At 41.6% G+C, this 71080-nt stretch overlaps 7 protein-coding genes and 1 long non-coding RNA gene across 9 annotated transcripts; 7 read left to right on the forward strand and 1 right to left on the reverse strand.

Moving 5' to 3' along the window:
• The first annotated feature begins 616 nt into the window (after positions 1 to 616).
• hoxc11a (homeobox C11a) lies at positions 617 to 3305 on the forward strand. The gene is made up of 2 exons (XM_077597735.1): positions 617 to 1500; positions 2614 to 3305. Exons 1-2 carry the CDS (start codon positions 672 to 674, stop codon positions 2844 to 2846), a joined length of 1062 nt encoding a protein of 353 aa, XP_077453861.1. The 5' UTR covers positions 617 to 671; the 3' UTR covers positions 2847 to 3305.
• A 5969-nt stretch (positions 3306 to 9274) lies between these two features.
• Positions 9275 to 59067, forward strand: LOC144072096 (homeobox protein Hox-C10a-like). Its single transcript, XM_077597548.1, has 6 exons — positions 9275 to 9962; positions 12090 to 13069; positions 28049 to 28316; positions 41601 to 41766; positions 55339 to 55462; positions 57651 to 59067. The coding sequence occupies exons 1-2, from the start codon at positions 9323 to 9325 to the stop codon at positions 12362 to 12364; spliced, it is 915 nt and encodes a 304-aa protein (XP_077453674.1). The 5' UTR covers positions 9275 to 9322; the 3' UTR covers positions 12365 to 13069; positions 28049 to 28316; positions 41601 to 41766; positions 55339 to 55462; positions 57651 to 59067.
• On the forward strand, positions 17474 to 19811 carry hoxc9a (homeobox C9a). The gene is made up of 2 exons (XM_077594373.1): positions 17474 to 18393; positions 19100 to 19811. The coding sequence occupies exons 1-2, from the start codon at positions 17838 to 17840 to the stop codon at positions 19342 to 19344; spliced, it is 801 nt and encodes a 266-aa protein (XP_077450499.1). The 5' UTR covers positions 17474 to 17837; the 3' UTR covers positions 19345 to 19811.
• Positions 22803 to 25642, forward strand: hoxc8a (homeobox C8a). The gene is made up of 2 exons (XM_077597551.1): positions 22803 to 23685; positions 24172 to 25642. The coding sequence occupies exons 1-2, from the start codon at positions 23250 to 23252 to the stop codon at positions 24480 to 24482; spliced, it is 747 nt and encodes a 248-aa protein (XP_077453677.1). The 5' UTR covers positions 22803 to 23249; the 3' UTR covers positions 24483 to 25642.
• hoxc6a (homeobox C6a) lies at positions 31416 to 34835 on the forward strand. Of its 2 annotated transcripts, none has more exons than XM_077597549.1 (2): positions 31416 to 33387; positions 33762 to 34835. In XM_077597549.1, exons 1-2 carry the CDS (start codon positions 32925 to 32927, stop codon positions 34079 to 34081), a joined length of 783 nt encoding a protein of 260 aa, XP_077453675.1. In that variant the 5' UTR covers positions 31416 to 32924; the 3' UTR covers positions 34082 to 34835. The 2 variants fall into 2 exon arrangements, with proteins under 2 accessions (XP_077453675.1, XP_077453676.1); XM_077597550.1 differs by having other exon boundaries at positions 33765 to 34835.
• On the forward strand, positions 35394 to 38678 carry hoxc5a (homeobox C5a). Its single transcript, XM_077598305.1, has 2 exons — positions 35394 to 36079; positions 37961 to 38678. The coding sequence occupies exons 1-2, from the start codon at positions 35662 to 35664 to the stop codon at positions 38167 to 38169; spliced, it is 627 nt and encodes a 208-aa protein (XP_077454431.1). The 5' UTR covers positions 35394 to 35661; the 3' UTR covers positions 38170 to 38678.
• On the reverse strand, positions 41190 to 47114 carry LOC144072154 (uncharacterized). Its single transcript, XR_013299814.1, has 3 exons — positions 46927 to 47114; positions 46320 to 46380; positions 41190 to 41753 (listed from the first exon to the last, which is right to left on the reverse strand). It is a non-coding gene; the product is annotated as an uncharacterized LOC144072154 (long non-coding RNA).
• Positions 47179 to 49985, forward strand: hoxc4a (homeobox C4a). The gene is made up of 2 exons (XM_077589388.1): positions 47179 to 47855; positions 48431 to 49985. The coding sequence occupies exons 1-2, from the start codon at positions 47378 to 47380 to the stop codon at positions 48808 to 48810; spliced, it is 858 nt and encodes a 285-aa protein (XP_077445514.1). The 5' UTR covers positions 47179 to 47377; the 3' UTR covers positions 48811 to 49985.
• Positions 59068 to 71080: the final 12013 nt, after the last annotated feature.

Genomic DNA, 71080 nt, shown 5'->3' on the forward strand with positions numbered 1-71080 from the left:
TTGGACTACTACTGGCCACTCTGACATGCTTACAGCCACTTTCCAACGGCATATTTTATGTTAGTGTGTGTAAATGTCAGTGTCAATAATGCTGTGGATAAAATGTAATGTGGAGGAAATGTTACAGGAGATGACCGTGGTCCTTCTATGTAATAATAAAAAAAAAGAATATAATCAATTATATTAATAAGAAGAATAATTGTAATAATAATAATAATGGCGCCTTACCTGTAAAACTCCGTGTTAATGTGCTTATGTCTTTTCCAAAGACATCAAGACAAGCAGCGAGTCTTTGTGCGTAATGTGAACACAAATCATACATGTGTGAGTCCTGATTTTGGTGGTTGTGTATGAAAATGATTCGTTTGAACCCCCCACCACTCCAACCTACCCCACCCCCCTCTCTCACACGCACGGAGGCACGCAGAGACGCACTTACATACACACACACACAGACAGACACACACGCATACACACCCCAACCCCCTGGATGTAACAACCCCAACCACTCCTACACATGCAACTCTTCCAAATTGATATATGACAATATCTACTTTCGATCACGTGTCCGCCAGGCGACTTAGACGGATTGCGCGTCATCTCGCCTTCCCCAAATTTTCTCTAGTGCTGCAGCTCGTATCCAAAACATCTTTATCGACGGAGCGCGAAAGATGTTTAACTCTGTGAACCTGGGCAACTTCTGCTCCCAGACGCGCAAGGACCGGACATCCGAATTTGGGGACAGGACGGGCTGCGCGTCCAATCTCTACCTCCCCAGCTGCACGTACTACGTGCCCGAGTTCTCCGCCGTGTCGTCCTTCCTTCCACAGGCCCCGTCCCGTCAGATCAGCTACCCGTACTCCACCAACCTCTCCCAAGTACAGCCGGTCCGGGAAGTGTCCTACGGCTTGGACCCGGCCAGCAAATGGCACCACCGGAGCAATTACGCGTCTTGCTACTCGACGGGAGACGAGCTGGTGCATAGAGACTGCCTTCCGCCTTCCACCATGACAGAAATGCTCATGAAGAACGAGAGCGCGTACAGCCACCACCACGCACATCACCACCACCACCACCACCCGGGCTCCAATCACCCCTCGGCCGGCTTCTACTCCGGCGTGCACGGCAAGAACAGCGTCCTTCCGCAGGGCTTCGATCGCTTCTTCGAGACTGCGTACTGCAGCGGTACAGACAATCAGACGGACACTTGTTTACAAAAAGCCGAGGGGGGGAAGTTGCAGAGCGGCGGCGGTGGTGGTGGCGGCGGCGGCGGTGGTGGTGGTGTCGTTGCGGCTGGAGACCCCCAGCAACAGCAGCAACAGCAACAGCAGCAGCAACAGCAGCAGTCGGGCTCGGCAGCGTCGGAGCAGGACAAAGAACCGGAAGATGACGACGCCGACGCTGACGCTGACGCCGAGGACGAGCACGCCAACTCGGGATCCTGCACGTCGTCCTCCGCGGCCACCAAGGAAGGCGCCGGCATCAAGAGCAGCCACTCCAGTAGGTATACTAGCTGTAAAATGGGGGAAGAGGTTAAGGGGGCTAGCCCGCTGTTTTGTCGCTCTCATTTTATGTGGACTTTTATAAGCATTCAAAAGGATTTTATTATAACCCCACAAAAGCTCTTTCTCGCAATGAGAAGAATTTTTACGACGCTCGAGCGCTTCAAAAAAATGTTATACACACTTCGTGCTGGGCCAGTCTGTGATTTTGATTTTTTATTAAGAGGCTTCCACTATTGTGACAAATGGTCACTTTGATCGTGAACTTGCATTGGGCGTTTTAAAGGGATTTTCTTTTCTTTCTTTCTCGCTTCTTGTCGTGCCCACCGAACGTGTGTAAAAGCCAATTGGGCAGAACATTGCTGTTGGCGTCTGCTGAAAAGTCTTTTTAAAAAACACTGCATGGCTTTTGGCCGCCCATGCGTGTCCATGCTGCGCACACATGCATGTGTTCTGATCCAACAGAACCTTCTTGCTCCGTGGCAGTTTTATAGGAGGAAATGGGGATTAGCTGCCTTGATAAAAATCGGTGTTTGCAAGTTAACACAAGAGTAAATTAAAAACAACTATACTCTATTCTTCTATGATGACCCCTCCCCAACAACAACAACAACAACAACAAGCTGTGGCCTTGTTGCTCACTGTCTCATTTGAAGTGTTTACCACACCTCAAAAATGTATTCAATGTTCCCCAGTCAGCTCTTTCATTAACAAAAAAATATATAGGTCCACGGAGGAGTGCAAAGGCCATCACAAATGTGGCCAAATGAATTTCAGCACGAGTGCCAAGAGTGTGTAAATTGTGAGTTGGGCTCCAGAGGAATGTGAGGGCACATCATGCAGCGAAATGCTTTTTCTTGTCGTCAATTCAGGACAGATAAACACGTGCTTAGCTCCTGTCATTTGCTGTTATTTCCTCCAAACAGTTGAGATATTTTTCGACCCTTTTTCTGGTTAATTACAGCGCATCAGCACAGTCACTCGATGCCATTTTATAGAAAAGTGTGTGCGCGCGTGTGTGTATCTAGTCATCTTATATGTCATATTTTCATTTTCTGTTTAATTTTCCGTTTCTACACCATTTCCAAAATTAACTTGTCCTCTTTTGCAGGCACTCCCCGCACACGGAAGAAAAGGTGTCCCTATTCCAAGTTCCAAATTCGAGAACTGGAGCGAGAGTTTTTCTTTAATGTTTATATTAACAAGGAGAAACGTCTGCAACTCTCCCGCATGTTAAACCTCACCGACCGCCAAGTGAAAATTTGGTTTCAAAATAGACGAATGAAAGAAAAGAAGCTGAGCAGGGATCGCCTGCAGTATTTCTCCGGGAATCCCTTGTTGTGAGCACCCGGCGAGCAACGTCACAATCTCGGTCAGTGCATGCGGAGAGGCCCGTGTGCGTTTCTGCAAACGTCAAACAATTGTAAAGTGGGCTTCAAAGGCACCCTCTTACGGGGATCCCACGCTGTATCACCAACAGTGCAATGTGGACTTTATTTTTTTAAAGGCCTGCATGAGGTTAAAACAAACAAAAAACAAAACAAAAACAAAAAACAATTTGCCATTTTCTTATAACGTGCGGGTGGCGGTGTATTTCTAGCTGGTTCTCAGAAAAAGGCCTATAATAATTAAAAAAAAATCACCTATGCTGTTCTTGAATATGTCTCATTTATGTTTATTCCAAATGTCCACGTAGACTTATTTGTTTTAAAGATGTAATAGTTTGAATCGCTTTTGCGTGGGCAACTCTTTCATGCATCTGGTCCATGTATATAGCATATCATAGTTATTTCTCGGCCAGAGTGTATATATATAAGCCTAATATTTTCAAGCTGCAATGACAAATGTGACGTCCAATCTGTGAAATGATACACGCACAAACACATACACACACATACACACACACACACACACACACACACACACACTCACACTCACACACACTCACACACACACACTTGTAAATACGGTTTAAAGTCTCCATCTCCCTGCTGCTATTCTCACTACACTGCCCCGTTGTCCTTTAACAGCTTTAACACAATACTCGTTAAATTATTTGGTGCTTTGGATTCCACAGATGGGGCGGAGGACACTGTCGACTTGTGTATCATTAATATAATAAATAAAATCAAAGCATATAGGCAAAATATGGCGACTTTTTTGTGCTTCTTGTGGCTTCGTTTGCAGAGTGTACTTGAAATAGCATTTGAATGTTTACAACACCCGAATGAGCTGCATTCATAAGATCGGAACACACGAACGCCTTTGAGTGCTCGCCGTGTGTGCGCCGTTTTGTAGAGTTTTTCGGCTATTTTGGAAGTCGGGCTTTAAAGGGGCAAAGCTGCTTTCAAGCAAAACTGGAGAGAGACACAGAGTGCAATGATAACCTCTTTTAGTGCCCACTAAATGGAATCCCACTCTTGTTGTCCAGTCTAGACACCGCCATAAAGACAGAGGCACTAAATGGCTATTTTTTTCTCTTAATTGCACCTTCTGTTCTGGCCGAAAAGGCGTTCTTTTCCGCAGTAAATAGTAAACATGCAAGGCTGCGAGTCCGAGGGGAGGGTGGGGGACATTTGCCGAGAGCTTTCAACATGAACTCGGACTGTGCATGTCCGCATACCCGCAAAACACCTTCCTTTTAGTGGAAAGTGACGAGCGGAAAACCAATCTTCCCGCAATATGCTACCATATCCTTTACATTTCCGAAATGTTTGTTTAAGCATAATGTGTTTAAGAAAAATAATCATTTCTCCTCTTATGTCTTATGAATATTTTTCTTGTACACCCTAACATATTTTATAATGAAATCTATCTTTGAACTTCAATAATGTCAAGGCCTTCACCTTTAACCCGCTGCAATAAAGTGGAATCAAGACCCCTCCTCCCCTACCCGAACCCCCCAGACACACACACACACTCACACACACAGCCCGGATGTGTGTGTATATGTGTGTGAGGGTGGGGGGTGCAATGAGAATGAGTGGGAAACGAACGTGGAATGTGTGAGGGCTTCAACTTTGACCCCCGGCGTTAAAAACTACAGCAGGTAACTTGGCCTGCATTCGGGCGTCTCGCCGTAAATACCCTCGATTGTATTCGTAACATGTAGACTTTCTCTGCTACACACAGCAGTCATGTTTAATGTTTGTCTACCAGACATGGCTTAAAACACACATCACAGCAGGAGTCGGTGTGTGTGTGTGTGTGCTGCCCGTGTTTGATTGCTGCTGTAACAATCTGTTATATTATCTGTATCTTGCATGCACGGTTAAGTGTTTAATTCTGCATGAATACGACTCACTTTTGGTTAACAGTGGTCAAGCTTTGTATTATCCGGGGGCGGGGCTTGTTTTGTCCATGTGACTTAACTACGTCCTGGTGACTTTTTTTTCTCTCAATCAAGATTACCCCTGCATGATATACTCAGACTGGGAAGGATGGGGGTAGTGTGACAAAAGCACACACCAACAGAGATCAAGGCTGCAGGAGACCCCTTCCGACGTCCCCTCCCCACCCGACCGGCCACTCCCACCAACCTTGGCCCTGGATCATTTGTTGATCCTGCCAGTGTTGCCTCCATTTGCCACACGGGGGCAAAGCACCCCCTTGACGTTCCCTCCCCCTTCTCTCTTGCTCTCTGTTTTCTTTCCTCCGCGGGATGTTGGTCATGTTTCCTGATGCGGACGGTGACATCAGAGTAGAGCAAAAAGACTCCTCACTTGGACTTTCCGCCCTGTGAAATGCTGGAATGTGCCAATATGTGTGTGTGTGTGTGTGTGTGTGTGTGTGTGTGTGTGTGTGTATGTGTGTGTGTGTGTGTGTGATCTCGCGTGTTGTGATGGGAGCCAAATGAGTATGGGTTTTATGTAGGAAATTAAACCTTTAAAGTTGAAAACTACATGGAAGTACAACAGAACAGCGGGACCCACCAGTGTCCAGTAAACAAAATGTTAACATACACAAAACTCCACAATTTCCTTTCAGTTTATGTGCTGAGCTGAAGATAATATACATTTTTCATTTCGTTAGGAATTAAATATAGCTATTAAACGCCATCACATGAAGGTAACTCAGATACCCTGGCATGTATTGAACAAATTATAAACATTTATGATATATCTTGTAAACTGTTTCGTAATATCTCAAAATAATGAGTGAAACTAAAAAAATAAGGCATGTTGCGTCAGTCTGCACTCAACACATTGACAAATTGAATTAACAAATATGTTTATCGAAAAAGACGCTCCTGGGACGTTTTTAAATATTTGAACTAACAAACCAAATTCGTTTTGCTATTTTGACAACAAATTCCAATTGTATTTTCATGCTTTTGACGCAAGCTGAACACAATTTGAGTATATTCGATGTACTTGTGTAGTAATGAATGTGAGCTTTAAAATTTGACAGCAAATAATATAAAATAAAATTTATACAACTTCAACTATAAAGCACTGTTTTTTTACCGTTTGCAAATATTTGGGGAATGGAAGGGGAAAAATCCCCAGTATAACATCTGCGTTTTCTCAATGCTGGTCTTTAAATGAAATATATTTGTTTAATTGTATTCCTTTAGCAAATACTAATGAAAGTGTTATTGACTATTGAGTGCTTTTATACTGGTGTGTACTGCTCCAATCCCAGCACCTAGCCGGTTCTATGGGGCAATAAAACAGTTCGACGCAATAAAAGCAGCTCCATCTTATTGCTGCACAAATAACCCCTCAAAACCCATTGGTTTACATTCAGTCAAATTGTGGGTTTCTCCTCGCTGATAATTCTAATTCGTTCAGACGTCTTCTCGGTTTTTAGGGGTGCATTCGACAGATTTGTCACATTTAATAACGAGCCCTCGCTCTCCTTTGGCGGCGGTTGTCATTCTAGGTTTTAATTAAGAACCTACATGATTCTGGTGCCGTAAATTGTAGCTTTTTTCAGCCATGAAAAGTACACACAGCACAAACTTACTCGCATCTAATTGGGAGGATATTTAGAGAGGCTGCCAGCGACAAATTTGTGGCATCGCCCCTTTAGTTCCTGATTTGTGCAAGCAAACGTATATCTCACACACGCGCGCTGGCAACACACGCATACACACACACGCATCAACGTGGACTACATACAGACAGACGAGCCGCACCTTGTCCTGCATGTCTTAACAGCCTTACCGTTTGTCATATAATGACGGCCTGCGGCTTGTGCAGCAATTGGACGCAAATAAAGTTCAAAGTTGGAGTTCCGACATGCCAATAAGTAGCCGTTCAAACTTGGGCAGTGTCAGGACTTATGTGAGTAAGGAGGCCAGTAATGATGTCAGTCACTTGACGCAACACCCTCCTTCCATTAAAAAATAAATAAATTTAAAAAAGCAGTACATTATTTGATTATTACATAAATAATATTTTGATAGGTTCTAAAATTAGAGAATACAGATTTTTGGCTTGTCTTGGACCTGTGGTTTTGCTACACACACACTAACACATCATATTAGGTCTAATATATATATATATATATATATATATATATATATATATATATATATATATATATATATGTGTGTATATATATATATATATATATAATATGGGATTTTAGAACTGCTTTAGACATTATTTTTAAGCCTATTCTGATTCATAGGAACAATACAAACAATTCTCTGCACTGGCCCTAATGTTACACATCACTCTAGTTAATGTATGTACATCTAGATATAATTCAAAGTCCCTAAACATGAATACGTGTATCCGTGAGTCTGTGTGTGGATATGTATTGTGTGTTTAGGGCATATGGAGGTGTTTGCAGTAGACGTGTTTGACATAACTGTTGCCTTTAAAACATTTTGAAATCAAATATAGATGTAGGGGGTGGTGTCCTCTAAAACACATGGATACGATTGAGTGTGTGGAGTCTCTCAAGTGAAGCTCAAGTGTGAAGCAACACACAACTTGACCGTCATGTGTTACATTCCAGATTCAGTTTTTTTAATGTATCCTTTCCCATTTTGCCCACCCTCTTCTTTTTAGCTTGTTACAGCACGAAGGCAAGTGTGTGAAAGTAATGTGCCCCCCGCGAGTTCGTGCGCATGCGCGCGCGTGTGTGTGTACGTGTGTTTGGGGGTAATTTTGTCTGAACTCAAATAAGGTCTGTGCTTCTGATTAGTTCCAACTTTCCTACTAGAAGATTAAATACACGTACAGAATTATTTAACGTCTGTATTTCTTACCCAGAGCTCCATATTCACATTTGACGTGGCTCCAATTCAGTGTCAACAATTAAAAAAAAGAATACCGAACGAGTTGTCTATATCTGCATGGCGTCGTCAATTTTTATGATTTTAATGATAGAGACAACTCGTTTAAATGATTCCCATCTCTGGAATGTTTGCATTTAAATTGCGCCGAACCTTATTAACAAACCTCGATTCGATTTGAACTGTACAGCGAAACTATTTAACTGGCAAACAATTATTGAAAGATGGCGTTTACACATCGTCAGTGGGTGCAAATGCAATCCTAGACGGGGAGCCTTGTTTTCGCTGCATGTGTCACGTTGACACCACATTGTTTAACATGCTGGACTCATATGAACGGATTAAACCAAGCAGCAGGGTATCCAAATTGAAGCCACCGCACTCGTGTTTGCACATGCATACCACAAGTAAATGTTCCTCAATTGGACTCACACAAAAGAGCGAGAGAGAGAGAAAAAATTGGGCACTTGAACACCATTGACTGAAATTTCTGCAACGACTCAATTGAAAGGAACGACAGAAACAGTGACAGTGTTTTTTTCTTCTCCATGTATTTATTTCAAAGTCACAGATTAAAACCCCCAACAACGTTTAGTATATAATCACCCCCAAATTGAAAGCACATTGCTCATGAAAAATAATACGAGGGTACATCATCGTGGCCCAATTATTCAATGTGTTCTGTGAATTATTCATGAGCTAGTTAACACTTGTGTGTGTTAACAAATAAACGACAACCATGTTATTACGTGTTGTACTTTGCTCACCCATTTTCACAACAGTAATTATTGAATACTTGAAAAAAAGAAAAAAAATATCACACCAGGAAATAGAATTTTACCTTGGTTGTAAAAAGGACCTTGTGGATTAAATTAGTAATTTTGAAATAGCTAATAGTGGTAGGTTAGAGAAGCATTCGAACTGCTTGCTTGTTTACTCGATACTAGTATCCGCCTTCCTGAAAATTGGAATCAAGCCTAGGTAACCGTAAGGAAATCGAATGTATAGTTCTAACTTGGTCTTGTTTATGTGGACATATTTTAAAAATAACCCCCTGCGTTGAGGTGGCATGTATTCCCTCCTTGAAATCGAATCTTACCTCAATATATTGTCGACAAAACAAACTGTCATGACCGATCAATTCAACTCCATCACCGTGTTTCCGGTACCGCTGCCCTTTCAAAGGACCAAGGACGAACAACGCTCAATGTTTTGAACTTGAATGGACAGAAATGGCCGCAAATATTGTCAAAGACATGTAGGCAGGCTAAAGAGCCTTTGTTTGGCAGGCTGTGGCCTCACCGTCGCGACCGCCGTCTGGCCACTGGGTGTCGCTCTTGCTCCACCGAAGACCACTCACCCTTCCCAACTTGACCGCGTTGACGTCACGTTAGTCTGGAGCATCAAGGCCACTTCCACGCCGCTATTGGTCTGAAAATCACATGATCAGGTCTCCTAGCATCCATAATGATGTTCCTGATATATTTTTTGGCGCCCCCCTCCACCCCAAAAGATGTCAGCATCCTACTGTCCTTGTTCTCTCGGAAAAATCCACAAGCGGGGCTAAAAAATGTCATGTCCCAATAGTAACTTCCTGATGGATTCCTTGATGGGCGGATCGTCCTCATATCGGAGTGACACTTACTCCGGTGGGCCCGGGATGTTCACCCACGCCACCCCGGACTACGGCTACTCCGGTGCGGCGAGAAGCGCGCTGCACGCCAAGACGACCCCGTCTGCGCTCTCCAAGGCGGCGGCGGAAGAACAACTCCCCGCCGGGGACCTCCCGCTCGGCGGCTTCCACGACGGGCCCTACCTGCCCGCCCAGATGGCCGCCTGGAGCCCGGGCACCAAGTCCGTGGGGGATTCGCAACCTGTTGCCCCGTGTTTACAAGCGTGCGACGTCAAAGAGGAGTCGTTTTGTGGCCGCTATCCGGATGACAGCAATCAGAGCAAGGACACCGCGGAGCCGGCCGTCTACATCCGGCTGGGGGACAATAGCGGAGGCGGCCCCCAAGCGAGCGCTTCCTTCCAGGTGTACGAAGGAGAGAAGCGGCATCGGCCGCCCTCGGGCTTCTCGCTCGCCCGCTTGGGCGCGGCAGAACAGAGCCCCGGCCGCCAAGCGAGCCAGGTGAATGATGAGGGTCCGAGCAGGAAACACAAGGCCAAGAGTGACAGCTGCTCGGATGACTCGGATGGCGAATTCAAAGGTACACCCACATTTCCCTTGGATTGCACCCCTATAACGATTAAGTGCGTAGATAGATAGCCCAGTAATGCAGACTTGAGCCTTTTCACAGCAGCAGCAGCCTGGGGCATTAACGCCTTTGCATTCATGTGACAACGTGAGAGGAGCATTTATCGTGACATAAACACACACTACACACACACGCACGCACACGTACACTGTCACTCTTTCACTATACTTTAAAAGTGTCATCGTCTATTCACGATTTTCAATTGTGTTGTCACCATGTATTAAATGTGGCATTTTTATTGTGATTATCTAAAGGAAAAAATACCACCGTGCATGCTTAGGTTTGTTTATAAGACGAAAAATACTCATCTGCGGCCAATCGTTTGCAGGAAGCCTCCTGGGAGATTTATTCAATTCACGGTTTGACACTGCGGCCACAACGAGTTACATTGCTGTCTCACACTATAATTTCGTCCTTGTGGTAACAGGACGAACGAAAAAAAATCACTCGTCCAAATATTTTCTCTTCGCGAAGCTTGTGTTTATTTTTTCACTTTTCACTGTTGATTGAAATTGATATTTCTCGTACAACTGTGTGTGTGTGTTTGCGTTTCTGTCTGCTTGTGTGTTAAATGTTTTGGTGGCTATAGTGTTCAAAGCAGTAATTATTTTTAACCACTGTGGTGTGTGTGTTTAAATGTGTGTGTATAGGCACATAATTGTTAGCGAGCTCCTGTCAAGCATATCTCCTATTTTGGGGGATATCTCGTTTTACCAGCCCCACATTTGTTTTATTTTGCTCTTTAGAAGGCAGCAGCCTCGCACAACACTGTTGGCTCTTGTGCACCAAAGTCATAAACCTTAATAGGAGTCTGAGGTCCAACACCGACAGTAAAATAAGCACAATAAGGGCGCTTACGTGCCTCGTCGTAATTTCATCCAATTACACTCAAAACAGAATCATTGTAGCAGGAAGTATGTTCGCTGGTCAAAATAAGAACCCATCCCCAGGTACAGCTGCATTTAATTAGCATTAATATTATTATTGATTCAGATTTTCTCCTTTTCAGCCACCCCTGGGACTCAATAAACACAACAACAAAGGTAGAATCACTAGTAAATATAATAATATTGTTATATACACCTCCCCACAAAATATTTTTTACCCCAGAGGTTATGATGTTTGTTATAGGACAAGATTTTAAAAATAATTTCTACTTAAATCTTTAAAACAAAATGGAGAAGGCTTTTGTTTACCATAGAAAACCTAGTGAACCTTTGATCTCATTCTACATAGATGGCTATAGTTTGGATTGATATTCTTTATTAAGACCGTGAAAAGGGTGAAAGTAAAGACAGCGTGACCCATTCAATTCCAGCTGAATTCAATACATAATCCTAAAGGATTTTCTTTACCAATTAGTTGTGATGACAAACAGGCGAATTCATGGCAGTACGTACTCATGCTTGACGGTTTGACAACCACAAAATGATGTTTTTATTTTTTTAACCTCTCAGCTTGATTTATTTAAAGAATCCACATTAATTGGAATGAAAAATGTATTTGTACGTGTTTCAAACGTCTTCGGGGCTTTTTTGATTGTTTATAAATACCTGTAACGATTTTTTTAAAATGCCATTTGCGAGTAAGTTGTGTTGACAGACAAAATATGAGCGTCTGACTAAGACTTATGTCATGCATATTTTACAACCAAAACCTTATATATTTTTTATTTGTTCCTGGGTAACATTTTCAACAAACTCAATATATCTATATATGTATGTATATATATATATATATATATATATATATATATATATATATATATATATATACATATACATATAATTGATATGTTCAAATATGTCTCCTATGTTTGTCAGGCTATTAAATTTCAATCAAAATAACCATTCAGAAAACAATACGAACGTAATCGTAATTCCAATAGGCCATGGAATATAAAGTGTGTCAGTGTGTGTGTGTGTGTGTGTGTGTATGTAATGTATAAATGTATGTATACGTGTGTGTGCGTTTCTCTATTCATGTTTACATTCATCGGAAATTTTATATATGCATAATGTCAGACAGAGATTGAACCAGAGTGGACTGACTGTGGACATTTATCTCCACTCGGAACAGATCCTTCCGCTGAAAAGACAACCGGAAGTTGGCTGAAAGCCAAAAGCGGCCGGAAGAAGCGTTGCCCTTACACCAAGCACCAGACACTGGAGCTGGAGAAGGAGTTCTTGTTCAACATGTATTTGTCTCGCGAGCGCCGCCTGGAGATCAGCCGGAGTATCAACCTGACCGACAGACAGGTCAAGATCTGGTTCCAGAACAGACGCATGAAGCTCAAGAAGCTCAGCAGGGAGAACCGCCATAGGGAACATGGCGCCGTATATCACTACATCTAGAGAAACATGCAAGCGCGCACACACACGCACATGAACACACACGCACCCACAAGTACAATCCAATTCAATTCATCTTGACACACACACAAGAGGCGTGCCTTAGGAGAAACTTTTTCCAAGCACTCAATGACTCACTCATGAATTTGAAAATGAAAAAAAAAACAGCAAGAAAAATGATTTTGGTTGAAAGAGATGCCGACGAGCTGCGTGACGTCATGGCACAAAGCACGTCGAAATTACACGCCGAGGATCAACGGGAAGCAACTTGTTCTTGAAAAAAGGAAGAAAGAGAGGAAAAGAAAAAGAAAGCGAGCACATCAGGCCACTTTTAATCGAAGCGAGAGACCATACCCTTGATTTAAATATTATCCAGGTGACCACAATAAGTCAAGGACATAAAAATCTAATGTCAGCTTCGCCCCGGAAAGCGTTGGGGGTGGATTTTATGATGTGCAAATATAATGTGCCGCAGCAGTAAAGATGCGCTTAAAAAGGTGCGCGGAGGAGGGCGAAGCTCCACGAGGCTCACTCCAATGCTGCAAAGTGCAAGAGACACACTTGGAGGATGCAGACATGCACTCTAAAGAAAGATGGAAGCTAAAGATAGAGGATAGATAGATGGATGGATGAACGGACGGATGGGGGAGAGGCGGAGGGGGCCACGTCTGCACGCCAAGAAACGCACGTGGAATGGAGCAAGTCAAGGTAGGATTTTTTTTCTTCCCTGTCTTCATTTTCATGCTAAATGTTTTCATTTCCTGTTTTGGGCTGAGTGCGATTCATCTCTCAGCGGGTGTTCGACATTTGACAGCTGTGTAGATGTGCACGCCTGGTGTGTATCTCTGTGTTGATACTTTACGATGATGGACTTGCTGAGTCTCATATTTAGCGCACATGCATGCATGCTTGGCTGGCTCAAAAACGAAGGGTGCTGGTGTGTGTATGCCTTGGATTATTTTGGCGCAACGAAAAAAGAAATAAAGTGGCAAAGTGTGTGTGTGTGTGTGTGTGTGTGTGTGTGTGTGTGTGTGTGTGTGTGTGTGTGTGTGTGTGTGCGACGTACATATTAGGCATTTTTTTTGGTTGCTATTCCTTCCTTTGTCTTTCAGCCGCTGGCTTTCTTTTTCGTTCCCCTCGTGGATTTCCCCCTTTTATCACGCAGCTGAAGCGTGGTTTAGGTAGTTTCATGTTGTTGGGGTTATTATGGCTTTCTGACTCGGCAACAAGAAACTGCCTTGATTACGTCAGTTCGTCTTCATCAAGGGCACAATTCCATCCGAATGTCCTCTCAAAGGTCGACACAAATGTTCAAGAAGAAGGTCTAAGGGGCTTTAATGTGTGTTTGGCGTTTGTGTGGGTTTTCTACCTTCCTCAACTCGAGTTGTAAATAAAAGGACTCGTGTATGGAGACGGAAGCGCGAGTGGAAGTGGATGCACGCTCGGATGAACAGACAGGGAAAAAAATCAATATGTCTGAGGCTTCCAATTGAAGGTGCTGGATGCTTGATGGAAGCCAAACAATACTGACAGGAAAGCACGTCTGTGTAATTGCAATATTTACGTCGAGCCTTTTTTTAGCTTGGTGTGGTCGTGGCTGTGATTTTGTCTTTAAATGTCTTTCTCTTAAAATTCATTTGGTATATTTTAATACGAACATGTGGCAACGTCATTTAATTCTAAAGGTTAGTCGATTGTCCAGAATTATGAGAACACATACAACATAAGGTGATATATTTTTTGTGGTTTCTTTTCAAGTAACAATTTAAAAAATATAATGAAACGGTTTATTTAATTATGAAAAGCGAATAACATTGAAATAACTCTATTTAAGATATATTTCATCATGCATTCACTCATCAGGCCAAGTTGAATGGCCTAAATTTTGCATTTAAAAATATCAGTACAAAACAGTCATGTTACGAATCGCAATCATTTTTCATCAGAAAAGAAAGCAAAAAAACAAACTTGTATAACGAATATGTCACAATGAAAGTACACTTCACATGCTGTGTCCTAATCAATTTGATGACAGCTTTCTATTTACTACAAAATCTGTGTCATTTCTCTAAAAAAGCAGACAATCTCTTGACTCTTCAGGCTGAATGTTCTCACGAATTCAAGTCATGTGCATGGCCCGCTTGTTGTCACTCTTCTTATCCTGTGATTGCCCTTAGATAAGTGAATCCATGTGGACGTGTTCCTTAAGATAAGGGAACGAGTGTTGTGTTGTTGCTGTTGTTGTTGTTGATAGTTTGTTGTGTGGTTGCCCCATGTCACTCGCCCCCTAAGTCTCCCTCCCACCCCCACACCCCCATCTATCCTAAAAGTTTCCAGTGACAAACTGGCAGGCAGGCAGGGGAACAGTCTGGAATCCAAAGTCACTTTCATTCAGTGCTGTGAATGGCAGTCTTCTTGTGGAATGTATCAGTGACAAAGACTTTTACAGCGCCGCAAACAGTTCCCCCTAAAACCATATAAACATAAACCCATTCTTTTCACTTTGTAGTGGCTCGCAGGAAGTCAAGCCCTCGGACGCTCACTTCCTTTTTGGGACACTTAAGCAGAGGTGTGACGGGTAGACATTGCAAGGGGGGAAATAACGTGAAAGCACTTGGAAACAAACATGGACGGATGCACATTTCACAAATTAGATTGCTATGCACGCAGTTCTATATTCATTCCTGACAATAGTTGAGCAATCCAAGGCACAAAGCAGACCCCCCCCCCCCCCTTGGTTTAGTTTGGTCATGTTCATGCTATGACAATGGAAAAAACAACAACAACAAAAAACCAAGTACGAGGGCAAAGCCTTTTATTTATGCAATTATATTATTAAAGTTATACTTTAATTACTTTTATTTTCCCATTCATCTTTTTATGGATTAGTATTTTTACAACGTATTTTCTATATTTTTTTATTTTTACAATTCAATAAATGTATACTTAGTTTATATTTACTTTGATTTTTAAAATCACATTTCTTTTTATATATTCATAGTCTTTTTTATTTTCAATTGTATTCGTTTTTTTAAATAATTAGCTTTGGTCCTCCCTAACAAATAAAGATCTCGTCGTGCACTTGCAGGGTCTTTATTTATCTCAAATAAGGACAGAGATATCAGTTCACCACAGTGGCTGTGTCATTCTGTACGAAAAGAGCAATGCGTTCAAGTGAAAAAAATAATAATAACCTTGACCAATCTTGGAGGCTGTTGGTCAAATTTTGAATTTACCCTATTTTCCATTCTCTTTCCTTTCCTTGTCCCTAAATTTATCACATTTGTTGAATTGGTGTACACAATATTAATCAGTCTGATTCATTTCTGGTTAAATCAACTGCTTGTTTTTTACTTTAGGGATAAAATGCAATATGAGTGGATGTTTTCCATTGCTGCACTGCAGTATATTTGAATGGTATTGCAGCGTATAGCTTGAAAGTTGCAGGTAGATGTATTCATTTGATCTCGCTATTTGGTGACAAGATGGATGACAAACATGGTTGTTTGTTTGCTATCCTATGTGGAGTATGTGACTTGTGTGAGTCGACAATGTGAAATGCAAATACTGCTGCATCAGTAAGAAATATGAATATGAAATATCCTGTTGAATATTTGACACCCATGTGGAATTAAAGCAATAAATTACCAGTTAAAGATTCAAAATATTTGATTTAATTGCAAAAGGCATATCAAAAACTAAATATCGGTGGGGTATTAAAATTCAAGTGAGCGGGAAGAAAGTAATATGTCCAAAGATATATCACATGACTGGTGAACACTGGGTTTTAATGGCAGCTCCAGAATAAGCAGACGTAGACCTTCAACCTGCAGGAAAAAAAATCTTATAGAAGTGGAAAGAATTTCTAGTGAGTCCATCTGGTGAAACATTTGACTTGCTGTCTGGCCTTTAACGTTGCATGCTTGAATCTGAACTCCATAACATATGAATAGAAATATACGTACAGACAAAGGAAAATGACGTTATTTTTCCTTCCACCTCGTTATTGCTGTCACATAAAATATTTAACTTTTACTTTTAATACCATCAATATTTCAATAGTTGTCTATATTGTCGTCATTTTTCAATTGCAATAATTCTGAATGTGGCCCTGCAAAAAAATGAAAACCAGACATTGACTACGTTGAAATAAAACTTGATGAATGGACAGAAAGTATTCGATTTGTAGGCGAAAATAATACATATATAATAAATAATAATTTACTTGCATGAAAATGTAAAACAAAATGCACTTTGACGTCCATCACGGGGACCGTGCAGCAGCACGAGCAAAGCGCCCCCACCCCAAGAAAACCCCATCTTAAATCTTAAGATTAAAAGTTAAATTAAATTTAATGACGCCGTTAGTCTAATTGTAGCCCGCATTGCAGCGTGTTCTCTTACCAGCCTTGCACTGTTTATTTTTTTCCAGGTCCTGCTAAGTGACAATATATATAGCAGTATCCAATCCAAGCAGTCACATTTATTACAAAGAGCGATAGTATTCCCCTTGTGCAAGTGTTTTTAAAATCTAACCAAGCCTATGTACTTCATTTTGTAACCGCAATGTTTTCGGCCTCTGCGTGAGCGTGAGTGCGTGTATTTCACATGTGCTCAAGTATATAGTTGCGTCGGTTTTTATGTCAGGAGGGGGACTAGAATACTGGCTTATTAACGACACGTTTATGAACAATCAAATGGCCGTCGTTAAAATTTATCGACAGGCATTTAAATACGAACGGCCACTATGTGGAATATAGCCGCACTAGTGGGCTCCCTGTCAACAATGTTGAGACCCTCTTCTCCCCAGCTATCTCCCCGGACCCCCATTTTAGGCAATGTCCTTGCGTCCTCTTGAAAGCGATCTACGCAAACTTGTGCTGCAAAAATTCCTCTCGTGTCGCCATAACTGTCAACACCGCTCTCCTTGTAAAGGAATACGCAACATGCACTAATAGCTCCTAAAGAGTGGTGTTTGTGCAAAGAAACACGTTCAAGTTGCAATATTATCTACTGCAGCAGTGTCAAGCCAGAGGAGTTTCCGCCCAGACAAAGATTGATGACGACGTCAAATAGTGCCGGTCTCGCTTTCGTACGCAGTGTGCGCATGAATCTGCACTGCGACTGCACATATAGGTCCTCCATAAGCACTCCCTCGTCCGATTGGAGTCCCTAGTAAAAGCAAAGAGACCCCTCGTTTGTCGCACTCTCTTTCAGGATGAGCGCGATATGCATAAAAAGTTGTTAAATCCAATTTAAGGGGGCGCGTAGTTATCCGGCGGTAAGTGGCGCATTGATCCGCCGTACAATTTTGATGGGAGTAAATACAGTCACGTGAGGCGGGGGCAACCAATCGGAGGCAGCCGAGCTCGGAGAAATAATTACCTGCCTTGATTGTTCTATGGCCAGATAAAAAAGTACACATACAGCCCATATAATAATCGGATGCATGTAAACGAGTCGGGGAAGCTTCGACATGTCGACTACGGGGCCCATAAGTAATTATTATGTGGACTCCCTGATCAGCCATGACACCGACGACGTCCTCGCAGCGGCGGCGGCGGCGGCAGCGGCGGCGACTCGCTTCTCGGCACCCGCCTCCCACCCTTCCGGTCCGCGTCCCGCGTCTCTGGTGCCAGACTGCGGGGACTACCCGTCGTGCAGCTTCGCCGCCAAGCCGCCGGTCTTCCCCACGTCCTGGGCCCCGTCTCAGTCCTCGGTGGTCTACCATCCGTACAGCCATCAGACTCACTTGGGCGCGGACTCGCGTTACGTGCGCTCGTGGCTGGAGCCCATATCGGGCGCGGTGCCTTTCCACGGCTACCCGGGAAACGGCAGGCACTTCGGCTTGAAGCCCGACGCCTTCCCGGAGCACAGGGCCGGCGACTGCATCGGGGGCGCCGGCCGGACCTACACGGATTATCTCTACTGCTCGTCGTCGTCGGATGTGCGGGACAAAACGCTGCCGTCGCCCGAACCGGAGCTGCTGGCTCCCGGCAAACATAAAGAGGAGAAGCCTGAGCTCGACCCCAGTAAGTGCAAGCTTCTTTTACGTCAGGTTGGGCATTTTTTTGTTGTTGCTTGCAACGAATTCGTTCGTTAAGGGGAATTATACACTCGCCCCCTTTCTAGTGCAGGCTTTAGGAACTATAAAAGACAAACGCTACTGCAGGGCTAATAATACTGGGGCTATAAAAACCTCACAGGGCTGTAAACATGCACAGAACCGCACAAGCTTGTTACATTTTGCCACGGGGAAATCATATAAAGTCATCCCCTTTTTTATAACTAGTTAATTTTACATTTGTTATTATTTCCTAGCATTTTGACTTGTGGGTGAACACACTATGGTTTGTTTGGCAGTGAGTGACACTTCAGCCATTTTAGGCCCAACATGAACTCAAAAGTCAAGCTTGTTTGCACTGGATAATATTCCAGGAGCTGCAACAAATATCGCAAACTCATGCTTGGAATATACATTCACAAAACGCGAGGAACGTCACTGGGTGAGTTCCCACTTCAGTGAACTCTAGCTATACTTTATGGGCCAATAAAGCGAATAAGTGCATTGAGTATTTTACGATGGTGTTACTCGCAAGTTAAGGGGACTTAAGCAAATCAGTACATGCTTTGGTGAGCCCTTTGGAATAGACTTATATATTTAAAGGACATTATGGCCTTGCATGCAGATTCGCTCCTTCTTTTTCTACTTGTAAATAGCCTCTGTTTCAATTGCAGATAATCCGGTGGCCAATTGGATCCACGCCCGCTCCACCAGAAAGAAGCGCTGCCCTTACACCAAGTACCAGACTCTGGAACTGGAGAAGGAGTTCTTGTTCAATATGTACCTCACCAGGGACCGCCGCTATGAGGTGGCACGGGTCCTCAACCTGACCGAAAGGCAGGTTAAAATCTGGTTCCAGAATCGGCGGATGAAGATGAAGAAAATGAACAAAGAGAAGAGTGACCGCAAGGAACAATAGTCTCACGTGAAGACCCATGTAACTGTCTGAGCAGAACCACTACATGGACAGAACCCATGCAGCCAGTACCCCTCCTCTTTATATTTATCATTTGCTCATTTTTAACCCAATTTTCAAAACTGTTTGATGCTTGTTATTTTTCTACGCAAATGTTTGTGTCCTTGTAATGATAAAAAAAGACAATTCAACATTTACACTTCAAAACTTTTTGTAAGGGAAATTCTAAAAATACAATTTGGGTGTGTAATAGCACTCTGAATTGAGAGAATACTTGAAAGTATGTGTTTGACACATCCATAATTTAAGTTGTGGGTGAAGTATTTTGTACAAATCATCTGCGGTTGTCTGTCTTGTTTGTAATTTTTGTGATAGTTATTGTGTATCTCTTTTGAACTGTAATATGCTATGCCGATTTAAATGTAAAATGTAGATAGAGATCTGCAGATATAAAAACATAATCACCCAAACTAATGACTTTGTGTGTTAATTAATAATGTCATTTTATTTGTGTGTGTGTATATATATATATACATATATATATATATATATATATATATATATATATATATATATATATATATATATATTAGTATGACTTTTTGTGTGTGTATGTGGCACGTTTATGCTATTTACAACTGCTGATTGAGACATTTTAATGACACTTTTGATTTGTACTTTTTTGTTACTTTTATGCACCAAGTGCTTCCACTCACATCAAATGTGGTTGACTAGGGGTGTAGTTGCTGTAATTGTATTACTTAACAGTTGTCTCGCCGCAATTTTTTTGCCCTGCACATTCCATTTTGCGTTTCAGGGGGCAGGGCATATTTACATTTTATCTTTAAGAAATAGTGTGATATGAAGGCATAGAGAATATTACAAGAGTTTCTGTTTCTTCTCGCCTTCTAGAATCTAAATTGCCTTTTTGTGACTACGAACAATAAAGACAGGATGCTGAGCTTTCCAAAGCCCAAATCCTGTTCATTTCCGCTCGGACACCCGCAAAAAAGGGGCTACTTTTTACAACCCGGCGCTGGAGCTCGCTTGTTTGTCTCAAATGCATGGCAACAAAGCAAACTGCAGCGAACGGCTAGACGTCTGGCCTAAATGACTTTATGGTTCTATTAGACGGAGCTGCAAAAGAGCTGTTCAAAAGAGTCATGCGCACTATCAGTGAAATTTCGACCCCCCTCACGCCCTTCTTACGGACCAGCTGCAATCCACCCACTCTTTCAGCTGCACTTCATGATATAAGTGCTCAATTAGGTGTACATTAGATGTGAAAAGAGTACATCGTTGCTATGCACCAACAAGCATAACAAAGGAGAAAATGTGCCACTAAAGGCTCCTATTCAAATATTGGTAATATTTGGCAGATGATATTCACGCAAAATGGCGACCCAGTGACGTGATGAACAAATCAGGACATTTTGTCGACCGGTCCTATTGTTTGTTATCTGATTGGTGGAATCGAGCCAGTTTGTCAGGTAGCAGCGGCCATGTGGACGCTAGATGACGCTGTTGCTCCGCGTTTTGAACGTTCGAGCTGTTGTTGGCGTTCACACTGTGTAGCGTCCACCAAGAGCTTTTTGTGGCCTGTCTTGTAAAAAAGAAGGCAAGACAAAATGACACCCTTGGTCGGCGAGCAGATTTCATGGAGCCGGCCAAAAGCTGAGCTTTCAAATGATTGCTTTACAAACAGCAGTTTAATGGGTGTGGAAACATCTATAAACCCAGTGAACATATTTTTTCTTGAGAGATTTCTTTTATTTTTTACACAAATACAGCAGGATTGCAAATTCCATGATTTAACTGGTTAAAAATCAATGTGTATGAATAGTATAAATATACTGTTTATACAGTAAGCATATATGCATATTTAATATATATGCATATATACTATATCTATATGGAGTGTTTGTGTGTATTACACACCTCAATACAGCGCACACTTTACAGTACTATTTATATTTTCCTATGTAAATACTTTGTATATATATGACTTTTTTCGTCATCATTTGAGCACTGCTCAAATACTGCTTGTAGTCTGATTCTGGCTGATTTTCAGTGTGTCAGTGTGTTTCAAGTCTTTCCAATTTAATATACCATTATCTTTTCAGTTCTTAGTACAATCTTGTTTTTTTCGTAACTTTAAAACGCTCTGAAATATTACAATAAAATACTACAAAAATGTTCAATCTGAAGCGTATATATATATATATATATATGTATATGTATATATATGTATATGTATATATATATGTATATATATGTATATGTATATATATGTATGTATGTGTATATATATATATATATATATATATATATATATATATATATATATAATGCGAACATCTACGCAGTACAATAATAGCCTTCATTGGAATTCCCATATTTGATACAAGAATTATTTATAATGAGGACGATAATGACTTCTTTTTTGTTAACATCAGTGTGTGTTATGTGTGTGTGAGTGTGTATTAGCAGGAGTGATTGGCAATCTGCATATTTATAGAGTGTGAAAGGTCTATAAATTCGCCCTGCGCGCCTTTCATATTTTACGAGGATGTGTATAAAACGTTAGTGGCCTCACAAAAAGCTCGCTGGCATATTTGGACTGCGGAGAGTGAAGGCACCGGGCTCGCCTATGTGAGCGTGGAAGTGGGACTCGCGCGAGTGCTGATTGCAGCTAAGCATCCAGTGTAAAATTTTATGAACTCTTCCACACCGGGAGATTTATCCTCGGTGGCTTTTACGGGGTCATTGAGTGGCACCTACTATTCATAGGTCGTGTTTATATTTGCGTGTGTCAATGTTTTACAGCGCTGGGTGCAAGTGTGCATGCACCTCCCTCGCGTACTCGATTCCACAAGGGCTGTGGCTTGCGTTCTCCCATATTCCTCTACAACTTCATTTTCTGGTGCTGAGTGGCTGTTATGTGTGCGTGTTCCTATATATAGAGGGACTTTGTTGTTTGTTGTGTTCCCACAGTTGAGGCTTATGTGGGTGATAGTCTTTGTCTTGTGAGGCTTTGCAACTGTTTATTAGTGCTCTCGAGCGCCGTTATGTCATTTTGTTGGATTTTTTTTCCATTCTGACTGGATCGGTGACCATGGCTTATTGTTATTATTGTCATCATTGTTCACTCCGGCAACCCACTGGAGGTCAAGTACTACTAAAATGGCGTTTTCTCCTTCAGCGAGCTCACTCCAGGGCAACCGAGCAACAACCACCTCTTATTTTCAAATGTGACCGTGATCAGAAAAGAGTATTCCAGTCAGCTCCTCGCAAGGTGTGCATATACAGTATATACGTATAGGGCCCGCACGCATGTCTGACCGCTATGGAAAAGATGAAGGGGATGGGGAAGGGAGGGGGAGGACGGGGAGGAGGGGGCGCCTACGGTGGGGGTGGGAAGCTAAAAAAAGGAGGAAAAAAAACAGCCGAGAGCACGCAGCGTCTGTGACTGTGCCGGTGGAGCACGCCAAGCTTTAAGTTTAGATAAGACGGACGCACACATGCCATGAGCTGGACTTGAGCCTGCAAAAAGCCGGGAGAAAAAACAACAAGAGGCGGCGGTGGGGGCAACGACAGCAGCAGCAGCAGAAGAAGCAGAAGAGGCAGCAGCCCACGCAGGGAAGCGAGGCGACAGGCAAGGACACATCAAATACGAGGAAAGGCTCAGCGACAGTGAGCTGCCGTGGATTGTCCGAAGGAGCAGCGTTCCTCCAGTTCCGGTTTTGTCTGTCGTGCGTGCGCCGCGAGCGAGCTGGGACCCCAAACAAAAGGCTGCCGTCACCCACCGTAACGGAGGTCTTCCACAGCCCCGAGAACGAGAGAGAGAGAGGGAGAGAGTGAGAGCGAGAGTGAGGGAGAGAGGCGCACCGCTGGATGCAAAAACAAACATGAGCTCCTATTTTGTCAACCCTCTTTTCTCCAAGTACAAAGGCGGTGAGTCCCTGGAGCCAACTTACTACGACTGCAGGTTCCCACAGAGCGTCGCCCGCAGCCATACGCTGGTTTACGGACCCGGAGCGGCCGCGCCGGGCTTCCAGCACCCGTCTCACCATGTGCAGGACTTTTTCCACCACGGCACCACCGGCATCTCCAACCCGGGCTACCAGCAGAACCCGTGTGCCCTGGCGTGCCACGGCGACGCTGGTAAATTTTACGGATACGAAGCCCTGCCCCGGCAAACGCTTTACGGCAACCAGCAAGACGCGAGCCTGGCGCAGTACCCGGACTGTAAATCGTCGGCAGGTTCGAACCCTGGAGAAGGACAAGGCCACTTAAATCAAAGCACCTCTCCCAGCCTTATGTTCCCATGGATGAGACCCCACGGTGAGCCGCTACGTTATTACCATTGACGATAATGATTCAACCAACATTGTGCGTATGTGTGTGTGTGTGTGTGTGTGCGTGTGTGCGTGTGTGTAGCTATAGCTCAATACTTGGGACCTGCGTGTGTATGTATCTGTGTTTGCGAGCAAATCATACCGAGAACATGTAGAGGCGGCACTGCACTGCAGCACATGTCCATGCAGCTCACATTTACTGATGAGAGCATGACAGCCAATTATTTGTCCTCATGCGATATTTCACAATGGAGCGTAGAGTCAAATGTTCAAACGGATGCACATTCGTTATATATTCACTATCAAACGTATTAAGGATTTTAAAAAAATATGTGTGGGCCATCTATAAACACTGTACGTTCAATTCTGGCAACGGATGTCATTAAATCTATATGCCTGCCAGTTTAATAATGTCTTGTCAACACAAAGCTTCATTTATTGATGGATTGATTGATATATTTTCCTCTCCAAGCACCAGGACGACGCAATGGCAGGCAAACCTACAGCCGCTACCAAACTCTGGAACTGGAGAAGGAGTTCCTCTTCAACCCTTACCTGACCCGTAAGAGGAGGATCGAGGTATCTCACGCTCTCAGCCTGACTGAGCGACAGGTGAAGATCTGGTTCCAGAACCGGCGAATGAAGTGGAAAAAGGAGAATAACAAGGACAAGTTTCCGGGTCAGAGGGGAGAAGCTGAGGCTGAAGAAGAAGGCAACGAGGACGGTGAAGTGGAAGAGGGGGAAGAAAAGGACGCGGAAGAGCGAGAGGAGAGCAAGGAGTGATTTTATGGTCCTTTTTATGGTTATATGGCTGAAAAAGAGTAGGAAAAAAAGAGAGGGAAAAGTCTCATAAACAGAACCGGAGTTGCGAGAGCGTCATTTTCACGACCACCCTTTCTTTCATTTTATCAAGTGGAATCACTACAATATTCCTGTCATCATGAGGCACATTTCTGCATTTTTCACAATTAAAAAAACAAACAAAACATCTCCCAATTCGATATTCTGTTTGAAATAACTGCTGCCCTTTCAAAAACGAAATAAAAAGGAAATACAACGCATGTTAGATCAAAAATGGCCTAGCTATTTTTTTAGGAGGGTGGGGTCAACTGTATCAAGTTTAAACGCTCTGCAAACTGTAAATAGACACACAAAGAAAATAAGTCGCCTAATAAACTCAATGGAGGGTTTTTAGTGCCGTGCTCAGTCATCACCGCAGCAGTTTGTACAAAGCACCCACTTTTATGGCTATTGTTATTATTATTGTTAGTGTTTTAGTCGTTTTCTTTCCACGCAGTGGCCTCAAAACAGCCACGAGCTCCTCCTCACACGATTTAGTTGCAGGGAGGATGACCAGGGAATTGCAATCGTTTGAAATCCTTGATGCTACCTTAACCTGGGCACAATTGCAATAGAGATTTCTGAAGAAAGAGATTTCAGAAGACACACACACATACACACACGAATCTTGTATGATTAAGTTATGAATATGATGTAGCATTTACCCAGTACTTGTTGAATACATTTTTTTGTGTCTTGGGAAGACAATTTAGCTCGAAGCCAAGCAAAGCAACAAAGAGATTGTTACAATGCAGGCACTACCTAAAAAATAGGAGCCTAAAGACCCCCTTCCTTCCGCGTGGGAAGGTGGCACGGCTCTGGACGAATGACAAACTAGTTCCCCAACAACTAAAACTGCCTATACAACGCACATTGACTGCGCAAACTTGCAGCAATTACAACGAGTTTCCTTTTGGATTTGAACGTGCTAGTGAAATAGAGTAGTTTTCTTTCTTTTTTTTTTGCACTGAATATAACCCTTATGTACGTCTTGTTATATATTGATGTTAACAGTTATGCTCGTTCCTGGTGTTTCTCCTGTGAAAGACGACATTGTGTTCTGCCATTGATGTAAAATCACAAATAAAGATGATGGCTCACAATCTTTTCGATGTGTTTTCTTTTTTATTACAGCCTGCAATTGATGCCTCCATTCTCTATTTTTCCCCACTCTCTTTGTCACACAACCCCCACACTCACACACCAAAATATATGCATGAATAACGCCTAAGGCTCCCCACTTTATACAGTTTTTAAATGGTATCCCTTTAGATGGCGTGATATCACACAAACACATACGGATGGAAGCGTGTTTGCAATATATAAACGTGAACACAAAAATCTGTTTTAGCCGGTTGAAAATAAACAAATCCACGTCATAAGAAATCACCTGCGTTTATTTATTTTTAAATTTGCCTTTTGTTTCGTTTTCCCAGCATGTAAACTGTCCAAAGCCTTTCCCTGCTTGATGAATCCCTTTAATAATAGGAAGATAAAAAAAATTAAAAAAACTTCCTCACTTAGGGGAGCATTTTTTAATGAATCTTGGGATTAATAATATTTGTGATGAATAAACACCAATGTCTAATTAACAACTATGAGAGAAGATTTTAGAATATAGCAAGAGAAAGGTTTGCCATGGGGCACCACAATTTGCAAAACGTGTCAAACTAAAGCCTTCTGATTTCATGGTAACAACAGCAAAGACGTTTGAGACGTTTTAGAGCGTGAGCAAAATTATGGAGCTATATTTAGCATTACAATTATGCTATTTTATTAAATAGGACCAATTTACTTAACGTTATTTGAGTGCTTTTATATAGCGAAATGCTAAAAAATAAAAATAAAACGTGTTTCTAGTATTATTTCCTTTGTTGTGACACTTGAAAAACATTTCTTAATGAAGTATACATTTACTCGACGTACATTGTTATATGGGTCTAGACCAGTTAAAATTGATGCATATACTGTGCCTGAAAAATGTTACATTAATGCCAGGAATAAAAGTATCCTGCTCTAACATAAAATTATCCTTGTATAAAGATATATAAACGATAGCATGGCTTTAGAACGAATTTAACAGCAATATATCAATTTCAGTCTTAATATATCCTAAAGAAACAAAATAGGTACATTAAAATGTCGTCTAATATATTCCCGTTTCCTCAGCCGTCCGGATCTAAAGGAAATCGTGTATGTGGTCTATGTAGGAAAAAAAATATGACCAAACGAACATATTTGAAACATTTTATTATTGTATGTTATTTTATTAGGGGGTTGGAAAATGATTGCACATTACCGCTAGTGACATTATTTCAGGTTTCACCCGCTGATATCCACCTATAGGCTTTTCTTTTCTTTCTTATGCCCCGATCATTTTTATTTTTATTGGGGTTTTTTCTTTGCCCAATTAGCATTAAAATAGCGTCCTTATTTTTGATGTCTTGAGTTTGTACACACCATTCCGGATGTGCGACAACAGTGCTTTGTGTCCAAACCAGCCTATGAATTGCGTCCGCGTTTTCACCAGAGGGTTGACATGAGCACTAAAGTTTAGTGTACCTGTTGTAAAGTTTATTGCTGCACGGTGCAAAGGCGAGGCTGGCTGGCTGGCTGCAGCTTTTTGCGTCTTCAGTGGCTGCGCACAAGCATGTAGGAAAGGCCTAGAAGCACCGAGTCGGCGCTCCTCTGAAATCTTTCGTTTAATTCAGAACGACGTTTTTTTTTTAGTTTTTTTATTTTATTTTATTTTTGGATGCGTGTCGTCAGGTTGGTACCGTCATTCTGAAAATATTATATTTGTTGTATTTGCTGCTGGTTGAATTGAATGTGTGTATTTTGTTCAATTTGGGTTATAATATGCTGATTTTTACGTGGAAAGACTGGGGAATATTTGAGAAGTGTTGTTTTGCTTGTCGGGTGTAATATGCCTTGCTTGGCTGTGTTACTGAAGGAAGTGCATGCTAGCATTTTGATGGTGATTTTATTTCACACAGCAACACGAGTTTATTTGAGCAGTCCAGGCAGTGCAGCTTGTTGATTGGGCAGCTTTAGTCATGTGTTCAAGGCCTTGGATTTATTCTAATTTCACTCAATGTTTGCCCAGCATTGTGGTTCTTTCTTTATACTAACGCCACACTTTCCTTAATACTGTATTCTATTTGCAATATGCAATTAAGTGTATCAACTACTGAAGATTCCCTGATGTGATTTGACAACAAACGTCAGCATCAGTGTTCCTTTTTTCTTCTTTTCTATATTTGCTGCATCGTGGAAAAAAGGGGACTGGCAAAGATGGGTGCAAACATTCCTGGTTGTTAAAGGGAGAAATTTACAGCGGAGTAATAAAAGTTTACGACTCACGGCTCGCTGTGATTGGCCGCAGCGAGCCACGTGGCTCACGCTCTATGAACATGAACTTTATGCTGTTGTCTATTCCCTGCTCCTTCCTTTCAATCGGCAGCAGAGCAGGCTGCACCGGTGTAAAAGCTTCCTTTTTTCTCCTCTAGAAGCCGCAGAAGCTGAGCATGTGCCGCCCTTTTGGACGCTCCTTCCCGTTCGCTTCGCCCTCCGCTTCCTGGTGGAGGGGTGGGGGGTGTCGACGCGCGTGGGGACAGCCTCCGCGTCTTGCGGCGTCGCTCCCTCCGGAAGAGGCGAGCAAGACGAGCTGCAAAAAAAGACTTTGTCACGCGGCATCGTCCCAGCCTGAACGTGCGTGAAAGACACCGTGCAAGGCGGCCAACATGGAGCACCGGAGGAGCCCCCGCGGAGACACAGGTAGGACTGCGCCCCCTCCCTTCCTCTCTTCCCCTCTCTCTCTCTCAGTTTCTCCCTCTCTCTCTCCCCCTCCCTCTCTGTCTCTCTCGCTCTGCTGTTTGTGGCCTCGCGGATGATGGCAGATGTGTGTGACATGTCAGCAATTTCCGTGGCTTCCAAGTGTATGTGCGTGACATGAGGGACATTGCCACCATTGCACCCACTTTTTAAAATGACTGTTAAGACAGAGGGATGAGTCGCAAATCCATTTTGACTGGGAGGTGGTGAAAGCAAATGTCAGTAATCGTCATCAATTGGACGTCTGTTGCCGTCAATGGCAGCGAAACATGGCCAGTCTCTCCAACCCTCCCAGGCAAACTGAATTAGACGTCTATCACTGTCAATGGCAGCTAATCGATAGTTGTTGTTTTTGTTGTTGTTATTGATGTGCTTACCTGGAAGTGTTTGTTGATAGGTTGTTGTGCACCATGCACAGACACAAACTCACGTGCACGCACGCGCAAACGGACATTAATTGCACTTGCCCACAGCGCCTCCTAGCGACCGGCTGTTGATGCGTGTGGGCGGGGCGGATGTTTTTGAAGGCTGCTTGCTGCTTTACTGCGGATGTCAGCTGACCTACTTGTGTTTGTCTGGTTACCAAATGCTGATTTCAGGAGAAGCCCTGTTTTTTGATATTGACATGGGAGATGCCGGCATCTGCAAGGACAAGATTGTCGCTTGTAAACCTTTTGTGTCATATTATTCATTGTCATTTGTATTTAATAAGAGTTGAAATCGGCGGTAAAGTGAATAGAAAGTGCGCATGTGTGTGAGGGGAGCTACACATAACATTTGAAATCCCAGCAAATAAAATGTATACATGTGTGTATAGTTTATGTAGAAGGGACTGCAAATGCGGTAAGAATAAACTCCTAACAGTGAGTGTCCTGATAGTTGACTAGGCTACAAAATTTCAAATATTAATTAATATGACATTAGAATTGTATAGCTGTTTTGTGTGGTACGCTTAAAAAATATAGGACATTCACCACTAAACATACAGTTCACCACTGAAGTGTAATCTGTTATATAATATTTTTTGTGTCATCTGAATTTATTAGGGTTTACAGTATACAACATTATCGTCATTCCAATGTTTTTCCTTGACGGAGGTAGTAAAAAAATCCCAGCACACACGTTTGACTAGCAGCTGCAACCGTGTGTTATATGCGTGTGTGTGTGTGCGTGCGTGTGTGTGTGTGTGTGTGTGTGTGTGTGTGTGTGTGTGTGTGTGTGTGTGTGTGTGTGTGTGTGTGACATTCAGCCTCATTTTGCGTATAAAACCAAACCAATATCATGAATACAATTTTCTTGTATCGTACAAAATTGTACCAAGCCCACATTGCATGTGTGTGAACACTTTTATTTTACCGTGTGCACAGACGACAGTAATTGTTGGAAAAAAACTCTTTTGTGTGTGCGAGTTTTCGCCGAAAATCCACAATCGCATTGCAAAAATAAAGATATAAAAAATATTTATTGTCCAATCCTGCTTCTGAAGCCTCGTTAATCCTTGCGAGCTGTTGCAGTTTGCTGTCCCCTCGCGACGTTCTTTTGCTCTAATGGTCCACTTGTGTGCCTGCACACAGAAGCAAATAGTCCATTTGAATGTAGTTCCATTTTACAGTGCGGCTCAGTTTGGAGTAGAAAGAGGCAATGTTTCGTGCTCTTAAGTGAAGGTTCATTGAAGTCCAACATCTGTCCCCATCACCACATTTAGAACTCCCGACAGTCTCAAAGTTTTGGCCCACTAATGGTCCTAATTTATGACGTGTGTATCAACACGGGCACTCGCTTCCTGAGTACATAACGAGCAAAAAAGTCGAACACTTCCGGACATAATTGGGCCAACCTGCGACGGTAAAGTGCCTATAGATGCCTTTACATTGTTAGAACGGGAATTAGTCCTGATTAGTACGGGGAAGACGAGGGGAAAACAGCGGGGCTTACGAGCTTTAAACTGCTCGGCTGCGTTTTAATCATGACAGATCATGTCCAAATTATATAGTCGCCATACAACTAACAAAATAGTCAGGCTTGTTAAATCAGAGGGTAAAAATCACCCCTTTTAAAATCGGGCCCAGCTGGCCGTTCGTTAATTTAAAGCATCGATGATATCCTAATGAGGAGGACAATATTTTTAGAAAAATACAAGGTGATATTACCGTGCCCTTCTCGTCTCGTGTTTTTATTTTTATTTGTGGTTGTTGTCTTTGTGTGAAATTGAAGCAAAAGGCAGCTCGGGTGCAGCTCAAGCCGCCATGTGATGGGCCGCAATAAAACACTAAAACACGAGGAAAGAATGACCTTTGGAATTGTGCACAGTGGCACAACCTCTTCTGCATTCCACACTCAGTGCACACATTGCCTTCACTCTTCTGCTTTATTTACAGCCCAAACTTTACAAGCTGCCTTGTTTAGAGATATTAAAAACACCGTTTTAATGTCTTCATCCTAATTTATATTTAGTCAGATGTGAAAAACGATGAAAGAAATACGCAAGACTGCAACGCACACTATTTTTGCTCTTGTTGTTTTTATTAACATTTCATGGTGCCTCTTGCAAACATTTGCTGCGAACGCGGATGGTCACATATGGCCACAAAAAGGTGAAGGAGAGGAAGGAAGGTTTTATGACGAGTCACTTCCTCGTCTTTGTTGCCTCTTTTGTGGCTTTTCAGCCTTCCAAACAACAGGGAAAAAAACTCGTTCAGAAGATCAATGGTTGCCAGGGTATACTTTTTTAAATATAACATGGCCAATTATTAATTCCCAGTGTTGCAAAAATATTATTAGTAGGTATTACAATTGCATACCGTTTTAAAGAAGCAATGTCTTTAGAACCTAAATCAAATATACATAATTATTATATGTGATGAAAATTGCATTAAACACCACACACAAAATATTTGCTTAGCCCCCAAATTTTAAATTAAGGTTAAATAAAAGGTTGCCTAGCCCCCAAATATTAGGTTATGGTTAAATAAAAGGTTGCCTAGCCCCCAAATATTAGGTTATGGTTAAATAAAAGGCAAAGCATATAATTATTTCACAAAATCCAAATTTCCCACTTTTACCTGAACTGGCCAATTAAAAATGACAGTTTGTTACCTAGAAATTTTACATTTACTCATTTTTTACAGTGCTGTTGAAAAGTGATCGTTAACATTCTATTTCCTGTTTTCATTGTGGTTGTCAGCTTGACAAGTACAAGAAAAATCCTTTTAATTCTCTCACAGTCAATTTATCAGGGTAGAACAAAAGTGGGCAGCAATTATAATATCCGTTTGCAGTTGTACAAATGACAGCGTGTGCAAAGACAATCGCTCAAGTTTTACGTGTTGGTGGTGCAATTTCCAAAGCCATTATTTGTCGCTCTGATAATCATCAGTTCGCTCTGGTCCACGTACAGGAATGCACATGCACGCATGAAAAAAGGACAAACAAGCAGCCCTTCGACTCGTTGTGGTTGAATTGAAAATATGAAGGAAAAAAATATTTTTTGGGGCAAGCGTTTTCATATTCTACGATTATCTGGAAATGTGTTAATTAAAGCACTTTGTGTTTTGTTATGATTTTATTTTAATTTAATTTATTTTTACTGCTTCGAGGAAGCTATTGCCCTGTGCTGCATGCAGAGATAGTTGCTAGAGAGCAGGGGAGCGTCACTTGTTTTATTGCCCCACACAGAGAGACCATAAACGCATTCTTGCCGCCTCCCCCTGCTCACTGGAGAAAAAAAAGCTTTGAAAATTGCTCACACGTCCAACAATTGTGGAAACGTTGACGCCACGCTTCAGGATAATATGAAATGTCCATTTTTTATTTGGTGATTGGGGCACGAGTAGGGTATGTTTGTGCGTGTGTGACGATGTGCTTGAGTATATTTTTTGTTTGAAAAAAATGTGCATTTCGGTCACAAGACTAAGATTTCAGGAGGTATTTTATTTGATAATCTCCTTAATGGCTGTTCAGACTCGACTTGAATTTTCAGTGCGTTTATATAGGCGCTCATGCCCCCATTATAGCGTCATCAGTCACAAGTGTACTTATCAGACTTGTTTGGGGGGAAGCGCCTCCTTTCCTTTCTCTTTCTTTCTTTGCCCCCTCGCGTGTCGCATCTCCAGCACAAGAGCAACAAGAAGAGTATTGCGCACGACTTCCACTGTTTATCGGCATTTTGCACTTCATGCTCCAGCTCTCGGGCTACAAGCTACAGTTTCTCCCGCAGTCCCGTCTCGCCATTGGCGGAGCCGGGTCAGCTGACTTTGTCATATTGTCTGCCAGCGAGCCGAGGCTCGGCTATAACGCTCGCCTTTGTGCGTCTTCGCAGGAGATTGCAAATTAATAATATAGAATCGTCCGAGAAGCGGGGAGGCACGCCGCTGTCGGGGGGTTCACCCCGAGGAGGAGAAAGGGAAAAAAAATAGAGAAAAGAAGAGAGAGAAGAGGAGCTTACAGAAAGGTGTGGTTGGTTGACACGCGCGGGAGGGAGATTTAGTGTGGAGGAAGATTGAAAAGAGAAGTGGGGAGAGTTTGGACAAGAGGGTTAGGAGGAGGCAAGGTATGAATTCTTATTTCGCAAACCCGTCGCTCTCGTGCCATTTATCGGGCGGCCAAGAGGTTCTGCCCAACGTGCCCCTCAACTCCAGCACCTATGACACAGTCCGGCATTTCTCGTCGTACGGCGCCGCCGTGAGCCAGAACCACCGGATATACGCCGCCGCGCCGTTCTACTCGCCCCAGGACAACGTGGTGTTCGGCTCCGGCCGGGCTCAGTACGACTATGGCTCCAACGTCTTCCTGCAGGACAAGGACGTGCTGCCCAGCTGCCGGCAGAGCAACCTGCACGCACTCAACGGCGGTGGCGGCGGCGGCGGCTCGCAAAGCCATATGGGCCAAGACTACACGCTGGAGCAAGCCGCCGTCGCCGCCGCCGCTGCCGCCGCCGCCGGTGGCCGGGCGGCCCAGGATCACAAGAGCAACATCCCGATCTACCCGTGGATGCAGCGCATGAACTCACACGGCGGTGAGTTTTACTAGCCGCAAATAAATTAAGGAAATGGGCCCGTTTTACGATATGTCTCACCGAGAGAGTAAGCTACTTTTTATGGCCCCATAAAACATGACTGTATCTCCTTGACTTGGAGATGGGGCCTTTTGCATGTGCAAACAAACAGCTTTCTTTCGTTTAGCCACAACAAACTCTAGTGTGCACTTTTTTGTTGTTGTTGTTGTTGTAAAAACAAAATCGCTTATACAAAGATGTCCTTGACAGATTTAGGGGTCGTTCACAACTTTTTCTTTTAAAATTCGCACCCCCCCATCTCCCCTCACCCCAATCGCACACACTCAAACCACCCCCTCCAAAATCCATATTGAACGGGCCACTTTGTACCTCAGCAGGCGTAGGCTACGGGACGGACAGGCGCAGGGGACGACAGATCTACTCACGCTACCAAACCCTGGAGCTGGAGAAAGAGTTCCACTTCAACCGCTACCTGACGCGCCGCAGACGCATCGAGATCGCCAACGCGCTATGCCTGACCGAGCGCCAGATTAAGATCTGGTTCCAGAACCGTCGCATGAAGTGGAAGAAAGAGAGCAACCTGACGTCTACGGTGGCCGCGGGGGAGTCCACGGCGGCCACGCAAGCGGAGGAACGCGGCGGAGGTGAAGACGCGGTCAAAGAAGACGAGGATGACAAGACCAAGAAGGAATAGTTCCATCCAAAATGGAGAAATTCAACCCCAACATTACTACCTAGAAATGGAGCTGAAAGGGACGACACTGCATGATGGCCCCCCTCCTCGTGTTTATCATACCACAGGGGTGTTGAGCCTTATTAAAAAACAAACAAACAAGCAAAAACATCTTGATAATTTCAGCCACATTCTGAACCTGTGACTCTGGATCACTATTGTTTTTAATGTTATTTTTTTACTTGTATTGTGCAAAAAAAAACAAAAAAAAATCTAATCCCAAGTATTATTAAATCCAATGCCAGTATCAATTATTTATCCGACACGCAAGCCAATGCATCACTGTGAAGTCTCTGCTCACCAAATAGTGTTACGTTAGTCTCGACATTCCACGGAACGAGGGAAGGATTTGGAACTGTAATTTGCTCACAGTGTCATTTACTACTTGAATATATAGATATAGAAATATATACACAGGTCTTGCAGAAACCTGAGTTGCACGATTAGAATCGCACACACACTCGTCCTCATATAAATATGTGCCTGTGCATAGGCCAATGAGACTAACATTATCTTATGCAAATTCTTTAAGGATGAATGTGCTTTAGTTGCTCTGAAATATAGAAAATGCGTAACAGACTTGCGCTTAGGCCCATTTTTTGTTTGACACATTTCCTTGTGAGATATATTTGTACTTTGTCCTCGTTTTTTTATTTGAAAGTTCATGTTTTGTCATAATTGTGTATCGTGGAATAAAATATTTGTAAAACTTGGACTTTTTTGAAATGTCTTTTTGTGGAAACACCATTTCATCATTGTGGTGATTTAAAAAAAAGTCGGGTCGTTTTTCAGTTTTTATTTACTTGGTCACAGTATTCCATAAATACATTATGGAGTAGTAAAATAGTTTCTAGTGGGCAACATAGAACACGCGTTTAATGTTTTCCTTTTTCTTTTTTCTATATTAAACTGCAATAATATTGTCTTGTTGAAAAGGAGCAATAATAAGAATTTAATAGCTCATTTAACAGACTTATGAACATTTTAGTTTTATTAATATTTGTTATGAGACGACAGAGAGCGGATGGGTTTATTTGGGGAGGAGGTCTGGGGTTCGTGTATGTGTGTGTATGTGTGTGTTGGGGAGGGATGGTGGGGGTAACAACCGGGTATACATCCCGGGGCGTCTTGCCCGCTTCCAGACAGCAGATGACGCTCTTGTCTTTCTATGTTGCGTTTTTCGCGAAGGCTTCTCGTGCTCCCAAGCAGCAGCTCAAAGTTTACTGGACACGTTTTCGCTATTCATCAATATATCCCCATTGAGCATCAACGCCAATTTATGACTGGCCAACATGCGCACGTGATCCCATACAAATAGGCCATATTTGGGCAGCGCCCGTTGGATCAAGGATTAAAAAAAAGATACCAAAGGCTACTCCACCTCTAAATCCTGGATTATTTTTTCTTAAAGGAGAGGCTGTTTTTTTCTCTTCCAAACGCAGCTATAGCAAGAAAAGCAATGATCACCGCAAATCGGGGAATAGGTACAACGTGTAGCCGGAGTTAAAAGTAGAACCCGATTTTTTTTTTGTTTATAAGAAATGAGCTCCTATATTGACAGCTGCAGTGTGAGGCAAGCCGGCGAGACAAGTTCCCCAATGTTTAGCTTCGGAGTGGCCGGGCACGGGTCCAGCCTGCGCCTGTACGGAGGCGTCAGCGGTAGCGGCGTCTTTTCCGCCCCTCGATCGGTTCGACGGGACGATATGCAATCGAGCCCGGAGCCTCCGCTACCCCCGGGACCCCCCACCCGAGGCGCTCCGGCCGCGCAGCACTCGGGTGGGCTCTCGGAGAGGAGCGTCAGGTCAAGCGGGCACCGCAGTAGCCAGGACGGCGGCACGAGCGTGGAAAGGGCGCAAAGCGTGTCACGGGACTCGAACGTCGTGGGCCAGGAGCAAGAGCAGCACGGCGAACGCGGACCCCAGATCTACCCGTGGATGACCAAACTGCACATGAGCCACGGTAAAGTTGGTTCTTCTCCTCTCCATGCCATAGCATCTTGCAGACTGCTCCACTTCTTTTCGAGCGGTCCACTTTGCCTCTTGAGTTTTATAGGCCAAACGCAGGAAATAATAAAAACTCGCGGTCATAAATTTTATGACAAAGGCATCCATTGCTCGTAAACCTGCTCTATTACGGCGAAGAGGTGATCCGAAGGCTGATTTATGATTCAGTAATTGGACCACAGGATCAAACTGTGACAAAATTATCAAATAATATTACAGATTCATCTCCCACTATTATTTTCTTGATCGCTTCTTTTGTGCTCCTCCCATCCCAGCATACACACTTTCCATAATCATTCCGGGAGTGTGTGTTTACGTGTTTGAAGCTTTAGCCTTAAATTGAACTCTGGGAAACACCAATGACCACCAATGACCTGACCCTGCGTGGCGTGAACTTTTCACCTCCAAAAGATTTGAATAGGCATGTAGTCTTTTTGCACGCTTGGAGTCACAAGTTGGCTGCAGGCTGCAGATGGACACTGGCCACTTTTACTACAAATGCTTCTGGGGTTTGTCTTAGTTCATATGCAAACATGCCTGCAGCAGGGAAGCAGGCGGTGGCGGCTCCAAATATACAACTGTCCATTAAGGAGCATGTGGAAGTGAAGGGATTCCAACAAGACAATAGTATATATATTCGATATTATTATTGGTACCAAGTCTGGCCTAGGATAGCATTCCTTTAATTTTAGCATAGTTATTTAAAAAAAGGTTATTGTAGTATTATTCGAAAATACAAAAGATTTGTAGAATCATTGAAATTTCACATTTTAGTTTGTTAAATGGAGCAATGTCTACGTATATATGAAAATACACGTGTTTAAATATTTAAATATTAGAACTGTCAATCAAACATTTTTCATTTTCATCAACTTTTGCCTAAATTGCGCAGTGTCAACATATATAGAAATTCTTTTTCATTGTCGTCATTTTCTGCAATTTGATTGATCACAATTGACTACAGATATTTACTTTGCTGCAGTGTTTAGAGTAACTTTAAAAAGGCTGATGCAAGAACTTCTGCTATTTTTCTTGTTCATTGTAACTTCAACGAACGTACTGCATTCTATTTAATGTATGCAGTGTTTCTTTGCAAACACCTTATACGAAATAGGTTAGAAAGTAAGAGTTAGCTGTACTAAAATTGTGCAATTATTTTTGTTTTTGATTGGCATTTAGATTTTAAACACTCATGACACATTTTTTATTGTGCATGGCTTAGTTCCCAACTTGCGCCGAATGTAGCATGACAACAATAATGTATGTAGACATTAGACACAGCCATCTGTGATTTTATACTGTCACTACAAAAAAGCCAAATTAATAATTGCCTCAATCAAAAGTGTTTGTATCTCGATACCATCTAATGTACTTAGTGGTTGCCATGGTCAGCATCAGGCATCTAAGCCATTTGAAGTGAGTGGAGGCTGGTAGTGAATCATATGACAATATTTCGAGATTTTAAAAAGTTAATTCAAGAGCCTTTGATCAATTTAGCATATAACATATCACCAGAAAAATAAATACGTTTCAAAAAGCAATTATTTTTTACCATTTCGTTCAAACATCTGATATTTCAAAGCAAACCAATTATTTTAACCTAAAAGCAATTCAAAAGTTGTTTTAAAATGATTTGAGGGGGGAAAAACTTATCACGATTAATATATCGTTGTACCCTGACAAATATCAAACATTAATGTCTGGTTGAAAGTCTGATTGGACATCTGGCCCTGTCATTGCCACTCACAATGTACATTTTAGAGCAACTTGATCTTGAATTTTCAAACTTTGTCAGCCAAAGACTGGCGATAGCTAACTTCTTTTTACACTGCGGCAGAATCGGAGGGCAAGCGTTCCAGGACGAGCTACACTCGCTACCAGACTCTGGAGCTGGAGAAGGAGTTCCACTTCAACCGCTACCTGAGCCGCCGGAGGCGCATCGAGATCGCGCACACGCTATGCCTGAACGAACGGCAGATCAAGATCTGGTTCCAAAACCGCCGAATGAAATGGAAGAAAGACTCTAAAATAAAAGTGAAGGAATAGAGGGGAAGCGCTTCGACAGTGCACAGCACGACAATGCAAAGAGCTGTCTGACCTCCAGATGAACTGCAGCGAGCAATGACATCATGACACCGCCCTGTGGCTCTTCATCAACAATTATGTGTCACTGGTTGCAGTTTGGGATCCAATCTATTGACTAGGGTTCACTTTGATCAATTGTCTTCTGTTGCTAAATCGAATTCGGAGCCCAATGCGACGATAAGTCCACTTTGGATACATCAGGCTTAGACATTGTTGGTCCAATCATCCATGTTCTTAATTGGGATAAGAACAAGGATGAACCGTCATCACGTGCTCCAAATGTTTGGTCCACTCCACACACAAGGGGGGGAAAAGAATCCTAGAAACGTTTTAACCAGTAGTCCATGTAACGTTGAATTTGTTTTAGTTAGTGACCTGACTTGTCTTTGTGAATGACTGAATTAATGTTTGTAACCAAGAATGATCAAGTGATGCAAAAAAAGTTGCCTGCATAATTGATAAAGCTTGATTGTTAAATATAACCAATAAACTTATGACACACGAGTGTATCTGCGTCGTTTCTGTCGTGACGTCGTTGGCTTTGTGTTACGTTACAATATTAACGCAATTGTCATTTTTCCCACAACATGACCTTTTTTAATGACATAACCCAAGGTATAACATTTCATCTGCTGCTATTTCAAGTCATCTATGGAAGCCGACTTTACACTCATTCGCGCTACGAAGTTTAAGGTCCTCATAAAAGTTTATTGCCCCCCGTTTCCAGACAGACTGTTTCCTGTTTTGTCAGGAGAAGGAAGGGAAGCCCTCGCCTGTGATAATACAACCCCCTCCTTCCCAAACAACGACGTGGATGCAAAAGTCTGCTATGTCACCAAATGGCGTCCTATACAACAATTGCATGACGATTAACAGAATTTAGTCGAAACACTATATGAGATACCCCACCCTCTCAAGCAGATACCCCAAGATTTATAAGGAATAAAATGATACAAATTAAATGGACTCACCTAACAACACCTTCTGCAAGTTCCTGCTTGCTCAGAAGAATATTTGCGTCCACTTCGTCCCTTGTTTTCGCTCTCTTGGGCCTCACGCGCAGGCCTGTATGTTGCAATGGATTGAATCCCCCCTCTTTCCGCCCAGTGTCTTCTTTTAGGGTATTTTAAAGTTTACAAGGTTACATATGCCAATTGCCCGGAGCAGGCTCTGTGAATGGTGCTTGGGAAGCACGTGGTGTCATTTAAGTGGCTTTTATGGCCTGCAAGAGCTGACAAACCTTCGATATATACACATCATATAAATCGCAAGTGGCCGGCAACAGCAGCTGCCTCCTGCAGGCACGCACGCGCCTCATTTTGGGTCGCCGAGGGTCTGTGGAACCCGCACTCATGTGAATGGATCCAGCAGTAAGTTGCCTCATAGGCCCGCTATCATTTTATGTTGGTGCTTGGGACATTTTTTTTATATTCAGTCGCGCGATTTAATAAGGATTTTATGACGCATTATTAGTCCCATTTCGCGACAATATTCCCTATATTTTAAAGTATTTACGTTATACAGTAGGCATTTCACCAGTGCGTGATGATTTTGTTGCTTTTTCCAAGTTAAATCGAATGTGAATACGCTTTTAATGAATACAGACGTTGCTTGCCGTTGCCGTTTTTGTAAATATCTAACACACACGAATATTATCTGTGCAGTTTGGAAGTAATTTGCGCAAGTGTTGGTGCGTGAGTGCTGACGTTACAGCGTCATTGTGGCTGTGTTGGAATGGACGTGAAAAATGATGGAGGTTTGGGACTGTAAAATGAAATGAAATCGTAGGAATGAATGAATGAATGATCACGTCAGCATGCGTAATTATTGGTATTATTTTGGAGGCTAGCGTGGGAATGCCATCTGAACGAGTGTGGTTGTGTGTTTTCTTACTGTTTGGCTTCATTCACGAGGGTGTGCATTTCTCTCCCTGTCTTTTTAATTCACTTCACTTTCTTTTAATTATACACTTTATGACACACACATCGTAGCGCCACAAAGATGTGCCCTTTTTTAAAATGCTGCTTTATTTCTTGTACGCTCACGTTTCTTGTCGTGCAAGCAGATGCGTAACACACTTCCGTTAGGGGGCACTGTGCGACATACTCCTAAGAGAAAGTGGGAATGTGTGTGAGTGCGTGCGTGCAGGCCAATGAAATTAATTCTCTTTATCTCCAGACTGTATTTTGGTTAAGAATCAATTGCAAAGTCTGCCTGGCAAATTTCATGAAATTTAAGTTAAATTAAATCTCTTAAAAGGCTAAGCAATTTGCAGTTTTTGCGAAATTATCGACGCCGCTTGAAACAAATACATGTTGTTGTAAAGGCTAGTTAACTCCCACAGTTTCTATGAAATTAGTGTCAGGATTGCAAGGTAGACAATGCAGACATCCGCTTTCCCTGCATGCACGTCAGCCTTCGTGCTCATATTGTTGCTTTCCATAGACGTGTGCAAGCGACACCCTCATTATTCTAGACGCACATGCAGGTCACTTACGGGTGACTTCTTCCCTTTGTCTCAGTTCGCATTGGAAGCACAGATCCCAAATGCTTCATGGGACACATTTATTTAAATGTATTTTCCCAATGTGAAGACAAAGTCGTGTTATTTTTAACCTGACTTGATAGTGAAGTCAATGAGCTTTCCATTCATGATATTCGCCCAAGGAGGGTTTGGTTTTAGTTTTGTGCATGTCAAAATGCCCCTATAAATGACTGTCCTCATTCCTTCAATGCTGAGGTCTTTTCTAGGACATCATCAGCGTAGTTGCGAAAAATAAATGGCCAAAGGGCAAAGAACGACCCTCGGACAAAGTGTGTGAAAATAACAAAAAACTATATTTGCATCCATCAAAAACTTTAAATAAAAATACACATTTTCAAGGTTTTGAAAGCATTCATTCATATTTTTATCTTGATTGATACAGCTTTATTTGACAGCAATCAACTTATATATAGATTTATAAATACATTGAGTAGTACCTCATGCTACACACGAAAACTGTGTTTGCGTGGAAGTGGATTAGAATTCATTTTAAGATAAATAAGCTTTATATACAATTTAAATATCAAGAGAGGAATGATGTGAAATAACACCAATTTGGCGAATCAAGATGAATTTAAGTACATTCATATATATTAATCAATAAACATTTCAGCAAGCATATGTGGCCCGGCACAATGTCAAATAACAGAGTGTGTGGGTGTGTGTTTTACATTTGTATATTGTGCATAATATATATACATATCTATCAGTAAATAAACATAGTAATTTCAGTGATACTAGATTATATTATATTAGATTTTGGGTTTCCAAAATGTTGCATTTTGACTGCACAAAATCTTCCTCGAAACACCGCGTTTGATCTCGTGTCTTCTTTTGTGTTTTCCAGCTCATTCCACGTGGGTATGCGTGTGAGAGTGGACGTGTCGCCTGTCCACATGTCCGCTGGTGGAGATCTGACACTACTCTCAGCTTGTTCCTGAAGGCCATGCATGCAGAATGGCAACCCCCAGGCCCCCCTCCCTTGCCGGTGCCTTCAACGCTGTTAAAAAAAGGTTGGAAATACAAAGTGTTTGTTTTCCTGCATTTGCAAGTACGACGCTAATGTGCCCTCGCTGCCGTGTAAACTATTGCAGTCAAGTCATTAAAATTGCACACTGAACTGGGTGAGCACTAATGAAGCACAACAAATGGCACAAACAAGCACGTGTTTTCCCCTCTTGGCTGCATGACTGCTCTTTTTACTGCACATTCATATTCGACCCCTCTCAAGACCGCCTGCACTTCATTACAACTTTTTATTATTATTTGAACGGGACGATATAGCTTATTGTTATTACACCTGTGAGGGGAGGGGGTCTATTCGGTTAAGGGTTTGATTAAAAGCGTATTATAGCCTTTTAATCAGAGATATTGCAGCGCCAATGCAGGTCGGGTGCCACTGGGCCACCAATTTACACGGAACCACCACATTGACGTCGCCATTGACACGTGTACAACTGTTCATTAGGCCAAAGACCGCTTAATTAGCCCTCCAATGAATAAATGAAGGAGCCAAATAATCCGCCCGAGGGCCTCATCTTTTCCACGTGTACATTACAACTAGTTATTGAACTAGCTGCACGATCTGAAAGCTATTTGCGCCGAGAAGGAATTCAATCGCGTCCCTCCATCAATAATCCCTGGCAGTGAACTATTGGAGGCAGTCAAACGCACAGGGTGAAGCAGGGGTCAGCCCGTCTAAGTCATATTAAAATGCATCCTCGCGGAGTAACAATCTAGCGCCCCCGCATCCCTTTTGGCATCAAAGAGCACTTTGGATTTGTAATCACAATTGTTGTTGCTTTTGGGGAAATCCTCACATTGAGATATATTCATGGATTGAGCCACTAGTGTAATCAATAACATCGATTCACAATCTGGGCTACGGTTGCCGTTTTTAATAAGCCCCAAACCGGGCCACATGTCCGATATGGCATTTTTCATCACAGCCTTTTCTCATTAGCTTCCAGAGTGGCAGCGAGAAAGGTTAGAGAGCGGTCAGTATGGTAATAGCCAGCAGAAAGAAATGCTTGGGAACAATGGAAACTTATTTTTCATCCACGCTGTCACACCGCCTTTGTTTAGGCTGCGCGTTTTGCGACTGAATATTCATATACCAGCAACCTCCAAGGAAGAAACGCATGATTCTTTGTGCTGATTTTTCAAGAGCTATTGTTTTTTCTCGCACGGAGGCTGAGGAAAACCCACATTAGATGTCTATATGTACCCTGTAGAACCGAATTTGTGTGGTAACCAATCGCAAATACGTCTCTACGGGAATACATGGGCATCTGCAAGTCACCACCAGCCTCGGACGCGCACGCTTAGGGCCGAGGGTCCTGTAGGGTGTCCCACCGACATGGATGCAAAGACAGTTGAGACGGAGTCCCACAGCCGCGCTCGTTTCAAGCCGACTGATTTACGGCTTTTATTGCGCTATAAAAGGCTTCCAACATCCTTGCCAGTGCTAATAGAAATGTCATGCGCCATTCCCACAAAGAAGGGCGCCCGCAAACTCTTGTCGTTAATATCGTAATCATCACCATTATTCGTATTAGTACTATTTAGCGCCCGTGTAAAAGAATAAAAAATATAAGACTCCCAGTTAAGAAAGTGTATAGCGTGCACATGACACGTCTCCATGGAGATTAAAGCAGCGTGAATGAGTTGGATAACAGGCAGTTTCAGTCAAATGTGGAGTTGGAATAAGGCATGCAAGCCCATGTGTTGGTGTTCTTTTGGTGTATGAACAGGGGCTGGCTACTTGTTTATGTCCTGTTGAAGGGCCTAGACTAAATGTGGCTTTCTGATGGCAAAATGTAGGGTTTTTTTCCCTGGCACATTTTGGCATTTATGATAAGTGTGTGGGGATAGCAGAGCGACTGCTGAGGAAATATTTTGACATATTGCAAACTGTACCAGCAGTATTGTTTCATTCATTATTCCCTATATCACAATATTTTCACATTTTAACCCGCTATAGCCCAAGCCAACAAAATATTTGACAGTAAATTAAAACTTTAAACTCTGAGCTTTTAACGGTTGCACAAAAAGATTCTAAAATTTCAAATATAATTTGTCATAAATTTGTGTTGGATTCATTTTGCTACATCAGTTTTTTTGATCATGGGAAAAATATCACATTGCTCAAAATTCATGTATCAAGTATGATACATTTAGGTTAGCAGGCCCTGATACGTTTTGTGAAATATTGCTATTATGACCAATGACTTGGAAATTAATTTATTTTTATTGGTACACTACTTTTGTACAACAATTCCAAATTCTTTAATTGTTGAATTTCAACGTCATCATAAAACTAAAGCAATTTTGCTTGGGCAGATTGCTCCGGTATTATTTATTTATTCTTTCAGAAATACTATGATTTAGGAGCATAGCTACTTTATACATTGTATATTTATTTCATGCATTAGAAAATAAGAACAAACTTCATATTCTTTAGCATAATAAATGTAATATTTGGATAAATAACATAGATTTGGAAACAGTATTCAATTATTTACAATGTTTCGTTGTGCTAGTACCGTATTATATGGACTATAAATTGCACTTCTTTCATTGTTTGGCTTGGTCTGCGACAAATACTCAAGTGCGAATTATTTGGGTTTTTTTTCTTTCACCACGGAAAGCCTGTTATGATGTTTTTTTTGACTGTAGTTACATGAGAAACTTATTTAGCCTGTTACTGGTTAACCCCTGTTCTTGGTTTCTGATACAATTAAAAATTAAAACTTTGCACTGGAACTTTTATTTCAGTGCAAGGTATGTGTTTATATTTTTTTTATCTCCATTGTGTATTTTTGGCACCGACAGTACTTATTCTCATGTGTGCATGGATTTTGAGGATAATACTTTTGTTTTGTGTGATAGAAGAGTCTGCTAGAATGAAAGGCAAAGTTTGAAAGATAGTGATGAGATTATACATGATGTCAGGATTACAGACGAACTTCAAGGAGATTTTAAAAGTTTTTTTCCCAAGTTAATCGATTTAAAAACCAACCCCTATAGAAAGCCCCCATTTATAAAATACTAATTTGGGCTAAAGAAAAAAAATACAGTGCATTTTCAGTGGGATTCAAATTGTTGCTTTTCCATGATCGCAATTGGGCCTGGTCCTTATTCATAGCAAGCAGTTGGGTCCACTTTTCATTCGTGTGAAATTCTATTCACTTGGCAGTAGTTGAAAATTGCCATCAAGGCCCCTGAGAAGCCGCAATATCAATATTTGAGATTTCAGTTCTGTATCATATCAGAAGCAGATATTTTGCTTTTGCATGTGAAAAGATTAAAATGGATATTTATCACAGATGACATGAGAAGCTGAAAAAAATGAGCTTTGGTCTTGTTGCTTCAGTGTTGATCTCTATTTAGTTGTAATGTATTGAGCTTTTTTTGATTGTGGTATCTGATCTCGAACTTTACCATCAGAGTATCATTGTTAGGCTTATCTCATCCAAATTGAGATGTTAAGCAGCTGTACTGTTTTGTGGCAACATAATGATCTTGTCTACCACAGCATCTTATGCTTAGTGACCCGGGTGGTGACCTTTTAGAGAGGAGTGTGCAAACTGTGGCCCGAGGGAGACAAATATAGGCTATTCTGATCGGACAACGATCCGGATCCCGAAGCCATTCAGTTGATAAAGAGTCATTTCAAAATAAATGCATTCATTAAGTTTTTTTTCATTACTAAATAAATTTCAATGTTTTTATTTTATTTCTAAATCGTCACTGGATTTGCCTTTTTTAATATTTCTTTGTATTTTTTTGTCATTGCACCTGCTTTTTGTCTCACTAACCAGTTTTGGTCGTGTGCTGTTGAATGTTGAATGAATCTCATGCATATTTACATTTTTAAACGTCCAATTCTAGAGGTCATTCATTCATCTTCCATGCCGCTTATCCACACAAGGGTCGTGCGGGGTACTGGTGCTGGAGCCTATCCCAGCCAACGACGGGTAGCAGGCGAGGACACCCCAAATTGGTTGCCATCCAATAGTAAGGCAAAATCACAGTGCCACCGAGTCTCACTGGAATTTTCAAAAAAATGTCATATCCAAAATTGCAACAAATAATGTTTTTATTTTTATGTTTTATTTTTTAAAAGATGAGCACAACAAATAATGAGACACAGCTTACTGGTGATTTCAGGCTCTCACGCTCAAGTGTTTAGTGTTGAGACATCATTTTAAAGATCTTTGTTTAAAGTCTTGATCTTGTCTAAGATTGCTGGTGAGGGGGACTTGGGAATTTCTCTCAAGATCACTTTATCTTGCTAACGGTATTTTAAGGTTAAACACTAATATATATATATATATATATATATATATATATATATATATATATATATATATATATATATATATATATATATAAAAAATTATATTCAACAATCTTTGTGCTGGTCAAATTCCACCAAACTTGTCTCGTCTTGGTCTTATTGAGTTCTGGTCTATGGTGACTCTTGGTAACAGATAAAATGGTCTTAAGCACAACATTGCACACATAATGGGGTCACCTGGTGGGCGACCCCTAGCCTCCATACCTGGGATGTCAAACTCCTTTTTGTCCCTGGACACGTCATGACTGCCATTCCAAATGCAAACCTTAAATGGATGAACACATCAGATGATTAAATATACACAAAAAAAATGAATTATACCTGGCTTGAAGTCAGATACTAGTGAAAAAAAAGTGTTTAAAGTCGTTTTGTTTATTCACTAAATTGATTAATGGTAACCACAATACGCTTGCAGAGTTTCTATCTTTTTAAAGAAAGACAACAATTGCCACATTGTTGGCGTTTTAGCAAGACACATTTATTTGATGCTTGGGTAGGCCGCAGAAAATTATGGGGTGGGCCAGATATGGCCCCGAAGCCTTTAGTTGATATCCGTGCTCTATATTGAATGGCTCAGCGAATGAGTGTAGTTATGGATTTGCTCAAACGTGGATGCAAAATTGTAAATGGTTTAGTAATTAGGGATTTCAAACAAATAGACTTGAGGCCTTTATATCAACCACAAATAAGATGGAGCATCATTTTCTGAATGAAATGTGGCAACTGTGCAAGAAATTGAGTTCAAATCATCGGCGTGTGTTGAAGTTGATGCATATTTATTTATCAGCTTAGTTAGGCTAGACTTGGTTACCTCTTGATGTTGAATAATTGAGGTGGTGTTTTATTGTTACTCCTTGGTCAGCAAGTAAGCTAGTACTAGTTTTGTCGCCAAGATCAATTGCTTTCGACAAGAGAGGGGAGAGAGAGGGAGAGAGAGAGAGTTAGAGAGAGAGGGGGGGGGGCGATGGAGAGAATCAGAGAGTGAGAGAGAAAGAGAGAGAGAGAGGGGGAGCGGTGGGGGGTTGGAGAGAATCAGAGAGAGTGAGAGAGAGAGAGAGAGAGAGCTCGCTCGCAGTTAAGCATGTCGACTGAAGGTATGCTAAACACCTCTATTTCCTCATCCGGGTACCTTGAGGGCCGTTGCCATTGGCCGGCTGTGTCACGTGGTAAAAGTAACTTTACAGGGCTGCTCGCAAGTAGGAGGGCTTTATGGAGCAGAAAAACGACAAAGCTAGAAAAATTATTTTCCACTCCAGAAATTAATGATCATGAGCTCGTATTTGATGGAGTCTAACTACATTGATCCGAAATTTCCTCCATGCGAGGAATACTCTCAAAACAACTACATCCCCGAGCACAGTCCCGAATATTACGGCCGCGTCAGGGAGGCGGGCTACCAGCAGCCGCCGCCGCCACCGCCGCCGCCGCAGCATCACCACCCGGACCTGTACCCGGCGCCCCCGCGGGCCAGCTACCACGCAGAACGCCAGTACAACTGTGCAAGCATCCCCGAGCCCGACACGCCGAGGGGGCACGCGGGAATAGCCCACTCGGCGCACCTGCTTGCGGGCAAGGGCCAGCCGGCTTCGTGCGAGACCCCCCAGTTGTCCATGTCCCCCGCCACCCCACCTGCCGCCGCCTCCGCCTGCAACCAAGCCCTCCCGGAGCACCCCAACAGCGCCGCCTCGTCCAAGCAGCCAGTGGTCTACCCGTGGATGAAGAAGATTCACGTCAGCACTGGTAGGCAAAAACCCCGCGTGACGGTGTTTATGTCCGCCCTCTTCCCCCCTTTATCAGCCCCCGACTCCCATCTCGTTGCCAACCCCTGCTCCGATAGCAGGGGAAGCCTTTTGAAATGGCACAATTGAGGCGGATTTACGACTCGGCATTGGTAATTACACCCACCATAAATTTTATAGCTGAGGTATACTCAGGGCAGCCGTATCACCGCCATGTGGCTTCTGCTGTTATGTATTGCGCCATGCAGGAACAAGGAGAGAGAGAACGTGAATAAGAAGAAGACAAAAAGACCCCCCCTCCCACCACCACCACCACCACAAAAAAATAATTAAATAAAATAAATACAAAAGAAAAATCCCACTTTTGTAATCTTGCATGAATAATTGAATTGGCTGCCACCGACCACTAGCAAAGTTGCCTTTGAAACAACCCCAAACGTGGCCATAAATCTTTCAAGTCACATCCATGTTTACCCCCTCCTTTATTTCTTTCCTCTTCTTCCTTCCTTCTCTTTCTCCTTTCTCCTTTCTCCTTTCCCCTTTCTCCTTTCTCCTTTCTCCCCCACCCGCGCCCAGTGAACTCGGGCTACAATGGGACGGAGCCCAAGCGGTCTCGGACAGCTTACACCCGCCAGCAAGTCTTGGAACTGGAGAAGGAGTTCCACTATAATCGCTATTTGACTCGGAGGAGACGCATCGAGATCGCCCACACGCTGGTCCTGTCCGAGCGCCAGATCAAAATCTGGTTTCAGAACCGCAGGATGAAATGGAAAAAGGACCACCGGCTGCCCAACACCAAAGTGCGCTCGTCGTCGTCGTCGTCCTCGTCGTCGTCGTCCGGCTCGGCCGCCGCTTCCGCGGCCGGCGCGGTGGTCCCTTCCTCGGCCACGAACACAGGGGCCTCCGATGAACTGAGCGGGACGCCTCAGCACGGCGACGATATTACCAGGTTATAAAACCACGTACGGACGACGAAAACCGCTAAACAGAACAGAACTGCTTATTTATAGAATGAATCTATCTATTTTCGTTTTTTCCCGTAGTCATCGTGTGCGAGTCCAACGTTATATAAATTGCATGTTATATAGCATGGATTACTGCGAAGATCGATGCGGTTTTTTCTACGTGATAACAGGGTTTAATTTATTTGAAGCTTTATTTGAATGTTTTTATTATGTTTTGAATGAAGGAACAATGCAGATCAATTTAATCCAAATATTATTGTGGGTAAATATCCTGCCTCCCAGGTGAAGTGCACAGCCTATTTATTTCAAAACAAAACAAAACAAAAACAAAAACAAAAAAAACACTGGAAGTAAAACGATATGATTATAATTATTTTTTTGTATTAGAGAGCATTTCAAAAACGTGAAACACATCGATGATCTTGAACTTGATATGTTTAGGATAAAAATGTGACAATTACCTCGTGTATTTTTGAAACGGGATTTTGTTTGATTTTTTTTATTGGTTTCGTGGTGTTGATGTTGTGTTTAGCTCGTTTTACGAAAAAAAGATTATTGTGAAATGCAATAAACGGAGTTTAGTGTACTTGTGCTAATCATATTGGTCAATAAAACAGTAAGTGTCTTCTAGTTTTCTAGACGTTTGGTCGTCACGTTATCAGGCGGAAAATGTGTGTGTGTGCGTGTGTGTGTGTGTGACTATTTGAACGAGAAATATGCACTCGGTCGTTATTTATTTTTATTTATTATGTGTGCGTGTGTGCGTATGCTTGTGGTTTTATGACAAAGCTGCATGCGAATCTACCTTAAGGTCGTTTGCAATGTGTTTAAGGTTTTCGATATTATTTAGGGAACGACTTATTCCCTTTGAAGGCCGAATATTTGCTCTTATTTTTTCTTCTAAGGACCACACATCACGTTGGCTTTCACATGTGCTGAAATAAAGGGAATAAAATCATGATTTTCCAATGTGGGTAAGGAGCCTGAGTTCATGTAACCACCACGTGATCAATATTAGAATCTGTTTTTTTTTTGCAGTAGGGGATTTACACTAAATTGCAAATATATTTGCACCAACTCAAGCAAAATGCTCAAACGCTGAACACACAAATGTGATAAATTAGTGAAATTGTAATGAGATGAATAGTGTTTATAATGCCTTCCATTCAGGGTGAGTGCACAAAGAAACTGTATTCACCATCAATCTAATACTGTGTTGTGCAAAAACATGCAATTGTAGACCGTTGTATTGTCAATATTGCAGAATATAATGTTGTAAAATATGACTTGGGGGTTTGAGTGGACAATATTGGAGTAAAAGCATTAACTAGTGTGTCTGGGGGTTGTTTGAGGGACCGAATAGCGATGAGACGTGGTTGACAAATGAGCGGGGCAGCCTTTATGTTGGCGGACACATTGGAAAAATGAATGTTGTGCTGCTGCTGCTACTGCTTACTGCATGCAGCATCCCTCCACTCCCCTTTTTTCTCGCCCATGTGTCGCCTCTGTGCCGCCACCCTGAAAAGGTGCTTGATTGAAGTTTGGGGGGCTGGAGGGCTTGGAAGGGTGATGTGCATGGAGGAAGGCCGAGTTCACACCGAGGACATATTTTCTGTGCCATTAGGCTCATTTCAAGCTAGATGGTCGCCCCCCCCCCCTCATCCCAGCATATCGTCCCACCCCATGACCCACTGGAGCTGTCGTCCCCTTGGCCTCGGTTTCTTTATTTTCTTGGACTATCTGCGGCTGTGAGGAAGCCTGCAGGCGGGTTCATGAGGGCATGTGTTCCCCCCTTTGTGCTCCCTTATGAGGTGACCTTTCCTGCCATGGTGTTTTACCTGCATGAGTCTTCATATTTTTTCTCATTTTGTACAATATTAAAAATAGTTGTTGTGAACGTTGCAAAAAGGGGGGGGGGACAAAAGCCTGCTGCCACAACTGAAAAAATGTTTGAATGACAATAGTACACATTAATTTTCTCATCGTATTGGATTCAAATGTGATACACTTGATTTCTTAATTTGGAAATAACATGAGTTATTTCTCGTGGTTTTAATCTCTATTGAACACGTGTGTCTTCTTTTTAAAACAGAAATATTTTTAAACATTTGGCCTTTATTATAATAACTATTATCATTTAATATTAAAAGTAAAAAAATGGAATGCAGCTTAGTTAGCATTAAATTATTTTTTAAGACACTCTGTCATTGATTCAGGTCAAAACAACCGGTCTCAACAGAAAGTTAATATTCACATTAATGTTTTAATGTAAAAAGTATTGTTAAGGCATGAGACATGATCTTTTTAACTAATTACTAACTTAAAAAATATCTATAGCATTGGGGGAGAAACATCCGGTTTAAAATGATTATTTATTTTGCCATCAACTGAACAATTGAGCTCTTCATATATGACTCTTCTATTGCTTCATAAATCAGTTCATAACCTTAAATAATCAACATATAAAAAAATATATTTTAAGTAATAACTAGTGATCAGGGTATTTAAATGCACAGTGCACATGGAATAATATCATTCTGAAATGTAAAAACACAAACAAAAAAAACAATAAAAATCCCCTCGCATAAAAAAACAAACAAAACAGAAAATCCCAAAATTCCTTGAGCACATATACATGGACAATTTACATTGATACTTTCCTATGTGGTCAAGACCACCATATTAATGTATTAGAAATAATTTCATAGTTTTGGAATGTTTAGAAACTTGAGAGTTTTCCTTGTAATTAATTTTGTTAAATGCGTTGATAAATATGCACAATAGCAAAGTTATGGAACTTTCTGAATTTGCAAACTATTGTAATCCTTGGCGATTAAATGTTGTATTTAAGGGGTAAATCTCTGATGTTCAACTTCACAGTTTGAAATTCCTAAAGACTTACTCAGCTCAAGATTTTTTTTTTAAATATGCATGTATGTCTTCTTGTGGCTGCTGAATCACTTGGGATTTTCATTTTCAGTTGCAGCCTGGCACACTCGCTCTGATTTATGTTTGCCCGGGGCCTCAAGACTCTATCTTTGAAGATACAGAAAAAATATTGGCACTAATAGTTATCGAAATGAGAGCGAGAAAAAAATTCAATCGTAATCGTTCTTATTCGCACACAAAACAAAGGTGGCACTCTTAGTTGAGGTTCTTGTGCAGTCGCTTTGCTCACTGATGAAAGGTGCATTTTTGTTATTGTGTGCAGCCGTGGCAGCTGCATAATGGCTGCAAGTTGAAACCAGGGTCATGCTGCTGACATGTCTGTGCATTGACCACCATCATGCCGTGTCGTCACAAATGTGGATAAATCTGTCTTTGTAGGCAGGAGATGCACTTCGTCCATTTTGAGCTCAATTCATTGACAAAAACACATTCCAATTCAGCCAATTGATTTGCAAGCCATTCGGCACCCCGTATATACGTAGTATATGTACGAATGTACATATGTACGTAGAAAGTATTACGTAAGTATGTATGTAATATATACACACGTATCTGTATGTAGTATGTACGTATGAATGTATGTATGTACGTATATTTATTTATTTAATTTATTTATTGAATTAAGTGCACTTGGGAATTGATTTGCCTTTGTGACACTTGCAAGAGGAAAATAGCATTTTATTAATACGATCACTCTGGATGCTTTATTTAATGAGGCTTATAATAACAACAATAGCAACATCAATGGTGGCGACATCAACTGTGATCTACATAAATGGGTCAAAGCTGCCTTTTACTCATGCATTTTAAAAATTAAGATTGTATTATGGTTGTAGTATATGCTGACAAATGCGGTATATTTAATATCCTGAGGCCCCCTTTTCGCTAAATGGGCTTTCAAAATAGTTCTCACATATATACATATGAATTCTTTTCTCGCAGGCACCTGTAGAAAGACATGTTTGCCTGGTGGTTTGATTTACTGCAGTCGAAAAGCTCGATGGTACTCAAAACACTTGCTACCACTGGAACAAATCTGATCTTGTGACCAAAATCCGATACTGTCCGATTATCCAAAAATAGCCATATCGGGCGCCGATACGGATACCGACTATTGGATCGGGACATCACTAGTTTGCAAATAACCTGACTTTATGTCTTTCAATATACAAAATAACAGGTCCATACAGTGCAATAATTGGATTGGATAACTTTATTCATCCCGTATTCGGGAAATTTCGTTGTTCCAGTGGCAAGAGGATGCAGGAATAGGAAAGGCATTTTAGACATAAATAGATAGGTAATAGATAGGTAATAAGTAGGTCAAGAAATAAATACATGAATAAATATATAATTAAATAAGCGTGTTGCTTAGGACATATATACATACATACATACACATAAATGTACCTGCATGCATACGGTAGGTCTTATGTTGCTATATTTATACTACACTATTTTCAGATTGGATCTCATTGTAATTGTGTGTTTTGATGGAGACTCATGAAGAATACTGTGCAAACTGCAGACCCTTCTTTTGGGCCTGCATTGTTTACAACAATATTGGGCATCGGAACCATAAATCTTGCGTATGTGTGCCAGGACAGCGCCATTTGTATGCATCGTCTTAAGCGGCAGCATCCTCTATGCCCATAAACGCCCACTCCCCCCAACCCCCCACTTCACTACCCTGCTCTCATCTTATCTGTCCAGACTTCCTCGAGTTGCGCATGCGCACACACGCGAACTCCCTGCAAAAGAACCCTGCACAGGAGTCAAGATTTGAGATGCGAACAACTTCCAAACATCTCTCGCCAAGGGTTCTTCCGAATATATTTTTTGGGTTTGCTGTCATCGAGAGAATGCAGAAGAAGGAGAAAGAGAAGTTGTAGGGGGTGCCAGAGCAACCGCACGCTTTTGTTCGTGGGTGCGTGTGCGCGTGCGTGAGGTGAAAAACTGATTTACTGCCACTGAGACGGTTCAAACAGAGTTCACAGAGAATGCTAGTGCAGGCGCAGGAGCTAAATGATGGCTTCGCTCAGCTTGTATATCACACCTTGGAGCTCCAATGCAGAGCGCGTGTTCAAGGGTGCGCGTGAAGTAGAAGGGAAACACTGGCAATTTAATTACCCCCACCCTCAGTCGCTCTTTCCCATATTCAGGAACAGCTGCAACAAACACAATGGGAACCAAAGCAGGAACGTTTGTATTTTAGATTGTGGACTTGAATGTGCAGAGGGAATTTTTGGATAGGCTTTCAATTGGAATTTGGTTAAAGAATATTTCATTTTAAATGGATATTCTTAAATAGATTAATAGTTGAAAAGTGTTTTAAAAAATATGGATTCCTTAATTATGTCAAATGAATACATACTTGGTATTCAAAATTGCTTTTTTTAAAAAAAACTTACAACGTGAATCTAATTGATTGTAACCATTTTCAACGACAATTTCTTCAACACATAATGCATCTATTTTTTCTGGAGGTAGGGGGTACGGGCAAATATACTTTACTGCAGTGGCTGACAATTTATTCTGTTCCACGAAAAAAGAGAAAACAAAATACACCCGCGCCACATACACAGGGACTTTCTTTTATTGTAGTCAACATGGATTTATGCCTCGGGAAGCTCTGAGGTGATTCACTCCTTTGTCTTGTGCACTCGAGATACAAGCCTTTGTTGGCCACTCCCAGGCAAGCATATTGAAATCAGATTTGGTCATTACATGTGAGTGTTAGGAAACAAAAACAAAAATGAAATTATAAATCCAGCCATCGAAAATGGTCTTTAAAAGATGTTTAATTCTACATAAACGAAAAAAAAAATCATTTAATGGTCTACTCAGAGAAGGGCATCTTTAAGGCAAATTTTACAAATGCATGAGAACGAATCACAATACCACAATGAAAATATTATTTTCTTCATTCCAAATGATTTTCCTTTTCGACGCCCACCTTTCGATCCACAACGATTAATCGTAATAAGTAAAAAAACGTACCACCTAAACGAACGCCGATAGTGTGCATTTTAATACGACATCTCAATTTTAAAAAAGGCGATTAAATATCAGTCACTACAACCGAACAGAAAAAAACAACCTCCTCTCTGTCGTTTCGCGATGACGTCACCCATCCTTCTGCGCGTACTCCGCTCATTGTGTTGCCGAATATGCCCCCACCCTTTTTCTAATCCCCCCCCCCCAAAAAAAAAAAAACACTAGATGAGCAAAGACTGCTACTCTTCTTGTGATGACCATGTTATCCGGGGGAAAAAGCACACGAGCGTCAAATTGGCAGCAGATGACTTTGGTCCTCCACCGCTAATCCATTGGACGGCTGACAATCACGTGACCCTGGCTGCCTCTTGGTAAATATTGTTCAATTTTTCCCCACGTGGTTATTGCAAATCCTTGGCTGATTTATGTGTGCTCACATATTTTTAGTTTAATTTCTTGTGCCTTTACTTCCCTTTCCTCTGCAACAATTCAGGAGCTCAGCCAATAGTGGGCTCTGTCACAATGAAGGAGTGAACTGAAGACCCTTTATATTGTATTGTTATTTCCTTCTAGAATGTTGTTTGGGATGCTGGCTGGATTTGGAGCTCAAGATTGGGAAGTTTATTTTGCAGCCTTCGAGCCAATCACGAGCAACCTTTTCCTGGATCAACCCACAGACACGCGTTGAAGCAATTTGGTAAATATGTATTTGTTTGTTTGTTTTATGGCGAACTTTTCCATATAAATTAAAAGTGCTAAACTTGAGGTGGAACAATCTGTAAGAATGTAATGTCATTTAACTGGATGCTTTATGAGTCTAGGGGTCGAGGGTTTGATCCTAGGTCAGTACTCACGGTGTGGAGTTTGCATGTTCTCAGGCTTCCGTGGGTTTTCTCTGGGTAGCCTGATTTCCTCCCACATCCCAAAACAGGCAAGATTGGCTGATTGAACACTTTAAATTGTCCCTAGGTATGCGTGTGAGTGTGAATGGTTGTCCTTTGTCTCCTTGTGCTCTGCGATTGGCTGGTCATTGATTCAGGTTCAGCTGGGATAGGCTCCAGCACCCCCTGCCACCATTGTGAGGATAAGCGCTTCAGAAAATGAATGAATGAATAATAAGACCTGGTTAGTGGGTTCATTGATTGGTTAGGAATTCATGAATCTGAGGGAAGGCCAAGCTATGTGTGTTGGTTCGGGGAAGAACTGGAGATTAATTTCAATTGATTTTGAGTTGTCGGGAGCCTCTCAAAATGCTTTAAGTCCTAGATTAGGCTGTCAAACCAATTCTACAAAGGGCCAATTGGGTTTACACTCATTCAAACTGTTGCTGAACAGTGACACCAATAAGGTTTCTGCACAAACACAGCACCTGACTGCGATTAACTGTTTACACTTTGTAAGGGTGTATTCAAACCAGGAAAGTCCATATTTCGCTTATTTGGTCCAGACGGTTTTGGTACGGTTCCTTTTCACATTGCAATTTTTACAAAGAACCTAGGATTTGCCAACAATCCTACGAATGTGCAAACATGGAGTAAAATACAAAAATAAGCAGAGCTCCATATTGATATGGTTAATCCAACTACAAACGTTTGTGGGACAGAATCAGAGTATATTGATGCAACATGGACTTTAGGTGTAAATAGCTAGAAGACATTCCGTCTCCTCATCGCTCCATGTCGAACGCCGACACGTGTTAGTAGATGTGCTGCTAAACAAACAATTTTTCCCATAATGCTCGTGGCAACGGAAGTCTGTCACATTCAAATAGCTGTGTGATTTAGTCCGAAACACTGTGTGGTCGCTTTCACACATAAAGCGAACCGCACCACGGTCCGCTTGGAAGCGAACCGGTTGTTTAGTCTGCACAGATTTCGCTGGTTTGTGAGGTCTTGCATTTGAGAGAGTGACCTCAGCCAAGCTGCCAAAGACACAATATTTTCGGCCACGTTGGCCTTTACAGTCGGTGTGTAATTATGTACGTCAGTTGAAACTTCTTTGAATATCATGTCCAAAATGGAGCAGGTTGGCACGTTGAGGCACGAACCCACCTAGTGACTTGGCTGGCGTGAACCATTAGGATCATTTTGTAGCATGTTTGTATTGCAAGACCTGTCTCAGCTCGGCTTGAAGGAAGAATTGTTTTGATTCCAGTTTCTCCAGCAAAACGTAATTTAGGAATTATAGCCTAAAATGTGGCACTTTGAATTTAAGAAATTTACAAAATGCAGCCTAGCATGGTGGCATTATTTCCATATTTAATGAAGGTTTGTGGATAGGGGTGCAGTTTGAAGTGTAGAGAGTGAAATGAAGGGCAATATGCACAGAGGCCTTTGGTGAAATTTTGATCTTGCACTGTTTTGGACTTTAGCTTTTTGTTGTCGCTTACTTGTTGCAATGACAGTAAAATTATTCTGTCCACCTAAACAGCGTGATTATCGGATGCTGCTTTGCTACTAAGAGTTGCAGTTCTTAGTCTAATGCCACTTGGCCTTGTTAAGTACCCATCACCCCCAGTATGCGATACTGCTATCAACATACATGTCCAATGGAATCTCTAATGGTGGTTATTTTCACCGGATGTCCCAAGGTAGCGTTTAAGTGACTGAGAAGAGGCTGTGGCAGGTCTGCCTGTGCGTGTCGCCAATGATTAATGTGGCCTGTCAGGCAGCCGTAGTGGCGTCAGATGTTTTTCCTCAGACTGTTGCTTCAGGAGGCAAACTTTCCCAAACGGACGATACAGTGGACAGGTTGACTCGCCGTACGTCTCAAGTGTGACTGAAGACGCAGGAAGAGATGCGGGTCCCGCACTCATCGTCGAGATCTAACACCTCTTTTGTGATAGAATTGTTACAAGTTTTTCTTGTATGTGCTCATCTTACCAGCAAGCGGAGAGTGACCTTCGCAAGCGACCAGCTGAAGAAGAAAGTCCCAAATGGCAACAGGCCTGACGCTCGGATATTTCCAGCTCAAGATCTGCTTCCAAACCGCATGATGAGGAAAAAGAGGACAAACCAAAATAAGTTGGATGCGGGCCAATCATCTTTGCACATCCCATCGATGTGTCCGATTGTTCCAGTACATGGATTATTCATTTGGTTCACTTTGAGCGCCGCACATCAACTCATTTTTACGGTATTTTTTAGACTAGTGAGATGTACCGGTAAAAAAAACATAATTTAGAGGGGGCAATATACTGTAAATTGGACTGGAGTAAGTCTTGTTTTTGACTAAAGTTTTAATTCAGAGACCAAGACCAGACCTCATTCGTTATCGTAATAACGAAAAAATAAGGAACAACAGGCAAAGGGGGCTTCTGTTCACAGATCATTAAGTCATTTAGATACATATAGTCTGAACACAACATGAATTGTTTACCAAAACTCTCCATCACTCTCATCACCACTGTTCAACTCCACCAACTGTAAGGTAAATGGCACAGCTACTAATACTTCATGTGGCTGTTAGTGTGGAAAAAACAAAATATTCGTCGCCAGGCCAGCAAATTCCAGAAAATATTGTGCACGGTGTAATGGTGTATTGACATAAGGAATAGGGCACCCATATTTATATATATTTTAAATCCACTATGAACATTTTTAAACAAAACACAGGTCTGCGAATGCTGCTCTTTATAAAAACAGTAATAATATTAAAGACAATGTAATAAATTGAAGAGTTTGTGCATCATGTTACCATGCAGCACTCGTGTGTCCACTTCGTCCTTGTAATCAAAGCAAAAAATAAAAATAAAAGGGTGTCTTGTCACAAATCAAAACAATTGCAAATTAGTCATTTAGATCTCAAGACACCACTGTCATCCCCTAAATGCAATACTTGTTTCATGCTACCATGGCCCTCTGATACAAACCCACATCATCATATTCCAAAGTGGCCTTGGGGCCTATTAGCGGCCATCTTCATTTCAATGATTCATTTACTCTCGCTCATTAGCATCCATCATCTTAAATCTCAAAGCACACCAAAATGACACAATTGAATTCAACTACCGTACATGAACCGGTCATATTTAAAGCAGAATTACAGCTAATCCCACCTGCATGCAAAACAGGTACAATGTTTTTTCTATTTCTCTGGATGTTGGAATATGGCTGCATGTTTAGGCCTCTTTCTCTAATTACTATGTGATGTAAATAGAACCATGTTTGAATGTGGAATATGCAGGAGAGCGCGTGTGTCAATTATGTAAATTATTTTTTCAAGTGAACCAATCCTTTGATAGAGTTCTCCACAGATTCTCTAATGCCGTATATACTTAATAAAGGCAACACCTGCTTGGAATGACTTGTGATCATTATTTTTTTACATTGAACGCTTCCTCGGCCGCCTTCCAAAAGATAACCGCACCCCCACTCAAGCATGCTTTGACCAACTCCTTACAATTGTGCATTCAAGTTGCACATTCCCTCCGTTGAAAGTGTCTCCCTGGCTCCCCCCTCTGAGTTCCCCGCCATTAATCACGAAGCCTTTGGAACACTCCGAGCACGAGTTCTAAACCCAGCGGGCGCCATGACAGGATGCCTCGCCTCTTCCTTCACAAAAGCCAAATTGAGGTGCTGCAAGTCAGGGCTGGCCTCCCCTCTTGAGAGGGGCGCATGTTAGCTTTCCAGTTCAGGCTCTGCAGCAAACTAGAAGGGGTCAGCCACTAATGACCTTGTGTTTACTGACACAAATAATGTTTTTTTTACTGGGATCATTTGGGATTTTTTTTTCAAACACCATATCACAATATTGAAAAAGTTGGAACACTCAAAAAACTAAATCCCAAATATTCTGCGTGGCATATTTGTTTATTTGACATAACTGGTCCCAGAGTATAGGTCTCAACACCACACGCTTTTTTTTCTAAGTAGAAAGTTGTTTTACAGAATGTATAAATGAGAGAGTGATGTGGAAATCTGGTTGTACGTGGTAAAGTTTGAGGGAATTGCATTATCCTGCTTTACATGCGTAGTTCTACCATTTATTAAATTTTATGGGACACGTAAAAACATATTTAAATTGGAATTAAGTCATACAGGGTTTTTGTCTTTTGACAACAAAAACCAAATTCATTTTAAATTGAAAATTAATATTAAAAATATAAGAAAAATCATATGACAACTGTTTCTTGAAAAATTACTCTCAAAAGCCTTGTTCCTCCGGTTTATCGTAACACCATTATAATTGCAGGCAGTTATGATTGTGCACCCCTAACTAAAGAATAATAATAATAAAGAACTAAAGATAGTGTGAACTCTTTAAATTTACTTCCTTCTCACTGTTAAATGACATATTATAATAAAGTGTGAGAATATCTATTTGGCTTTCACATCAAGAGTGAAAATAAGAAAGGCAAGGTCAGATTTATGTGCAGTCAAGATAGCCTTGGACACGACACGTAATAGATTGACACGTTGTAATACATTGACACATTTACTGTATGAGTGTCATGTAGCAAAATAAACATTATGCATGACTTGCACTTCACTGTGTGTGATGACTTCCAAAAAGATTTAGTAATTTTGCTTTATTTCACCTGACCTGCCATCTTTGGTCACACTCAGGCGTGTTCAAACAACGGCTTGGGGGGCACAGTTATAGGGTAAAGATGGATCATTTTAAGACTACTATTACTATCAGTATTGGATAATCCTGGTTTAGTTTACCAAAATATCCAGCACTGGTGTGTCCCAGAACATTTGTCCATGTAGAATAGACCATTTGACAGCCAAGATGAAGGTGCAGTTGATAGTCTGAACAATGATTTTTGGAGCCGACAGTTTTACATGCGGCTTTAAAGTGAACGAGCTGCCATGGAGAAATTGTGACAGCTATGAAATGAGGGGGCTAATGAGAAAATGGATCCCTCAGTGATCCCGGCTGGAAGGATTTCCCTCGCCTAATTCATTACCTGATCAGTGGGTGGATCGGCTGTCGCTTCGAAGATATTTGACGCCGACGGACGATGCAGAACATGACACAAGGTCTACACTACAGGAGTGTTCAGTAAGTGAGCGCTACATTACTATTTAAGAGGAAAAGTATAAAAGGAAAAGGGAGAGTGAAAAAAAGAGTAACTACATCGCTGTCATTGACGGTGGGAGCCGTCCAATCTATTTTTTCCAATATGAGACATCAGTAAACAAATGAAATTTTGTGTATTTGAAATTTTTTGAGCAATTTCATTTCACTGGGATGGATATAATATAGTAGCTCATGTTTCCTAGATACTTGAAGTCCTCCCTGATATGTTTGCTTGCAAAAGCAACCAAAATTGGGGGAAGCAGCTACAAAGAGAAAGATTCTCAAGATTCCTGTATGTGTCTACTGATTTATGACACCGCCACTGCTGCCAGAGCTGTACCTCTGCTTCCTCTGCACAATCTCCTGCAATACACAGACATTAGAGGAAGTCCAAACATAGGAATGTTTGCAACAAAGTTTAGTAGGAGGGACTTCCCATGCGAAGCTTTTTTTATTTTAACATGAAGGCAACCAGTGGTTATATTGAATTGAATGTTTTTATTGTCATTATACAAATATAATGAGATTTAAAGCTTTCACCCCATAATGCACAAATAACAACAGACAGGCAAATAAATAATCAATACATGAGAGATGTATAAATAAATAATCAATACATGAGAAATGAATATTGATTATTTATTTGTCTGTCTATTGTTATTTGTGCTGGATTGCACCGATCCAACAAAGAAAGTTATCATATGACCTTGCACTTAGTCTTGTAAAGAGGAGTGGTGTGGATTATGCAGGTTAAAAATGATAATATTGTTGCTATAACGAGATTTAGAATGAACAAATACACATTGGTCAGTAAAACAATTGACTAATCGCTCTTCAAGATTATTCCAAATTGTAAAACACAATGTGAAGACATAGTATTGTAAGTAATGTTTTGTTTAATGCTCTTTAAAAAAAACACTCAATGTACTTGAGGGTTAGAGCTGTGACTTTAAGAGGGTATGTCTCATTGCATTACATATTGTAGGTAGTAGTCGTTTCACTCTAGAAGTGTTTGATAATTTGCCCGCAAAAGTGCTTTTGTGTCGCCGATGCAATAATGTCACAGTTGACGATGTGTTGTCTTTCAATGCTATAATAATGATCTTTTTGTGCAGGAAATGTTATCTGTTTGAGTCATTAAAAATCATCATTAGAGTTGAAAAATTGGGAAATTGGCCACGTGTCATCTTCGATTCCTGTCCTGTCTGGAGTTTTTTACTTAACAAACATTTTAGACACTTCAAATCAGAGTTGTTCTTTTGATTTTATGACCTCCTAACCCCCATTGCCCCTAAGCAAACTGTCATCAGCCATGCCCACCCCTTTTCTCAGGTGTCCCTTGCTACGTGTCAATTCCCTTTGTCACCTTTATGACTTTTATTTATTTGTCTGCTACATCATGTGGAACAAAGCCCAGTGTGTCGCTCAGGTAGATGGATGATAACTCGACTGATGCAACTCATCTATCTAGGAAATTTGACTTCCTCAATCTTATACAGCGGTTACTGTCACTTTATGGCACGGCATGATCAAGATCAATGACATTTTAAATGCTCGCCAGTTAAGGCTGATCAGTGGCAGTAAAAGCTAAGTTGCTCGTCAAACTGTCTTTCAGCTCACAGACCGCCAAGCTTTTCCACTTTTTCATTCCGAGGAAGTCACTTCAACAAATGAACTTGCAATCGCAACAATCACACTGCTAAATGTCACACACTGACCTATATTGATTACTATGGAATCTTTCACCAGTCAACAGCTTTATTACTCGAGAATTGCACAAGGATATTTTGGGGAAAATATTGCTCTCTTTTCAAGTGAGTCTAAGACATCTGTATATATATATATATATATATATATATATATATATATATATATATATATATATATATATATATATATTTTATATACACACAATGGAAGAGCGGTTAGCACGTCCGCCTCAAAATTCGGAGATTGAGAGTACAATCCCTGGTGGGTCCCGATCTTCATGTGTGGAATTTGTATGTTCACCCCATGGAGGTGTGGGTTTTCTCCGGGTGCTCTGGTTTCCTCCCACATTCCAAAAACATTCATGGTAGGCTGATTGGTCACTCTAAATTGTCCAAAGGTATGAGTGTCAGCGCAAATGTTTGAACCTTGTGATTGGCTGGCAACCAATTCAGGGTGCCTACTGTTGGCTTGGATAGACTCCAGCACCGCTGCTCTCCTTGTGAGGATAAGCGGAATGGAAAATGAATGAATTAATGTAGATTTTTATTTTTTATTTTTAGGAACAACGATTGTTTTGGCTGCCGGTTTAAGCAAGGCTAAGTATTGCTTTGGCTGACTGGTAACCAGTGACTGAACCAATTGATTTCTACTCAACTTGGCTAAGTTTAAATGGAAATTACTTTGTGAAGGTGCCAAATAAATAAAATGAACTTCAAGGGAAATTACGGTAAAATTATATGCATTTCCATTAGGAACAATTACAGCTGCCTTTGGTTTCAAAACAAATTAAAGAGTTTAACAAGGATTCAGAGGATATGAAAAATAAAAATAACATAAATTTAAAAAAAATTCTAACTACTCAAATTACCTAAGAAAGATGCTCAATAATCTCAAATTTGAAGTTTACGGCGGCAACTAATTAATAGCCTCATTATCTATCAGTATATTAACTTTGCATCCCCAGCGGAGCGCTGATGTGCACAGCGAGCGTGCACCAAAGCAAACAAAAGCTCTCCTTCTTTTTCCCTGCGGCGAGAAACAACACACGCCGCTATGATGAACATTTCCTCCCGTTTCGTGTTTAACCCTGCTCATTTCCCACAGTCAGAACCCCGGAAACAGCCAGCAGCTTGGGGGGAAGATGACGGATGACCACTTGTCATGGCGTTTGGGACCGCGCCGACTCTGAGCCTTTCGGCTCTTCTGGGCTGTGGAGCTACGTAGTGCAAAGATGGCGTCCTTTACTGGCCACTGCTCGCTTTTGAACACGTGCCTGCATGCGCACTAATCTGCTTTTTTCAGCTGTTTGCACAGTACTTTACTGGATTCATGGTCATGACTTAAGAACTGTGGCAGACTCCATGCGACGGTGAAGGAAAAGATCATTATTTGAAGTGTCAAGTACTAAATTGTTGCACAGTGAGCAACAAAGGTACAAACAATTGTTCTAAAATGAAGTAAGTTATTCAAAATTCAATAAAATAGACCACTTGAGTTGTTTCTTGCTCATACAGTGTACCATTGCCTTCGTATAAACTCCTGCACAGTAGCTTTATAATCGTAAAATACAGTGATTCCCGACCCTTTTTAAGAGGAGGCACGCTATTTGCATTGAAAAAATGTCAAGCCACCCCACTAGCTAAACATTTTAAACTTTAAATCTCTGTCACCTGTATTAACAATATAAAGTCATTCTTATCAAAGTTTTAGCGACAGAGATAAAAAAAATAAACAATTAAGGTGTCAATATCTGATTTTTCACATTTTACATTGCCAATAGTTGAAGTCCACAAACCCCAAATATCTTAATGCTTACTTAAAGTAAAAATAAATAGTATAACAATGTTGAAACTTACCTTACTTATGGTACTTACAGTTACTCCAGTCCAACACACAATTTGTGTGTGCGTGCATGTGAGTGTGTGTGTGTGTGTGTGTGTGTGTGTGACTGGTTGCTTGTCCTGCGATTGCCTGGCAATTAATTCAGGGGGTACCCTGCCTACTGCCCGTAGTTAGCTGGGGCTAGGCTCCTGCCCCACCAGTGACCCTCGTGAGGCTAAATGGCATGGAAAATAGGTGCGAAAATCAGAGGTGTCTAAACTAGTCCTCAAGGACCATTATACAGTGGTACCTCTACATACGATCTTAATTCATTCCGGGACTGAGCTCGTATGTCGATCTTCTCGTAACTCGAGCGAATGTTTCCCATTGAAAAGAACTAAAAACAAATTCATTTGTTCCAACCCTCTGAAAAAACACCAAAAACAGGATATTGGATTGGAAAAAATGTTTTATTTCTTCTAATTCACCATCTGGGGGGGGGGGGGGGGGGGGGGGTTGGGGGTTATCCACGGCAACGCACTTGTAACCGAACAAACAAATTTAAATTAACTTGGATTAATATATACAGACACACTCAAACATACGTTTAATGTAACTTGACACAAAACTGAATTCTAATTTTGTTTTAATTTTTTTACCTTCGTTCTGCAGGTTAGCTGTTTGCCACGCCTCCACCCTCATGTTCGCTATCGATGGGCTGTTTGCTGTTGTATTCCCTTCAAAATATTCAGAAAATGATACGCACAAATGTCCTCACAATAGGATAACGCACGACCACTTGCCAACAAGAAGTAGTCTTGAATGAGCGATCGCGGGAGCTAACAGGCTAATGGAAGAAAAGCAGGAAATGCAACAGCTGCCTACCCACGTATTTATTGTGGGTAATGAAGTTTTATTCTGAGAAAGGGTGGCTATCGGTGTTGTGTGCACGAGTATACTTCATTACCCAGAAAGCCCTCTTTTTGCCCGCACATGGGCGTTTTAAATTTTCTGGTCCATGTGTAGGAGAAACTCGTTTGAAGAAATCGTTCAGTGCTCATAGATATCTGTTATACATGAAAGAGATGCAGCAAAAAAGACAGTGTGCCACAATGATAAACAGCCTCTCATGTCATGGCCACCTGGCTTTCTCGCATCTCGAATTTTTTCTCGTATCTAGAGCGAATTATTTGCTCGAAATTTTCCTCGTATCTCGAGCATCTCGTAGGTAGAGCTGCTCGTATGTAGAGGTACCACTGTAGTAGGTATAAATTTATGGTCCAGCTGATCCAGAATAAATCATTTAACCACTGAGGTTTCAGCCATAGAATGATATATTTTTAAGAAATCATTGTTGTCAATTCAAAACATAGATAAATTAGTCATCATACTATTTTAATTCTTTGAATACACAGCACACTTGAAATAGTAGGTACGAATGATTCACCTCCTCCTCCCATGTGCTCTTACAGATTTTTTTTGGTTTACGTATTTCACTTGAAAAGTGCAGCAAGCAGTAAATAAGGTACCTCAAAAAGCATGCTGTACATTTTTCAACTATGATGAGGAAATCTGTCGCACCTTTTTTAAGCTGATACCCAAAATTACCCAAATCGCGAGTTGCAGTGAGCTCTTGTAAACTTCTGGCCGGCAGAACATTACAAAATCATGTTGAGTTCTTTGTCAGTGATGTTTAAGAGCAAAAAGAGAAAAAAATTCTGGGTGTTACATCAATGACACAAGCGTGCATGCGCAGAAACACAAGGTAGCAAAATAGAACAGAACCACCAGCTGTAGATCAGGGGTGGGCAATTATTTTTTCTAGGCGGCCACATGAGAAACAAAATATTGTGGAGCGCCGGACCAAAACACGTCATAACGTCCCGTGCATTGACCGCGTTGCTGCCAGCTCCTCCGTAATCTTGGAAATCCGTTATCCCTCGGACAAATACGAGAAACTGGGCTGTGTCTCTGACATCGCAGCTCTCGTCCAAAGCCAAGGAGAAAAAGTCCAAACTTGCCACTCTATGTTGCAGCTGAAGCTCCAGGTTACCCGCAATGTCCTCAACCCTTCTTGTCACGGTTCGCCTGGACAGTGGGACTTTGCTCAGATGCTTCTTTTTTTAAGGGGGATATTAGTGCTGCAGAGTCCACCAAGCACTCTTGGACAAATTCCCCTTTGGAGAATGATTTACTGTTTTTAGCGATTTTGTGAGCTATCACAAAGCTTGTCTTGGTTGCTGCACCCCTGGATCTGTGACGCTTGGTAAAAAAATTCTGTGCCGCTTTTGTAGCTGAGCTAGCAAAGCATCCAATTTCCGAGCCCTTTCAGCATCGCAATTTTTTTTGTATTTCTCAGCATGTTAACTCTGGCAGTGGTGGACCGTCAGGGCTTGAAAGGTCTTCTCTGCTGGCCTAAAAAATATCTGAATCATAGACTGATGTTAATTATGTTTTGTCCATGAATAATTATTAAATAATTCCAAATTGTCTGTTAGCTTCCTTTCATTGCTTTTCCCCTGGTTGCGCTGCTTCCAGATGTGTAACATATTTAAGCATCTAACCAATCACATTTCAGCCATTATTTGTTGCCAGGGTCAGAAATCTGCCTTGAGGCCTTCACAATCAGTTCTGCGGGCTTTGCTGCGTAAAACAAGCGGCGATAAAACTGTTGTTTTATCCAATCAGATTTCGAGTTGGTGACACCAAGGCCTTTTCACAGGCGTAAGGATACGGCATCGCTTTCACCAACTATGATTGGCTAGTGATAGAGTGGACTAGCCAGAGCTACCAAACTGTATCTGGATCGAGCTGAACAAGCAAATATATTGTTGTGTTGATTTAATAGCGGTTTTGTCAACCCGCAATGGCCATTTTCAAGACGGACTTTTCAAGAAAAGCTGTACATCATCAAGAAAGGTCGGACAATTCCGAAGCAAGCAAGCAAGCAAGCCTGTCACAACCGGGAACGAACATTTTCAGCATTAAATCGAATAAAAACGTATTCCAGAAATCCGAGAGGACAGGACTTTCAGCAGTAGCTTTGATGGAGATAGAAAAGAGGGAGGAAAAAAGGAGGATGGATTTTGTGTACAGATAAAAATGATTTTTGGTGAGTAAAATATGGCTATATTCCTAAATAATATTTCAATTGTATGAGGTTATTATTAATGACTTTTATATGTGTCGCAGCTGTAGCTGCAGTAAAGGTTTTATAGCCATAAAATAGTTTTTGAGGGTTGTATTGATTCAGATATAGAATTGAAGGCGCCATTTTGAAATTCACGGCCCGCCACTGAACTCTGGAAATGCAAATTCAAATTGTAAACCTTAAACACAGCGATCTGCTCTCCACAAACTAAACACACAGCTTTACCACTGATTTCAGTAAATAAATACTGGTCCATATTGTGTTAAAAACCCTGCATTCAGCATCTATCTTTCTTTTTTTAGCATCACCCAGTATTTTGGAGGGCTTATGTTTCCTTATTGCGTCATTATGCACGTGAATATAACAATGACTTCAAAATAAAATCAAAGCCAGTTTAGTCCAAGTGTGAGGTAAAATTAGAAATTACGTTTATTTTATCATTTCCAATCAACCTTACGCGGACCGGTCTCAACCAACCAAAGGACCATATGCGACCCCGGGGGCCATACAATGCCCAGGTCTGATTTCCTCATTTATAAACCAACCAATACCATTTTTAAATGTGGATCTAAAATCTATTTGGAACCAGAGTAAGCATATACGTGACCCACTTGGGTGTTGTTGCTTAAAGGCGTTTTTCTCAATGTGATTGTGTGTGGGCTCAGCACACCTTCCCTCTGACATCACTATTATTCACAAATGTCAATATTTGAAAAACACTGACACGCTCCATCAGTCACAAACGGTCACCCCTCTGCTGGTCAATGGCACTTCACTATCCGGTGGCGTCGAGGCGCCACTCCAAACATTCCTCTCTATTTGCCATTGTTTCATCACTGCCAGTCCTTTCAACACAATGTCGCATTCTGGTCATGTATGAATGATGGGCTTTTTAATTGTGCATACATAGCTTTGTATGTACTGCTAGGTGCATTAACAAAGCTTGAATCTCTGCCAGCTGGTGATACTCATCTGTTAACGTGGGTTTAATCCAAGTCTGATCAGGGTCAAGAGCCCACACATAATGAAGTTTGAGTGCATTTGCTCCTGCAAAGGTTCATTTTAATCCTTAGACCTGATCTAACCTGTGATGTCTATTAAAACACATCAAAGCATAAAGACTAAATAAGATTCGATCTGTCGATATTGACAGATTTGGATGGGCTGCAGATGCTGCCACCTAAGAGTTGCCACATTTGACTAGGTTCCATTCTAAACAAAAGAGAGACCACAGATAATCTAAAAATGATTTAATACAAAATCCATGCAGAGAGATGGCCCCGTAAAACTTCAAGATGATAAAGACATAAAGTGCCCCTCAGAAGGAAATGGTCAAGTCCAGTTTACTTGACCAAATTTACTCTCTGTAATCACCTGAAACATACTAGTAACCTTTAGCTCCACTCTATCCCGTAATTTTGACAAAGTTGCCATCAAAATGCCTCACTGATCTACAAGAGCTTCGAGCCCACAGTGTGATGTCACACAAAGTGTTTATACAATCACGAGACCACACTTCCTTAATATTCCATCCACGAGTCCATCCATCGGCTCTTTTCAGTGATTGGGTATCATGATATACATGCGTGTATGTGCACGGCCGTACTAAATCGTCAGAACCTGAATACATTTGCAAAACATACCGCGATGAGAAATGTATTGAAACATTTTCTCCACAGGAGGCAAAATGCATGGAGAAGACCATCAAACTCAACTCATCTTTGCAGTGAACATTCATAACATTCATTGTGATAAAATCATCAAAGATGTTGAAAGTTGGAGTAGATGCTATTAGCTAGTAGCTACCCAGGGTTGAGGGTTCAATCCCAGGTCGGTGGAGTCTGTGGAGTTGGCATGTTCTCTCTGGGATTTCGTGGGTTTTCTCCAGGTATTACAGTTTTCTCCCACATCACAAAAATGTGCATGCTAAGCTAATTGATCACTCTAAATTGCCCTTAGGTATGAATGTGAGCGGGAATGATTGTCCGTCTCCATGTGCCCTGCAATTGGCTGGCCATTGATTCTGGGTGTCCCCCGCCTGGAGCCTGTAGTTGGATGGGATAGGCTCCAGCACCCCCCTGATGAATGAATGGTAATATTTTCAGAGGTTGAAATTGGCATAAATAGGAGAATTGTCCATAACACTATTGTAGCTACCATATATCAAGCGACATGAAAAAAAATGAGTGACCTTGATGAAGGCGGAGAAAAAAATATCTCTCAAGATTCTGGAATTTATCAGATTGAAATCAATTGGGCAATTCCGGATGGATGCATAGACCGCAAACAAAAAGTGTATCTAGAGTGTATTTTCTATAGTGAATGTAAACTTTTAGTTTCAACAGTAAATGCAAATCCAAAATGAGTGACTGAAATGGCTGTAATTGTGTAATGAGTTGTCAGTCTCCGTTAAAAATGTGTGTTTTGGGGGCAGGCAATCTGTCCTGTACAAAGATTCTCAGTTCAATATATTTTTTCCCCACATTCGAAATGCGACATTATAGCCGGTGTTGTTGAAAGGTGCACTTGAAATATGCAAATCAAACATATGGTACTCGAGAGCAAACAAAGATTACTGATGTTGTCCTACAAGATAAAAAGGTGACTTTCTTTTAAACGTCATTTGAATGCATGCTGCCCCCTTGGCGTTGGAGGCTCTGTCATTTTATTTCCTAGATTGTTTGCATAAGAGAGAATAGACATTGCTTACACCTGTTCTCCCGCTCTCTAGTTCTTCTCATACCCTCCTGCACGCCCCTCCTCTCTCCACCCTCTGCTGAAAGCCATTACAGAAATACAATTTCTAATACCTCCGCACAGGCCTTCGATCGACCGCAAACAAATTTATATTCAGGCGGTAAACAGAGCGCCGCGGAGATTTATTTATGGAGTGTGCAGGAGAGAAACAAGCAGGCACGTGAACCCTGAGTAACCTCGAAGGTGACGTGAAGATGGATCGGCGCCCCATGCAAATGCATCTATTGCACTCAGTCATTCAGCACATCTCCGCCTGTAGAATCCCATTAAGTCTCGCAGCTGAGTCTGTATTTGCAGGCTCGAGAAGTTGTTCATTACCAGTGGAAGAATTTTGAGATTGCTAAAGGAGATGAAAGAACTTAGTGAAACAAAACAAGAATGCGTTTCATTTTTGCTAAGGGGACATTAAAATACTAGCAAAAGACAATTTATAATAGTGCTGCTTTGCATTATAATTCCCAATGAAATGTAGCTGATGTATTTTCATGCATATTCTGATGACTGAGTATCTGCTGAGTTACTTTCAATATTTAAATCGTAGTATGAAGAAATGTAACACATTACGACACACAGGGACTGTAAGACAAAGCAGAAATACTAAAAATGAAAAGTGCTTGCTTAGGTTGTTGTGTTTTGACGGCGGCAATTGCAGTTCATTGAGTTTGTCGCACTGTAATCAATCAAGTCAACTCGTGCAGCCGCTGTTCCGGAAAACCGAATTTTCAGCCTTTTATCGTAATATGCTTTTCTCAAAATGAGTCCGAATTTGTCTTGCTGGATTTATTCAAGGAAAAATTAACTCGAATTGCCAACTTCACCATTGTTAATTGTTTGCAAAAGTTTGGGAGA

The sequence above is a fragment of the Stigmatopora argus genome, chromosome 1 (assembly GCF_051989625.1).
Source record: "Stigmatopora argus isolate UIUO_Sarg chromosome 1, RoL_Sarg_1.0, whole genome shotgun sequence".
NCBI lineage: Eukaryota > Metazoa > Chordata > Actinopteri > Syngnathiformes > Syngnathidae > Stigmatopora > Stigmatopora argus.

What these genes read in the sequence shown, in the direction of transcription:
- hoxc11a (XM_077597735.1), top strand. Translation starts at nt 672, where the DNA reads ATGTTTAACTCTGTGAACCTGGGCAACTTCTGCTCCCAGACGCGCAAG. An exon ending in CATCAAGAGCAGCCACTCCA is followed by an intron (nt 1,501 to 2,613) that starts GTAGGTATACTA and finishes CCTCTTTTGCAG; the next exon opens with GCACTCCCCGCACACGGAAG.
- LOC144072096 (XM_077597548.1), top strand. Translation starts at nt 9,323, where the DNA reads ATGTCATGTCCCAATAGTAACTTCCTGATGGATTCCTTGATGGGCGGA. An exon ending in CTCGGATGGCGAATTCAAAG is followed by an intron (nt 9,963 to 12,089) that starts GTACACCCACAT and finishes CACTCGGAACAG; the next exon opens with ATCCTTCCGCTGAAAAGACA.
- hoxc9a (XM_077594373.1), top strand. Translation starts at nt 17,838, where the DNA reads ATGTCGACTACGGGGCCCATAAGTAATTATTATGTGGACTCCCTGATC. An exon ending in GAAGCCTGAGCTCGACCCCA is followed by an intron (nt 18,394 to 19,099) that starts GTAAGTGCAAGC and finishes TTTCAATTGCAG; the next exon opens with ATAATCCGGTGGCCAATTGG.
- hoxc8a (XM_077597551.1), top strand. Translation starts at nt 23,250, where the DNA reads ATGAGCTCCTATTTTGTCAACCCTCTTTTCTCCAAGTACAAAGGCGGT. An exon ending in CCCATGGATGAGACCCCACG is followed by an intron (nt 23,686 to 24,171) that starts GTGAGCCGCTAC and finishes TTCCTCTCCAAG; the next exon opens with CACCAGGACGACGCAATGGC.
- hoxc6a (XM_077597549.1), top strand. Translation starts at nt 32,925, where the DNA reads ATGAATTCTTATTTCGCAAACCCGTCGCTCTCGTGCCATTTATCGGGC. An exon ending in GCGCATGAACTCACACGGCG is followed by an intron (nt 33,388 to 33,761) that starts GTGAGTTTTACT and finishes TTTGTACCTCAG; the next exon opens with CAGGCGTAGGCTACGGGACG.
- hoxc5a (XM_077598305.1), top strand. Translation starts at nt 35,662, where the DNA reads ATGAGCTCCTATATTGACAGCTGCAGTGTGAGGCAAGCCGGCGAGACA. An exon ending in CAAACTGCACATGAGCCACG is followed by an intron (nt 36,080 to 37,960) that starts GTAAAGTTGGTT and finishes ACACTGCGGCAG; the next exon opens with AATCGGAGGGCAAGCGTTCC.
- hoxc4a (XM_077589388.1), top strand. Translation starts at nt 47,378, where the DNA reads ATGATCATGAGCTCGTATTTGATGGAGTCTAACTACATTGATCCGAAA. An exon ending in GAAGATTCACGTCAGCACTG is followed by an intron (nt 47,856 to 48,430) that starts GTAGGCAAAAAC and finishes ACCCGCGCCCAG; the next exon opens with TGAACTCGGGCTACAATGGG.